General features: G+C 42.6%; 1 protein-coding gene across 1 annotated transcript; it reads left to right on the plus strand.

The window, feature by feature from the left end:
* The first annotated feature begins 6210 nt into the window (after window positions 1-6210).
* Window positions 6211-50555, plus strand: LOC143829785 (acyl-CoA 6-desaturase-like). Its single transcript, XM_077321187.1, has 12 exons — window positions 6211-6752; window positions 19029-19139; window positions 23290-23487; window positions 25078-25179; window positions 27362-27487; window positions 38217-38277; window positions 38969-39045; window positions 39476-39573; window positions 42152-42248; window positions 42745-42824; window positions 43873-43998; window positions 45276-50555. The coding sequence occupies exons 1-12, from the start codon at window positions 6546-6548 to the stop codon at window positions 45325-45327; spliced, it is 1335 nt and encodes a 444-aa protein (XP_077177302.1). The 5' UTR covers window positions 6211-6545; the 3' UTR covers window positions 45328-50555.
* The last annotated feature ends 1178 nt before the right edge of the window (window positions 50556-51733 follow it).

Consider the following 51733-nt stretch of genomic DNA (forward strand, 5'->3'; position numbering starts at 1 on the left):
ATGTAAACAGCAAAGCCAGATACACAATGTTACTGGTCCCTGAGCATAGGGTGACTATGAGCTGCTCCTTCCCACTGACACTGTGACGCCCACCATTGAGTCCACCTCAGTCCTAATTATGACTCTCTTCTCCCCGTAATTCCAGCTATGCTGAAGGGAAGAGGGCACAACATTGGCAAAGTCCTTTCAGGCTCATTGGTGCCGGCAGGCAGGGTTACAAGGTGCAAGTAGAAATAACTGTAACATTGCAGGAAGTTCTCCAGACAGACTGGCAGCAGTCCTCAAAGGCAGCATCAAGAGGGTGACTATCTTGTGTTCTAAATTTCTTCTACAGGCTCCAGGTACTTATCCACCTCCATTTGGGATGGGATACTCTGCCAGGATGTGTGCTACAACATGTATCCAGCTCTTCTTACCACTGATGCCAGTTTTGGTGAGCAACAGAGCAATGGCCAGCTCTCCTGTATTAACTTCAGACCCTTTAAAGTACTTAAATGGTTTGCTTATGCAAGCAAGAATGGATAAATTCTTTTTTCAAGATTATGAGAGAGACAAAGACAAATATTTGCTGGGAGTAAATTCCAGACAGGGGGAAAGGGTCTAGTCCACCACAGCAAGGGGCCAAACATTCACTAAGTGAAGATGGGATCAAAATTAACTAACAATATGCCTAAACGCAAAGAACATTCGTGCTTTTGATATAGGTTGAAAATCAGCTGATAGTGCAGTCACATGCACCACCTCAAATGAAAATGTAAGATTACATATTGTTCCATCCGCGGCTTATGTGGGAGAACTTGGGGGTGGATTGCACCCCATGTACATTAGCAGGAAGAAGCTCTAGTTGACCCAAACACTGAAATGCTCTGGAAAGAAATGATTTTATTCTTTTACGGTAATGTATAAATAGAGGAATTATACATATAGTCCATAGGAAGATCCACAAGCTGTACTCTCATATGAAGTTCTTCTCTCTCTCTCTCTCTCTCTCTCTCCCCCCCCCCCCCCGCCCCGGTAGGTGATTTACAAGACTTATCTATTATACAATGAATGCAAATGGGGATATGGCATGTCACCTACAGCAGTGGTCCCCAACCTTTTTATCACCGGGGACCACTCAACGCCAGGGGCCACTCACCAGGGACCACTCAACGCCTTTTACTGAGGCCCGGTGGGGGGGGTAGTTTACTCCTCTACTCTCAACCACTGCCCTAATGCTCTCTGATCGTTATGGTAATGTTTAAACATCCTTTCAAAATAAGATATAGACACGCCACAACAATGAAGATAAGGAACATTTTATTTTCATGGAAATTTTAACTCATGATAATGACAAATCAATGGGAACCCTGAGCTTGTTTCTCTGCAACGAGATAGTCCCATCTGGAAGTGATGGGAGACAATGACCCGAAGTGTCTTATAAAGTAGCGATCCCCAACCTGTGGGCCGCAGACCACATGTGGTCCTTCAACTAATTGGAGGTGGGCCCTGAAGGACACCTTCTCCCCCCCCCGCCCTTTACTTCATCCCCCCCCCCAGCCCTTTACGACACACTTCATTGTTGTGGCATGTCTGTATCTTATTTTGAAGGGATGTTTAAACATTACCACAGCGATCAGAGAGCGTTAGGGCAGTGGTTGAGAGTAGAGGAGTAAACTACCCCCCCCACCGGGCCTCAGTAAAAGGCATTGAGTGGTCCCCGGTGAGTGGCCCCCGGCGTTGAGTGGTCCCCGGTGATAAAAAGGTTGGGGACCACTGTTGTAAAGGGCTGGGGGGAATGAAGTAAAGGGCCAGGGGGGGGAGGAGAAGGCGTCCTTCGGGGCCTACCTCCAATTAGTCAAAGGACCACATGTGGTCCGCAGCCCACAGGTTGGGGATCGCTAACCTACAGTTCATCTTTTTTTGCACTCCCTGCAATACTAATGAAACTGCTTTAAGCCTTGAAGGCTAATCCAGGTAGAGTTATACCCTTTTAGGCCTATTGACTTCAATGGACTTAGAAGAATGCTTAGGCCTGCACTATTTATGCCACAACTCACATATACATAAACCAATAGAGAATCATAGAATCATAGATTTGGAAGGGATCTCCTGGGTCATCTAGTCCAACCCCCTGCACTATGCAGGACACTCACAACCCTATCACTCATCCACTGTAACCTGCCACCCTCTTGAACCTTCACAGAATCAGCCTCTCTGTCAGATGCCTATCCAGCCTCTGTTTAACCATTTCCAAAGATAGAAAACCCACCACCTCCCGAGGAAGCCTGTTCCACTGAGAAACCGCTCTAACTGTCAGGAACTTCTTCCTGATGTTTAGATGGAATTTTTTTTACATTCATTTCATCCCATTGGTTCTGATCCATCCCTCTGGGGCAAGAGAGAACAACTCTGCTCCATCCTCTATATGGCAGCCTTTAAATACTTGGTTATTAGATCCCCCCTCAGTCGTCTCCTCTCTAGGATAAACAGACCAAGCTCCCCCAACCTTTCCTCATATGTCTTGGTCTCTAAAAGTGAGAGCCATCTTGGTGTAGTGATTAGGAATGCGGACTTCTAATCTGGTGAGCCAGGTTTGATTCCGTGCTTCCCCACATGCAACCAGCTGGATGACCTTGGACTTGCCACAGCACTGATAAAGCTGTTCTGACTGAGAAGGAATATCAGGGCTCTCTCAGCCTCACCCACCTCACACGGTGTTTGTTGTGGGGAGGGGAAAGGGAAGGCGAATGTAAGCCACTTTGAGACTCCTTTTGGTAGAGAAAAGCGGCATATAAGAACCAACTCTTCTTCAAACCCCTCACCATCTTTGTTGTCCTCTGGACACCATCCAGTTTGTCTACATCCCTCTTCAACTGTGGTGCCCAAAACTGAACTCTCAAGTTCTTTTTTCCCCCATTTCCACACCCTGGAAAGAAGTGACAACAATTTCAATCAAGTAAAAACAGATGAACTAGTCTGCAATTGGAGTTTTGGAAAAATGGCTGTGATCAGGAAATAGATCTATCCTCTACACTTCCCATAGCATTTTAGCTGATGCAGAAAGTCATGCATTTATTTCAAAGCAGCAGTAGAAATGATGAGTGCTTGCATGCAAAACCTTATCAGGAGAGACCAGAGTCCATTGTTTGGCTTTTTGACCTTAATATAGAGCCCAGTAAGCCTCTCTTATTTGGAATGCTGCCATCAACATGAGCACAATTTGTCCCCTAAAGTGTTGCTGTGTCCAACAAGAGTTTTAATAAAAGTGTTTTCACACCAGCGTGGATAATTGTGACTGTGCAGAGCAGATCTTTCCTAGAAAAAACAGGGAATGTTATATCTAGAGAGCTAAGAAAAGTCAATTGCATTTGTCTCTGCACATGCTTGAATCAAGTTGTACTATTAAGGGTTGGGAAACCATCATACATGATATCACCACCCAGAGACCAAAGAATGATTTCCAGTGGCATTGAACATAAAAGTCAGATTGCATACTTCTTAGGAACATTTTTCTTAGTTTTAGGAACATATATTCATGGATGCTTTAAGCTGATCCAGCATTGAGCAGTGGTTTGGACTAGATGGCCTTGGTGGCTCCTTCCAACTGTTCTGGCTCTCAGTAGAAGTGCTACAGTTTATTCAGTCAAGTTCAAGAAATTGCAGTATATAAGTTTGGGGGTGCCTAATGGTAAACGATTTGGGTAGAAAGGATCTACATAGCACAATCCAGAAATCCTTTACTGTATTATCCAGACCACTTCGCAAGAAAAAAAAAACCCAGCTTAAACATTAATTTGCATTCATCTCCTTTAATATCTCAAATATTCAAGAATATCAAGGCTTTGATTCTATGTACCAAATTCAATTGTTAATATGCAGAATATAATGGATTGACAACCATTTTTAATGGAGTTTCCCACAATACAGAGAGGTAGTTCAGTTAGCTTTTTGCAGAAAAAATAATCACTTCAGAGGCTAACAAAACTCCCTATGTGAGAGGCAAGGCAGGGTGTTCTCACTAGGTAGATATTTAGATAGCAAGCTATGGGGAAATAAATAGAGTCACAAATTATAACATTTGAATTTTGCATAATTACAGGTCAACCTGTACTTTTTAAATTCCATGGCTCTTTGATCCTGCTGTTTATTTTGTTCCCTATAAACCTTGTGCAGGGCTTTTGTGTGTGTGTGTGTGTGATGGTATTCAAGGGTACTGAGTACCAGTACCTTTCTCCACATATCTCCCAAGTCCTGTGCCAGTCTGCCCCAATCAGTTACAGAAGAGACAACTGGTCATCAGGAATAGCCTAGTAGGGATCTGAAGAGGGGAATTGGTAGAAATCACTGGCAGTCTTCAAGCAAAGGTTGGATACACACTTTTCTTGGATGCTTTAGAATGCTTTGGGCTGAACCTGCATTGAGCAGGGGGTTGGACTAGATGGCCTGTATGGCCCCTCCAACTCTAAGATTCTATGATTCTATAAGAATGCTGGCACAGACCTCTCATAGAAATGTCTGCCTATTGGGAGTACATCTTTGTATTCTCCCCAGTTGTGATTGAATGGATTGAAAATTTAGTAGTACTTGGTGAGATTGTCCAATCTATTTACATAACCATCATACATACCTATTTTATATTATTATATGCTTCCTATATGTGTCATATATGATAAATGCCTTTTGAGAACCCAACATATTGCACTTGATAGATAGCATCTAGTCCAGCAAAGCTTATGCTGGAATAAAACTTTGTTAATTTTTAAGATCCACTAGATTCCCATTGAAGGATACAATGGAGGCAGGCAGTAATAACTATATATGCTATTCTGAGCTCCTCATAGAAAGGGCAGAAAAATATTTTTTCCTTCCCAAAACAGGAGCCAAACAATGAAATTCTAATCCAGGGTTCCCTAGATGATTTATGGGGTCTGGATTAGGTATGATTTTGGGGGCCCTCCACTAACTCCTACAAGCACTCACATGTGTGTACCAAAATTAAGCACATGAGAATTTTTGAATGCATGGATCACATGTAAGAATTTTTGTAAGTGGCTCCTTCTTGCCTTAGGAGCTAGCAGGATTTCTCCACTCATCCCCGTGCCAAGGATGGCTAGCTGCTGGAGATAGTTTGTTTCAGAGACAAGTTACTAAAGCAGAGTTTCAGACTTGCTGAAAACATGACCAGTGACTGACTGTCTTAGAGTCAGAGTGCAGACCTGCCAGCTTGCCAAGGACACTTTCCAATCAATTTCCTCATCATGGTATGCTGGGAGGTAGCCCACCATGTCAATTACATCTTCCTTCTTTGAATGGATATTTCAAGCAGAAGCAAAGCAGAAGAGTTGGTTCTTATATGTTGGTGAGTCATGTGGTAGGCTGGAGCCAGTGATACACAGAGCTGAAACAGGGATTCCTTTAAGAAAGGTCTAAGACAAATTCCTTCAGTGGTCATATCTTCTGCTATTCCCTCCCACTTCCCTGCCTTGCTTCAGCAATTTTACATAGAGATTAAAACACAATTTATTGGTACACTTCAGACTATATTCTATCAACAAATCTGTTTTAAAGAAATGCATGTGTCTCCATTTGTAAAACGTTGGGTTTATGTTTAGCCTCCATTAAGTGAAAAGTGATGTCATTATACCATCATCAAGAATAAAATGAACATAGCAGATATCCTATGGCCCAAGTGGAGGTCAACTTTATAACTCCTGTAATCTGGAAATAAAAGCATATGATTGTAATTCTATAGAAGGCAGATTGAAATTATAATCCTATAGCTAAGGCAGATACAATATAGGATAAAAGGAGACAAACAATGAGCTTTACTTTCTGCTGTTCAAAATACAGACAGAACATGGGAAGAAAATGTGTACGGTATTTCCACAACGGATAGTTTTTTTAAAGTATACTTTAAAGAATAGTGGCTTTCTTTCTGAGCCAACTGGAAATTTAAAAAGAATGGATATCCACCACTGCAGGCCAACATCAGTCCCCCACGATGGCAAGAACTCTCCCTACAGATTGCATCCGTGACCAGAACTAATTTGCCATCCAAGCACATCGGTGGGCTATGTCACCGTTTTAGGGTTTCTTCAAGTTTACGCTGGAAGTCAGCTAGCCTTCACCTTCGAAAGATCAGCGCCAGCCAATGGCAGGGCACGATTTTGCCGGGGGACGGCGGGGATTGGCGGAGGAGCTCTGCTGATTACTGTGGAAACCTCATCGGTGATTCATGGAGTGGGATGCTAAGAACGGAAAGGAGGGAGGGCGAGAGCCTGAGGTGGCTTGGGGATTATACGAGAGGGAAAAGTCCGCCGATCTCGCCTGGAGGTGGGGGGGCACCTCGGAGTAGGCAGCAGAGCCCGGGGGCCTTGCACAAGCTCTGCCGGGCGAGGGAGGGAAAGACAAAGAGGCGGCGGGCATGAGGGTGCTGCTGATGAACTGAAGCCGGCAGGAAACGCGCGCTCCTTGCAGCCAGCCAGCCAGCCCCCTGCAGGATCCCGGCAAAGCCCGACGCGTGAGGCCAGCCGACGAGGCTGACAAAGAAACGCCGCTCGCTCATGGGGAAAGGCGGGGAGCAAGGCGAGGAGAGCGGCGAGCGGGAGGCGCAGCTGCCGTCTTACTCCTGGGAAGAGATCCAGAAGCACAACCTGCGCAACGACAAGTGGCTGGTGATCGAGCGGAAGGTGTACAACATCAGCCAGTGGGTCAAGCGGCACCCGGGCGGACTGCGCGTGATTAGCCACTATGCCGGCGAAGACGCCACGGTAAGGCGGCCCCAGGGCTTCTGCCCAGTGACAGATGGCCGCTGTTCCCGCCAAGGCGCTGCGTGGCGCCCGTTATTTCGATCACCTACTTCTGGAAAGAAAGGGAGGAAAAGGCTCTTTAGGGTCGGACGGTGGACTCTTCTGCCGGGTCACTGAGCCGGGGGGCCGGGAGGGTTTGCACGGAGTTGCGCGGTGCAGGGAACGCCGCTGTTGGGGGGGGGGTATTTATGGTCTGCACGGAAGACTCAATGCAAAAGAGGCTGCTGGGGATCTAGATTAGGTGGCTATTGCTAGAGGGGAGATTACCAAACAAAGGAGGTGTGGGGAGGAGGAGGAGGAGGCTGTGGCTGTGAACAGCTGCGTTTCTTTCCGCCGTCCCCCCCAACCCCGGTAGGATATTCTCAGAGGCGCCGGTGTGGATGGAAAGAAGGCGATCGGGTTTTCTTCTCGCCCGGGCAGCTGCTGCTTCTGCAGCGATCGGTCCCCCACCCCACCCCCCATCGCGCGCACACTGAGCTCCCTGTCAGGTTTGGTAAAGAATAAAAAAGCAGCAGCCGAAAGGAGCAAATCCGGGGTTCCGCTGTAACATTATTGTCTGCGGTTTTCCAAACCACAACCTCCAGGAGAGCAGCCAAAGTGCATGTTAACTGTCCCCTCAAGGCACGAACCTTCGTAGCCAGATGAAGGGAATCTCCTGTGCAGGATCTTAACAGAGAGAGGAGGCTCTCTTAGCATTGAAAAGCAGATCCAAGAGTCAAACCCTGCTACAAATCAAGCCTTGAGCATTCAAAGTTATGACTTACATGTGTGGCCACTGGCTTTCATGCTTGGAGTGCCTAACACTGTTGCACACAATCACCCTGGCTATTTCTGCTTTGCATTGTTCTAAGTCTAAAAGTTGGTACCCATAATACACTTTTAGGACTGAGGATGGATTCATGTTCTGTTTCAGAGTCCAATTTTGTTACATATATGCAATTCTCTGGTTTGTACATGCATAGAGATGCACATGCATTGAAAAGACATGTTACTGGTTTACTTTGGGCTACATATCTGTGGATATTATGTCAGCCAAAATCAGGTGCAGACTAAAGAGAATAGGCAAATTCACTCTGAATCTTGGCATCTTTAAAGCCTTGCCAGAGGCCTCCCCCCCCCCCGTGTGTGTGTGTGGGGGGGAGAACGATAATGAATCAATAAGTCATGATTCCCAGTTATCTGCTTTGACAATCTGCCTGTTGGGTCTGGGGTTACTTCTGGCCGTTATCCTTGAAGTGCCATACTCTGTATTGTTCACAAGAAGTATGTTTTCTAAATCAGTCAGGACTGGAGGTATGCAGCGATTGAAGGGAGCAACTTACAGCCATTCTGAGATGTGCTGGCCCAAATGGCCCATCATCATGGACATCTGTAGATTTAAACAATTATTCTGCATTCACCTTTGAACACAAAGTGATTCTGTTTGTCTTTGTTCTGATGTCACTGCGAGAGTTGCTAAAGCAACATGTAGAAAGAAACTGAAGGGATAACACTGAGGTGACATGTTCTGTGAGGCAGCCGTGAATTAAAAGTAAATGGCATTCTTTAGTACTAGAAAGTAAAATGGATCATGAATTAGGGAAAGACAGAGCCGCATTTAAAACATAACATCAGTAAAGTAAGGACTGCTTGATAATTTTGTATTCCCCTAACTGCATAAGATAATAAAATAAATGAAATGGAGTTACATCCTTCTACCAATCTTCAGAACTCCGTACTCTACGCCTCTTCGGTACTTTCTGTAGACTATTAAACTTACATTGCTTATAAGCTTGTTTTGCTTCAATCAGTATTTTCCCCCTTCCTAAAACTATTCTGGTGTGCAGGCTTCTGCTATTCAAGAAAAAAGTGAGGCAAGGAAAGGAATGAGGAAAAGAACCAAAACCGAGGCAAGGAAAGGAATGCGGAAAAACCAACTGTCAAGAAAGGCCCTGAGAACAGGCAATGGCTGTTGTTGCTGCTGCTGCTGTTGTTAAATTTACAGCCCACCTTCCTCTGGGGACTCAAGGCGGGATATAGAATATTAAAAATCACCATAAAACCCCACTCTAAAACAACATTATTCTCATAAAACTAAGTCAGCCATAAACCTGGCGGAAGAGCTCTGTCTTACAGGCCCTGTGGAACTTTACCAGTTCTGTCAGGGCCCTCAGCTCTCCTGGGAGCTCATTCTACCAGGTCAGGGCCAGTACTGAAAAGGTCCCAGCCCGGGTCAAGGCCAGGCATATCTTTCTGGGACCAGGGACCACCAACAGATTAGTACCTGCAGAGCAAAGCACCCTGCAGGGGGGCATAAGCAGATAAACGATCTCTTAGATAGGCTGGGCCCAAACCACAGATGGCCTTAAAGGTCAAAACCCAAACCTTGAACATGATCCGGGCCAGGACTGGCAACCAGTGCAGCTGCCTCAGCACTGGCTGGATATGGGTGCTCCAAGATGAGCCAGTGAGGACCCGAGCAGCTGCATTCTGTACCAGCTGGAGTTTCCAGGTCAAGGACAAGGATAGGCCAGCATAGAGCAAGTTACAGAAGTCCAGTCTAAAGGTGACCATCATGTGGATCACTGTGGACAGATAGTCCAGAGGCAGGTAAGGCGCTAGCAGCCTCATTTGGTGAAGATGCTCAAACACTATGCGTGCTATCACTGCAACCTGTGCTTCCATTGTAAAGGAGGCATCCAGAACCCCTCCCAAATTCCTTGCTGCGGAATTTGCCAAGAGTATGAAGGAATGCAGCTGGATGCCCAGTGAATTGGGATGGGAGTTTTGACAGCAGCTTGTTAGCAGTGGGGAATACCTTTTGCTTAACTATAAAGCAGTGGTCCCCAACCCCCGGTCTGGGGACCGGGACCGGTCCGTGGATCAGTTGGTACCGGGCCGTGGCTCCTCCTCATCCTCCTCCACAGTTGCTGCCTTGGGGGCTGCCCTGCCACTCTGCGGCCAGCTCACCTTTGGTGCTCTCCAGCGGTCACCATAGCTGGGGCTCCCCCTTGGTGTGGCACTGTACAGCTGCTGTTGGCAGCGCCCCCCAGCAGGCGGCGGGAAGTCAGGGGCGCCGGCAGGAAAGCAAGCGGAAGAGGGGCAACGTCCCTCGGCAAAAGACTACCTCCCCGGTCCTCAGTAAAATTGTCAAGCATTGACCAGTCCCCGGTGATAAAAAGGTTGGGGACCACTGCTATAAAGGGGTCTCTAGGCACAGCAGCTGGTAGTTACGTATATAAGAAAAAGCCTTTCATACTCAAGGCTTGATTTGTTAGCATTGGAAGTAAGAGGTGTTTCTGAAAATACAGCACAGGTGGCAAAACATGTGCGCACAGGTAAAGTTTCTGTAGCAACTACAGATTTTTCTGTAAATCTAGTGGTTTCCTCAGGTTTACAGAGCCTAATGGTTAACTGTGACCAGTTCCTTTCCACAGTTTCTCTCTGCACAAGGCCCAACTCCCTCTATATTGTCATATCAAATGTAAGGTGATCAGATTGTTCCACTTTTGGAGGGACATCTGGGGGTACCTGGCAAATTGTACTTATGCTGAAATTAAAATATATATATTACAATACGATTTTTGCGTTCTATGCGTTCTATGAAAAAATGTGTTGCTCCATATAGACCAAATTTTTAATCAAGACCCCCCCAATCAATGGTGTCCCACTTTACCAAAGTTAAAATCTGGTCACCTTAATCAAAGGTATTATCTTAGATATTGATAACTTTCTGTTGGCCTGGTACAGCAAAATAGCATGGCTGTGAGTAATCTTTTCATGCCTCCCCACTCTCATCCTTCCCTCTAAGAGGCTAAGGGAGTGGGTTTCATTCCTTTCACTCTCTTGCTTTGACTCTCCTCTTTGAAGAGCCAGCACATGATTCACCAGCTACAAGAGCTTAAGTAGTTTCTGAGGGCCTCTACATATTCTGTCCTGAGCAGGAGCTTCATTCTGTCATGGAACAGACACAACATGCTGACATGGAACATAGAACTTGGCTAGTTTTAAACTACGACACCTTAATGAGGCGTTCACCTCACCAATCTTATTCTACTTCTACAAGAATATTTTAGAGACACTCCTGTGTAGTCGTCTAGAAAACATTTTTGTCGTTTGCAAAGATTCTTTGTCAAGAACCTCAGGCTTTTCTCTTGCCCTCCTACAAATTACCTGAGAGGTAGGGGAACCTTTGAGAACCTCAAGTGACGGAGTGTCTTAGATCCAGTGAGGAATCTCCTCACCTTTTCTTTGTACCTCAGTAATCATAGATTTTTCTGGAGTTCAAACAGACCTACGCAACCTGAATTCCATAAAAGTGGGAAGATAAATTAATTTGTCTTGTATTTGTAGTAATTAATTATGAAAGTAAAAACTATACAGCCGAGGGGAAGCAATGGAGAATAAATGCCATCTTCTTCCTTGGTCTAAAACTTATCCCTCTGTGATGCTTAGGTAAGCAGAATAATCTGCTTCCCTGTTTCATCCTTTTGTTGTTCTAGCTTTTTTTATGAAGCCAGCCTGTTTCTTTTTTCAGCCAGGCTTTGACTTGTCCTCCTCTTTCCCAGTCATTTCTGGCAATCCTATATCGAGTCTCTCTTCTTCCTAAAGCCTTCCTACTCTTAAACCAAGGCTTTCTTTTCTTCCCAGTTTCCCCACAAAGGACAGAATTTCTTCTTTAAAACACCATCAATGCCCCCCACACACACACACACCTTGTTGATGGAAAATTACTAGCTTTCCTTTAGGAATTTTGTTCATTGCTCATTGGCATGGGAAGATACTCTTTTGTTATGTTGGCTTCCCTTAACGTATGAAAGGCTGTCCTCCTCCACACTCCCAGTCTGTCAGGCTGAAGGTTTACTCATTCATCTTGATCTGGAACCATTTTTGCTCTATGACAATGTCACAGAGTAATCCACATCCATATTCCACATTTCTCCAAGGATTATACAGCATTGTTTTCCCTTCTTCCATTTTATCCTTAGGTGGCTCGCATAGGTTAAGCTGAGAGAGACCTGCTGGTCCATGGTCACCAAGTGTGCTTCTGCAGCAGAGTATGGATTCAAATCTGCATATCATATATCCTAGGATAACGTTACACCATTAACAGTGTAATTTGAAATATGAACCATTCTGTTTGTAATTTTTAAAAATGTCATTTTACCTCACTAATCTCAAAGGAGATAAAAGGCTAGAGATGATATAGAAAACATCTTGGAACTCTGTGAATTGGACTCTTGCACAGCAGTTTTACATATTCCTGCTATGACACTATGGTGCACAATAGATGATGATGAAGACATCCCTGGGAAAAGCAAGTACCTGCATGTACCACCATCCCAGTTCTTCTGCAGTGACAGTAGGAATCCAGCTATGCAGATTTCCATCTGCTCTGATCCTTCGATAGGGCCTGCTTAACTATCTGAGAAGATGAGAGACCAATGTAAGCTTGAATTCATCAGAGCTATGGAGGCTGGACACATTTCATGCACTGCTAAATGAGCAGTGCCTTTGTACACTCTGAAGTTATCACAAGCAGATTAACACCTCGTGGTTTGGGAAGCCAGAGGGTAATCTAGAAGAAGAATAGGAAGAATCTGACATATAAAATTTCATGGCTTTGCTAAGGCATTGCTGTTTGCCCCAATTTCCTCAATTGATAATTGTAGCTCGTACATGTGAAAAAGATCTGGCACAGAGCAAGCTGTGTAGATAGAACTTTACATTACCCCAAATGGTACCTGAAGCATTTTTTCATGAAGGCGGTTCACACATTTAGTTGCTAGACTGTAAGCAAGGAGTAAAGAAGGGCTATTTAGAATACTTATATACTTTCCGGAGACCTGCGCAAGGCAGTTCACAAAATAGTACAATAAAATCATCAAAACAATGTAATAAGAAGACTAATACAAACAAGCAGACTCTGATGACATTTGAGTCACTTGTCATCCTATCCTTGCTCCAAAGAGCTCAAAATAGCATACATTGTTGTCTCTTCTCCATGTTCTCAACTCAACAACTTTTTGAGGTAAGTTAGGCTGAGAGATAATAATTGATCTAAAGTTACCCATGGAGTTTTATAGCTGAAAGGGAATTTGAACCACTATACTATATGGCAAGGGTCCTCAAATTCTTTGATCCTGTGGGCACCTTTGTAATTCTGACATGTGGGTACTGCCACTTAATGCCATGGGAGGTGGAGCCAGTAACAAAATGGCTGCTGCCATAGTTTACCTTCACTCACACAATGAATATCCATGTGCTGTGGTGATAACTGCTATCAATGTAACATTTTTAAAAGTCTGCACAGCCTATCATATCTCCCTTGGCCAATCAGAAGCCTTGCTGGGCAAAACCCTCTCCCCACTGGCCTCACCTGCTTCCAAAAATATTTTAAGAGTGCTGGAGAAAATGTTGATGGGCACCATGTTGGACACTGCAATATTTTGATTCCTACTATATCATTCTGTTACAGACTGTACTTTAAAGCTCATAAATTCTGTGTAAATACATGAAGGACCATTAAGGGTTAATGCCTCACAGAGCCAGAGAGTGTTGAGTGACAGGCTGCTCAAGAGGATTTGATTGGTTAGTGTCAGTGGAGCACAAAGACTTGGGAACTGATGGCTGAATAGAACTCAATTTGAATTTAGCCCTGACTGTGGACAATTAACTCTGACTGAAAATATTTGCATGTTGCCTGAGGACTGGGAAGGTTGACAAGGAGGACTGGGTGGATCAGTGAAAAACAACCTTGGGCCAGGATGATGTTGTTGTTAGTTGTGAAGTCATGTCCGACCTATCGGGACCCCATAGACAATGATCCTCCAGGCCCTTCCTGTCCTCTACCATTCCTCAGAGTCCATTTGCATTTCCATTGCGAGCTTAAATGGAAAAGGGATAGCTCTAATTAGAGAAGAGATTTCCTTAACAGTTGAAAGGGAGATACTTCTAAAGAGTGGAGTGATCCATGGTGTGTTTGGAGAAGGAATTTGGGCACTTGGTAGTGGATCCCAGCCTTCTGGAAACCAAGAGTTAGTTAAACTCAAAGGATACTAGAAACAATTAAACCAAAGCATCTCATCTCTAAGGGCCATTCCGCACAAGGACCAATGTTGCCAATTGCTTTCACAAAGCGGAAACGCTATTTTAAATAGTGGAATCTTGGCGTTCCTCATACCTTCATTTGTAGTGGAATCCAGTAGCGTTTCATTCATCCCCCACAGGTTTCCAGTCGCAGGAATTGCTAGAAAGGAAGCTATTTTTTTCTGTGCTTGTTCCCACCCCTGGCCGTCAATCAAATGGAACAGCCAATGGGCGGTTGTTATTATGCTCCCGGAAAGCCCCTTTCCCTTTAAGCACAGTTTTTAAAAAAAAAAACACACAGTTGCAACAAATATGTATTGATTCGTTGCAATGGAGAGACCCATCTAGCTGGCATGTGAGCTGGTGATTCATTTTTACCACGCTCCCCCGAGTGGAAAAAAAAATCCCCCCCCCCCCCGCATGGGAGCGATTTTTGGCCGAAATTAAATGGAACTGGCAAACAGGGGGCTGTGTTGTGCTTGGGGACTTAGGGGAGCTTTAAAGAACTTCTGTGGAGGGACTGTAGCCGGAGAAGCCTCCCTGGGTGAATGGAGCCTCGCTGGTTCATTGCTTTCCCCGCTCCGAGGAAAAAAGAATGGCGATTGCTTCACCGGAAGTTCGAAGGAGAGAACCAGGGGGAGGGACTTTGTTGCAACCGCTACATTGAGAACGCACAGGTCTTTTTCGCAAGTGTTGCAGAGTGTAACGATTTCCTGAGGGTGAATCCACTTTTCCTGATTCCCCGGAAATCGCTACAACGAAGCAATTTTGGCACTAGTGTTGCAGGAGTGTTGCAGATTGCTCACGACGTCATGCGTAACGCAGTTTTAGTGGCGAAAACAAAAAGTAAGACTAGTGCTATATTAAAGTCATGCGGAATAGCCCTAAGATTCAAAGGCTTTGTAAGAAGCTTTAAAGCAGGGGTGTCAAATACAAGGCCCTAGGGGCAGAACCATCCTGCTCCAGGCTCTTATGTGACCCACTTTCAACAGATGCAAAGGAGGGAACAGGAGGCAGCTTTGGGGGGGGGGGGAGTGGATAGAATCACTCCAAACGTGTCTTCAGCACAGTAGAACAACCTAATTTGCAGTCATCAAGCAGCACCCCTTCACTTCAGGGGTAGCCTCACTGGTAAGTTGAGAGCTATTACAGCCCCATTCATGCTTCTCCACTCAGCATGGAGCTTCTCGGATGCTGTTCTGATGGCCAAGGGGGATGAACATTTGCACATTGGGGGGGGGGTATTTGCAGACAATCCTCTGTTGGGGCCTGCAGTGGCCAGCTCTGTTGCCATGTTCATGCCCCCCTTCCCTCCCCAGTAGTGGTTGTGCTTTGGCCCAAAGAGGAGCTTTTTTGGCATTTTCATCCACACACCAGGGTCTAGATCTGCTACTGAGAATGCAACTCAGCACCTGGGCCTCCCTTCCACACGGAATACCAGCTGTAGGTGCCTGTTGTCTCCTGGAGGGGATGGTGCAGAAATTTCCAGTTATACTGGTTGCTGGGTGATCTGGGGCTTCTGCCACACATGTGGCTTTATGTGCATGGTGCCCACTTCTCTATCAGATGACTGTTGACTGCTGCCACATGGGGCTATCATGGCTTGCCAAAAACCTTTGGCTTGAACTTCCAGCATCATCCTACTATGGATCATGTGGTAGCCATGGATGGAGGTGGCTGCTGCCACACAGGCATCTCTGGCTTATCGGTCTTTGCTTGGCGTAGGTCTCACTGTGCACATGGCCTCAGACCTGGGCTGCCTTTGGTGGAGTGTTAGTTCAGCTTGTCTTTCCAGTCCTCTTCCATGGTAGCTCAGGGGCAGGGGAGAACTTTCAACGGCCAGCTGTTTTGCATTTTTTACCTAGGGCCTGAGCTCAAAGCATTGGCAGCAAGAACAGGCTAGGGAAGGGGGTTGCATCCCTCCAGGCTGCATGGGACCATTTGCCCAACACAGCATCATTCTCACATACAGATTGAAGCCACATCAACCATTTTCTACTGAGTCATGAGAGCAAGAGTGAACAATGGGCCTTAGTTTACAAAAAGTTCATGTATTTTAAATAAATAAATCATAGATTAAATGGAATGGCACAAAAGGAAGGAATGATCGCTAATTATATACAAAGAGGTACAGTTTGTATATTTATAACAGATTCATCTTAGAAAGTAAAGCTAATTCTGGTGGTAAAGGCTCTGGTCTGTCCTTTCCACATCAAAGGTGCACACTGACCATTCAGAGTTGACACCAGGGCAGTTTCTCCTAATAAGGAAGGTGTAGTTTGACTCTTACTTGTCTGTAAACTGGTCCATACAGTAGCCCACTGAGAAAAGGAATTCCAGGCATTTTGGGACTAGGAGGCATTAGTAGAAAAGGTGTTCCTTTTCCCTGTTTGAGAAAGGAAGGGAACAGAGTCCATCTATTGCAGATTCCAAAACTATTATAAACCTTCCTTCATATTAAAATACAGTTTTTTAAACTGCATGCTTCTGCTAAACCACCACTGTTGCCACTCTGATCTCCAGATTACTCCTTTGGTGCTTTCCTCTAGTTTCCCCCCCCCCCTTCCCCTTAACATGCCTATTTCTTCCTGTTCCAGCCTTTTCTTTCCTGCACAGATTGAAACTGCTGAAGCCAATTTTCTTAGCATTTTGATTAGAAAACAGACAAGACAGCTTTGTGACTCTATCAAAGGAAATTTGAATCAGATGAGTCCATAAGACCAGATAAGCATTGGATGTATGTTCAGCCTGATCATTTGATCACTCAGGTCATTTGATCACCCATGAAGCTGTCTTGTACTGAATCAGACCATTGGTCCATTGTATTGTCTGCTAAGACTGGCAGGAAGTTCTCCAAGGTCTCAAACAGAGGTCTTCCATATCAACCAGTGCCTGGGCCTTTTTAAACTGGACCCTGGATCTAGGACCTTCTGCAAGTAAAGCAGAGGCTGTTCCTCTGAGTTGCAGCCCCTGCATTCAATAGAGCTTATTCTGACTGAAACGGATGAGTGATTGAGGACTAGGATTCCTGGTTCTGCTTCCTGCTCACTATTTGGCCATGTGAATGTTTGCACATCTTCAAATAATATTTGGATTTGGGGACTTATATAATTAACAATGTTTGGGGAAATTATAAATGGGTTTTTGTTTTTTCCTTCCCACAGACCCATTCCACACCGGTGGTACTTTGCTAGGCTGCTGCTAGATGTTTGGGTCAGGATAGGTTGTCCCACCTCTTTCTGGGTTCAGGTGGGGGATCATTTTCCCTGCTGTACCTAGTCTTTCCCAGATTTTTGCCTCTGAACGAGGCAGCTGGGGTGGCAAAGTTGCACTGCAGGATGTTTGAAAAATGTGGTATTGCATAACAATAGAATTCTTCAAACAAAGAAATTGCCCCAGGCAGCTCTGGGAGCTGGGCCAGGACAGCCAGACTCTTCCCAATGGCCCAGGCCCGACATAGGCCCTGTCAGTGTCTGGGGCAAAAAAGGGAATGTGGATACATCCACATTCCCTTGCCCCTGAGCAAATGAGGACCTGAGTCAGGCCAGGTTTGGGGCACCCCCCCCCCCACAGATGAGCAGTGGGTTGGGACAAATTCCCAGTGCAGAAAAGGTCACAGTGGCACAATGAACATGGTATTAGTTTGTTGCATTACTTACTGACTGAAAGCCTTGGTTGCAGGTTGGCTTTGTTAGGACTGGGTAGGTCAATATGACATGAATTACTTTTGTATCTCCCAAACAAACTAAATTATTGTAGGTTCTAGGTAGGGATTTATTTAGTGGCAGCATTTAAACCCATGTGTCATGGATAACAATATAGTTAGATTGTTATATAACATTGCATCATATCCCTGGTAATTCTGCATTTCTTTTAATGGTATAGTTCTAGTACAAATAGATATATTTTGTTGTATTTGCAACTTCATTTGCCAAGAGGACCAAAACATCCAGAATCAGTTTGGTAATAAAATAGTCCTGTTGGCACCTGTTGGCTTCTGGCTTTTGCATGACGATTGCTCTGTGCTATGGTTCTCAGAAATGCAACAGCTCTCACAGTTGTGCCAGAGTCTGGCTAGTCCCTGATGCAGGTTCACAAATACATACCATGAGAGCAATGTACACATGGGTTGTTAGGCCACTCCCTTAAAGGGGCACATGAAAGACCAAAATGTGCCAAACCTGCTTGCAGTTCCGTGCAATGAGTCATTTTGTACTTCTGTCCAGTGCAATTGTTCACAAAAATGTGAAATTATCTTTGTTGGACACTATCATCAAGGCATTAACTTTGGATAAAATTAACAGATGAAGAATAAAATAGTGTCTTGATTAAGTGATTTTATTTGTTAATATCAGGGCATAATTGATCCTATCAAAGTCAGATACAATAAATAACAGTCTGCTACATTCTGGATAATATAGGCAATACACAGGTGTAGATCTGACCATGATTATTTCATTCATTCAGATTCCTCATGGTGTACATTTCTTCTACAGAACTGCTATCAGCACTAGAAGGAGCTGCTTCTGCAGAAAAAAGCCTTGCCTTTTCCTTAATTCCTTTTAGACTTTGCTCAAAAGCAGAGGCATGCAACAAAACTAGAGCCATCCATTAAACCTTGGAATTGGCAGCTTACATACTTCTCTTTTAAAGTGACTGATTTATATGATTCATGGGAATGTTTTTTTTGCAAGTAAACCATGCTTTAGAATCAGAACTTGGGCTCTTTACTGAAGCAGCTAAGCTGTTGCTTAATCACAGGATCAAATTCAATTCTTGTAATCTTATATCAATTCTGTTTTTCAGGTTGATGTAAATCATACCTAATATTAAGTAGGGAAACACATTACTGGCCTATAATATTTGGCATTTATCTAGGGTTTTTCAAGTACTTCATGTAAAATTATCTTCCTGTAATCCTTGAAGCAGCCCTGTGAGGTGGGTCAATAGGGGCAACTGAGCCAGAGAGAGAAAGCAGCTCACTTAGGGAGTTTATTGCAGAGGCAAAAATCCAACCAGAAACACAGCTCGTTATTTTTAGTTAGTATGTTTCAGCAGTTCACATGGAGGCAGAGCAAAGAATCAGAGGAGAATGTCAGAAATTTCAGAGCAAGTGCATGTTTACTGAGCAAGAGTTGGTAACTGTGCTGTTTTCTTCCACCATTCTAGGATGCATTCTGGGCCTTTCACCCCAACCTCAACTTTGTGCGGAAATTTCTTAAACCATTGTTGATTGGAGAGCTTGCCTCAGGAGAACCCAGCCAAGACCGAGACAAAAATGTAAGTAGCAGCTGCTTTCCCTGCCTGCTGCACTCGTGCTTGAATACATGCCCATATAATAACACAAGCCATTGTCTGTAGGTATAACCTTTGGACATATGGGGAAATTTGAAGGAAGACATACTGACTCTGATTGATACGATTCTCTGTTGGTGGTGAAAAGTTCCAAGAATAACCCGTGCACAAGCTAATAACATCTCCCCATGTTAAGTCAACCACTCATTGGTATCCAGCTCATGCCATCCAGTGAATAAGCTGAAGCTAATTCAGTTGAATCCTAGTCTGTTACAACTAGATGGGTCAATAGAAAGCAAAGCTTTCAAGGTGAGGAGAGAGTAGACAACTATCTACAGCCTATCCATGTGTTTAAATAGATCTACTCTAATAATAAAAAGTATGAAGGAGAACCCTTCCTTCACACAGTTCCTCTACTAGAATGTTTTTCTCCACAGCTAAACATACTTCTGTTACTGGAACATTGCTATAAATGAAAGCCACTGGGGGAACAGATAATGGCAATTGAGCTGAGATCAGCAGGGAGGAAGGTTCCACATGCCTAAGCTCTGTACACATTTGTGATGGACAGCACTTTTAAGAGGCTTAGAAAGTGCTATACAAACAGGTGAAGGACTATGAGGGGTTAATTCTTCACAGAGCCAGTTAGCCTTGAGTGACAGGCTGCTTCAGGCAATCGGATCAGCTGAACACAGAGACTTCTGAACTAGATGCTGAGGAGAGGGATTTCAGCCTTAGCAGAGAAGAGTCGAATAGTAATAGTTTCAGAATTTAGCTCTGGCTGAGAGCCTTAAAAAGCATATCTAACCACAGCAAACCAGGGTTCTCTGCATTCCTCAGAGCTAAATCTTTGTTTTACTGGGTAGGGAAATGGCTTACTAGAAAAGCAATCCCTGTTCCTTGACCCAAATGGGAGTCTTCATCTACTTCCCAAACTTCTTTGCCAACTTACTGTATGTGTTAAACCACTCTCTTCTAAGGCTGAAATCACACTGTCTGACCCTCAGTACTCCCAGTTTTTTTTAAAGATCTTACTAAATAATGTTAGCATGTCCCAAGCTCAACTGGTAGAAAGCATCAATAAAGCTAGAATTATTGAACAAATAGAACAAGAAAGAAGTCTTGCGCCTGAAAAATTGTTAAGACTTCCACAGTGGGAATCCTGCCTCCAAAACCACTGTGAATTTTTGAGAGTATATCAACAGTAGATAAGAGTGATCTCTTAGATATTATGTTCTTGGTCTTCTAAAAAGCCTTTGAACAAGGTTCCTGAGTAAGCTAAGGAGTCACAGGACAAGGCAACAGTTCTGTTAAGAATCAATAAGCAGAAAAAGAGCAGGGGAAAGTTCACAGAAATAAATGGGCAATTTTCATAATGAAGGGTAGTATCTAATGAAGCACCCAGTGATGTAGCCTACCTGTGATTACCTACAAATAAGAACTTAAGGTCAGTGTGTTCTAAAAATTTCTGCAGAATTATTATATCATAATACTGAAGTTGGGGTTTGTGTGTGGGTGATGCTCTGTCATAGAGATATGAATGAAAACAAAATACAGTATATGTGGATTTGTTGAAAAACAGCCAGAAATATGATATTTCTTCAAAGAAGCCATGCATACTGAAAAAGGATGAATCGTGGGGCAGACACCAGCTAGCTAATACCTGATAGTCTTCAATGTCTTCCTTCACGATTAATTGAGTTGCTGTAACAGAAGCCTGGAAGGGGAAGGCTGAAATTGGAGAGATCTGAGGCACAATGGGGGTGGGGTCTGAATGTCTAATGAAGACCTGAGGAAAGTAGATTGCAAATAATTGCCAGGAGAGAGACAGGCTAGGAAATGAGAGGTGGAAGCAAAAGACTAAGGGAGGTAGATGGGAACAACAGAGCAGTCAGCAGAAGAGAAAGGAAGCCTACTGAAAATATGTCTGTGATTCCTTTTTCCCAGACATATATGCTGTGCTGCTACAGTGTCACAGAAGACTCTCAAAGAAACCCTCCCTGAAGGCTTAGGAATAGAAAGGGCTGTGTTCAGCTGGAGGGACATAGTCAGGAGAGATGAATCATGCTGCACTAGAATAAACCTTTCACACACACACACACATATGCTCAGAACTAGACCCTATTTCTTTGCATGGCAGAAAATGACATGTGGCTATTTGCTGATGTATTGAGAGTCCACAGTCAGCCCTTTATTTTAGTCTGTGAACGGGAAGCAGCTTCACTGTATTCCCCCCCCCCCCCCACATCAGCTTGCCAATCAAGACCCCTGAATCCCAGATGTTCGAGGGATCAATTATTCAGGCACTCTGTACTGCTTGGCTGACTCATAAAGGAAGCTCTTTCCGCTCCCTGTTGTTTGTGGATGATGGGGCATATGACAGCTAGCCAGTAACCATTCACCTGTTCTTACTCCGTGGAGCATAGAATTTTGACTCCCAAGGGGAATGCTTGTCAGAGGAGAGGCTAATGGATAAGTAGTTTTCATTGTCTCCTGTAGCCCTCATGAGGCCAATTAGGGAGGAGCAAAGATAAGCACAAGAAATCTCTGATGAACCGAGAGACACTTGGCCATATCTTAATTAGCATAAACTGCCACATCTGTATTGATTTCAGTGGAGCCTTAGGCACCTTGCCCAGGATTTGTCTTGTTGCGTTATAAATGTGGGGAATCCACATATTCCCTCACCCCAGCTTTGTTCCCAGCACTTAAAGCTTCAATATTTTATCTCTGAGAACATGGAATTTAAAACAAACAAAAACCCAAGAGATGTGCAAAACTCTGAGAAAAATTCCTGCAGATGTTTCACTTAAACTTTACTTGAGATTTCCTTTTACATGAAAATGTGTCAACTTTGGATTTCTTTTGAATGTGATTGCAAAATTTGTGGAATATCTTTTGGTAGATACTGTTTGATTTTATTGGTGGTAAGTCATAGTGCTCTTGTCCTTCCTCCTGTCCCGTGATGCCATTTTATGAAATACTAAAGGATTTTGGAAAGGGATTTCTCGCCTTCTGATTCAACCTGAGATAGATCTGTCCATACATCAGAGCAAGTAAGGTTTTGCTTAGGTTCATAGGCAGAACAACAGTGCTGATATCCCATGTATCTGCTTGGTATGCGTGGTATCTTCGCATATATGTAGGATTTGGAATCATGAGAATATCTGCTTTTTAAAGAGTGATTTTCCTAAACCATGACTTTGTTGTAAAGAATAGGTGATATCAAACATGGAAATAAGAAACTCGAGACATTAAAATTAACATGAGAAAGGCTTCAGTTAGTTGAACTGAAGAGCAGTAATGTCTTCTGTTTCATTCAAGCATTAAATTTAAATAAATGTGCATATATTTATTTATTAAATTTAAATAAATGTGCATAAATAAATGTGCATATTACCCGCCACGAGCCACAAGGGAGTGGCGGGCTATAAATCTAATAATAATAATAATAATAATAATAATAATAATATTGCCAAGATATCATTATTGTCCCCATATTGTGGTTCTCCCAGCCTAAATGTGATTGATAATTCCATGGTCTTCTTCCACTGCTATGGTTTTGGCAAGCCAACATTTGCCAAAATTACTATCAAGTTATTTGATATTCTGAATTTGTGAATATATACAAACATTGTTTTGTCTTCCTTGATTTGTACAGAAGAACTGAAGCTCTTTTAGTCTTCTCTAGATATGGAGAGACTGAGTACTGTGTAGAGACAGATGCCATCTAAAGAAAGTTACAGTGCAGCGCTAATAGTACTTTCCTGGGAGGGGACCTACTTCAGATTGCAGTGCAAGTATGCTTTGAAGGACTTCATGTCCATGCAAAAGGGAGCTCTTCCACCAGGCATTTGGCTGAGACCAAGCGATACCAGCAACATCTACAGGGCCCCTGCTCCCTCCCTCCTTCCCAGGAATCCATTCATGTGTTCTACCCCTGGACCTGTTTGCACTGTTATAGTATATTACCTCTGTTATAGTAATTAATGTTAATACTGTTATAGTTGTAGTTATTTGCATGTTATTTAAAAAGTTCCATGTATTGTTTCTTACATTCTCTGTAAACCACCCTGAGCCTCAGGGGACAGCAGTAAATAAATAAATGTCAATTTCTTGTATTTTCACTTTGTAGCCCCAGTTGGTGGAAGATTTCCGTGCCCTAAGAAAGACAGCAGAGGATATGAACTTATTCAAAGCCAGTCCTGCATTTTTCTCCCTTTATCTTGGCCATATTCTTTTGATGGAAGCTCTGGGATGGCTAATGGTTTTCTACTGTGGTACTAACTGGATCACAACCTTCCTTCTTTCTGTCATCCTTGCAGTCTCTCAGGTGAGAATTTATTCAGGAGATGCTGAATGGTTACTTGCCTTCTCGCTCATTCAGTGGTTTATTTATTGGATTTTATTTATTTATTGTATTTATATAACGCCCTCCCTGAAGGCTCAAGGCGGTTTACATGAAACAACAAAATGGTACAGGTATACATTTCATTTCAATGTATATTAGCACAAAAGTGTGCCTATTCAATATCCCGAATATTTATCATATTTTATTTATCATACTTTTTTTAGTGAGGGGAAGTACAGTTTTATAACGAAAAGGTTCCAGTTGTGTTAGCTTGTCTTTAATACTCTATTCATTCCCGTCCAAAATACCATCCAAGCATAATGTATTTGATTCTCAGCATCGGTGATAAACTCTAGTCCCTGTGAATTAATCAACATACGGTATAATCCAAAGAGGGCATACCCTTTTGAGTTCATTGATTCCAATAGACTTAGAAGAGCATAACTCCACTTAGGATGGTGCTAAGAATCCTACTTTCTCAGAGGCTGCATGTGGCCCTGTGGCTGCATCCAGCATTGCATCCAACCATCCATTTTGCGACACAAAGTGGCCCTAAAAATACACTTGCTATGCCTGTGAGGAGAGGAGGTAGGCTGTCCACATGGACTTCCACTTCCTCAGAGACAAAGAGTAGAGGCTAGGTAACAAACTGACCAATGAGACATGAGTATAAGAAAGAGGAAGGGACATAGAGAAGTAGGCCCGACCAGCCATTTAAATATATTTGTATTGTAATAACTGTATACAAATACAAATGTACAAAAGAAGGAATCCAAATACAGAAAAAGCAAACACCACAAGGGAATAAGTACTTATTTATTCAACTGAACAGTAAGATTAAACATGTTTCATATGGTGCTCTAGAAATGTTTAACCGCTAAGCATTTATACATAGTTAAGAATTCAGTTTTTGAGGGACTCATCAGAACTTTTATTTTGCTTATTTATACTCTTTCTCCCTAAGAGGGACCCAAAGTGGCCCACATTATTCTCCTCCCTTCAATTTTATCCTCACAGCAACCATGTGAGGTAGGTTAAGCCGTGAAAGTGCAATTGTCCAGCAAAGTTCCATGGCAGGGTAGGGTTTTGACTCTGAATCTCCCAAATTCTAGTCCAACAGTCTTCATAATAACAAGGGCCTAATCATTTTCAGATTTAAGGCACAATGATGGACTAGAACGCATCTGAGCACAAAATCCCAGCAGAAGAAATAAAATGAAAAGGAGGAATAGAGACAGTTTTTAAGAAATCCAGCATCTTAAATAGTTGTCAGACATATTTCCCCTGTAAAGGAAACTCTTTATAGGAGGAAGATCACTTATGACTGTCACATTTGGTTTCATTCTTTTCTAATGCCCATCACAGAAGCCTCTAGGTCTCCTTGTATTAGCTTGGTTTTGAATATGAACATCTGGAATGTCTTCTGCTTCAATTTCAGATGTCTGATACCACTGTCAAGAAAACAAATATGTCTAGAGGAGAAAGCCCATATAGCAAGGCAGATTTTGAGGTAGTTTCATACTTGCTGTAGTGTGCTTTTTCATTCTTATTATCATTCTCTTTCCTCCCAAGGCCCAGGCTGGATGGCTTCAGCATGACTTTGGACACCTCTCTGTCTTTAAGAAGCCTGTGTGGAATCATTTAGTCCATAAGTTTGTGATTGGTCACTTGAAGGTAAGGCTCATTCCTATTAAGCATGAAGGAAATAGCTGCAGCAAGAGATGGTGAAGCTAGCTTATCATTTTTTCCCTGGCAAGGATCCTGCCTCATTCATAACAGGCAGAAATCCAAGAGGGAATAGCGAACAAATGCTTTACTTGTTGAATTTTTGTCATCCAGCTCTTAAAGGCACAGGGCAAAAGGTACAAAACTACCTTGCTTAAAATCCTGCTTGGTCTTACTTTATTCTAGTACATTCTAGTTTCCAAGTCTTGAATCCTTACAATCAGAAAAAGAGCAAGCAGATATTTTGGACACAATGGGACACAAATGTTAGAAGGGCTTGTTCTAATGCCTATACAGCGGAATATTGATTGTGACATGCTATTACTGTGCCTGAAGAAATACTAAATTAATTTTTAAAAATCCCAAAACCCTGCATATTCAACAGCAGGACTGTTCCTGTTCAGGACAGAAGGTAGATTCACAAACCACTGGTAACATTAATAATTCTGGCCTAAGGCACGATAACAGTGTCAATGACTTAGAGTTTATAAGAGACCTGGAAAAAAGCCCTATTCCTTTAGTAGAGATTTTAGGTATGGAAATGGGAAGCTGAAGCTTTCATGGCATGGGAAAAACAGCATCGCATTAAAAGGATTGGACATTGTTTCTCCCAGTAGTTGGCAGGCCTATCAACAAAATTATGGCCATTTTATATAACTGAGTCTGCATTGTAGGCAAAAATTCAACAGATTCCAAGAGCTGATTTTGAATAGTCACTGCTAAAAAGCACTGATGGGGATATTGTAATCAAATTTGGTCATTTCTTGGGATGGACAGGTCCTATCCCCCTCAAGGCTTGTACCTGTGCCTTCAACAAAAGCTTAATACATAAATTAAGCAGATTAATCTTTTACTGGCAAATAAAGTGGTTTCCCTGCTTAATTATGGTATGTCAGGCTGCTGTCTAAGGTTCAGAGAGCAGAATCTGTAACAAATATCATCAGCATCGTCTGACAAAATTAATGAGATGGAACTTTTATCTTCTTGCATCTTTTAAGTGATCCATTTTAGATGATCATTTTAAAGGGCACTGGCCAGGCAGTGCCAGGGAAACTTTAAGCAATGTTACCCTTGCCATATTAAAACAGAACCCTCACACTTGTGGAGTTTGCTATGCTCATATATGCCAACTTCTTAACAATGACCCCCATTGTTTGCTTCAAGCGGAAGCCTTTCCCTGCTTCTGTCTAGGGATAACCAGAGTCCAGCGATATGTGAGTAGGGTGTTGTAGCTGCTTCTGCAAAACACAGTCTTGACTGAAGATCTCTTTGTGAGAGAAACCTCTCTGCCCGCTCAGTCTTCTTGGAAGAGATCTGGAAGAGCACAGACAGCTATGCCTATGATAAGCAACAAGATGGCTTTCTGCTCTGGCTGGGTACTTTTGTGTCACAGCAGAATCTGGTTCTCAGATCTCATAGAGAGAGCGTGAGAAGAACAGGACTACAAAGAGACAACCGTACATTGTACTTAATTTATCTCCACTATTCTTTAACTATTTTTACTCTCCATTAATATATCTCTTTAGGGCTGATATATATATTCAGGGCTGATATATATATTCAGCACCAAATATGAGACTAGCAATTCTCTCTCTCTCTCTCTCTCTCTCTCTCTCTCTCTCTCTCGGGCACAATATGTGCAATTAGTATGCAGGAGTCCTGAGACATCATGCAGCCACTGCTTTCCCCCTGCAGACCAGGTACTTTTGCTCACTTAATGTAGTTGGAAACCACAACCAGCCGTTACAGGAGCCATGCTTGAGGTTCCCACTGAACGCTTAGATAATATCTTAGAAAAAAAAATGTCTTCTGATTTTCTCTTCACTCACATAGATAGATGGAGGTTCCTTTTTCTTTTACTGTACTTCTTCCAGGTTATAGATCAACATTTATGTCTCTTCTCTGCCTTTCTTCTCACACCTGACTGCTTGACTAAGACACTGGATAATACTATTGGAGCTTTTGGGTAAAGACTGGTCCTGTATAATGGGCCTTCAACACATTTTTTACCACCGTGGACATATGTTATATTGAATTCCCTTGTTGTGGGCATGAGTGGCTTCTACAGCATGGACATGCAAACAGAAGTCAGATTTGGATGTACACTATCCATATTTTCCTCCTTCAACAGGGTGCCTCAGCAAACTGGTGGAATCATCGGCATTTCCAGCACCATGCCAAGCCAAACATCTTCAAAAAAGATCCAGATGTGAACATGCTCCATCTCTTTGTCCTTGGAGAAACACAGCCAGTTGAGGTAAGATGAAGGGGATATGAATTCAAGATAAAATTGCTTATGTATTTACTTAGGCAATTTATATTCCATGTTTCTGTGGATCCCACAGAGGATTTCTGAGGACAAAGAGTGTTATTTTTCCATTTTTTCCCTTCATACCTTTGTTGGAAGAACCTCTTGTGGCGCAGAATGGTAAGGCAGCAGACATGCAGCCTGAAAGCTCTGCCCATGAGGCTGGGAGTTCAATCCCAGCAGCTGGCTCAAGGTTGACTCACCCTTTCATCCTTCCGAGGTTGGTAAAATGAGTACCCAGCTTGCTGGGGGGTAAATGGTAATGACTAGGGAAGGCACTGGCAAACCACCCCGTATTGAGTCTGCCATAAAAACGCTAGAGGGCGTCACCCCAAGAGTCAGACATGACCCGGTGCTTGCACAGGGGATACCTTTACCTTTACCTTTGTTGGGGGTTCCCTGTGCTCTTGAGGAGAATTTACATATGAAGAAGAACATGAGCCCTGCTGGATCAGAACAATGGTCCAACATCCTGCCTCACACAGTTGCCAGCCAATACAACAACAGAGTACAGAGGCTGAGGCCTTCCCCTAATATTGCCTCTGGGACTAAAAGGTTTGGTGCCTCTGGATGTGGATGTTCCACTCGGAACAAATTTAGAGCCCAGTAGCACCTTTAAGAACAACACATTTTTGTCCAAGGTATGAGCTTCCATGTGCACGCACACGTCCCCAGATAAATTGTCATGGAATGAAAGTAATCAGTTCAAACTTATAGATAGAATGTGAAAATTAATTAACAAGTTAATAAATTAAAGACATCAAAATTGCTGTTTTCCCCATTTATCTCTGGAACCTGCTAACCATTTTCATTATGCTGTAAATTAATTTATTCTCACACTCTTCCTGTAAGTTTGAACTGATTACTTCTATTCCATGGGAGGAGAAGAAATCAAGCAGATGATGGCTATACACTTAGCAAAAGTTCTGTAATTATTTTGAAGATGGACCAGTCATTTTTTAAATTCTGTCCATTTACTACTGAAATTCCCTTTCATCCTGCTAGTCATGGACTACTGTGAATTTAATGTGAATTTCCTACATTCTACAGGATGTTGGACAAGATGATGCTGGAGGTCCCTTCCAACTCTGTGATTCTATGATTCTATGCTGTTGATGCAGATAATCAACAGTTTGCCCTGAGTAACAGTATACAAAGGACAAGATTTATTGCTAAGGAAATCAGAATAAAAGAAGGAAAATATTTCAGAGACTATCAAAAGCATTAAAATATTAAAATACAAAATTCTTTTAAGTTTCCTGCTTATGCAGAGGCTGCAAAGTTATATATGGTTATAACTGTTCTCAAGCCACTCAAAATGGCTTTAGGTAGGTCCAGGACTTCATGTTTTACTTTGTGTAAACATCAGGAATAGGAGATCAGTCGCCTCCTCTAGATTTGTTACTGGACTCCTGTTTGTATCTTGTAGGCCCCTTCCTTAGTTCTGAATGCTAACGTCAGCCAGTAATGTAGGAAATTTATTTATTTATTCATTCATTCATTCATTCATTCATTCTTGGGAGAATAAGCAAATAAAGTTTTCAGAATTCATGCAGATGGAGATGCTAAACAATTTCATCATCCTGAATAATCTGATATCATTATCTGCCCCCCCATATGCTTGCCCTCCAATTTCAGATCATTTATGAAATAAATGAGTAAACAAATGAAATGACAGCAGCTTTAGTACTCATTCTTGTGCGACCCCACTTCTTACTGCCTCCATTGCAAGAGTTGTCCATTCATTCCTATTCACTAACACATGCTACTTATGAGTTATTTGGAAGTATGAGACTCCCCAGGTTAACTGACCATGTCCTAGCAGCTTGAGAATGCAACATATTAGCTGAGATGATCAAGGAGATCCCTGATTCGAGTATTATCTCTGAGGAACTGTTAGGCGAATCATGCCCTTACATTTAAAATGTTAGTCAATGGCAAGACAAATCCTGCCCTTTCTTAGCTAGATAAGAGCGTGTTTAAATTTAATGTTCCTTTGTTCCCTTGTATGCCAGGTTGTTGTGGCAGCGTGTTACTCTGATGACGGTAAGAGAGCATATCCTTTAAGAGGAAAAGAAAGCTCCGACCAGGAAAGAAAGAACAATCTTAATCTGGTGAAAATCAATGCAGAACTAACAATGGCTCTCCCTGTAGTGGTTTATACCAGCTGGAAACCTGTGACGTGGTTGCCACAGCAACTAATAGGCTGAAATGCTCGACATGCCATTACAGCATATATTAAAATACTGCAACTAAATCCAGAGCCTCAAGGCAAGATGTGGAGGTAGGGTTGCTAATAGGGCTGGTGCTAATAGAGGCTTAATGTGTGGAAACAGGCAGATGAAGGTCTTCATGCCACAGAGGTAAATAATTAAGATTCTATTTAAGGGCAGTTTTTTCCCCCCAGGCAGCTGGCAACCTTTTATGGTGGGAGAGAGGAAGTACCCATAGAGGAAAGAAAGAAATATAAAATGTTATCCTGAGACAGAAAGATCCTAGAATAGCTGTTGGTAAAGATTTTAAACAGCCACTAAGTGGGATAAAGCGAAGCAGAGGAAAACAACACAGTGCTAAAAATGTCTCCGCCTGCTTTCCTTTCACAGAAAAGCTAATTCCAGACTTATCCTGGGGATGCTGTCTAAAATGTGCCACATTGGTATAAGCAAAACAGATTGCGTGGTTTATTGGGTTCCCCCCCCCCCAAAGATCATAATTTTACTTATGCGATTGTGATTTAGTTTTTGTTTCATGTATTCGGTGTATCCCATCTTGTGTTGCCTGTTGTAATATTTATTTAGTTTAATTTTTATAAACTTTTTCCAGCAGTGTAAAAATAAAATTACAATATAACTTGAGAGAGGAAAGGAGAACATTAATATAAAACAGAACAAATCTCTCCCCCCCTTCCCCAAATAATAGTAAAACGTGGAGCACTTTTTAAAGATATCCTAAAAACAGCCCCAAAACACCTTTAAAACCATTCTTTAATATTTTTATTTGGAAAATTTCTGTGCTGCCCCTCCAGAGAACCTACTTGATAAACATGATAAATTCATAACAGAATATGATAAAATCATAACAATAATTAAAATAAAATGTTTTAAAACCCAGCCCTTAAAAACTCAGCTAAACCATAAAAGCAGCATCAGACATTTGACAGGATAAAGCAGTTTTCAAAAAAAGACAAAAATACTGCTCTAGATAGAAGCAAACCAAAAAGCTATTTGAAAAGATCAACCTTAATTAAAAGTTTGAATGAACCTTGCTACTTCCCAAGAAACATGACACATTCACAGTCACTGCAATCCTATTGGTGCCAGCCATTCTACTCCAGTTCTTCCTTGCACCCTTCATTTCAGTATACTTGGGGCAAGAAGCAACAAGGTTGCCCCTGTTCCAGATAAGGCCTGCTGTGTCTTGGGACAGCCTCTATCCAACTCCACCCATCCTATTCATTGGGGGTGGCATCAGAACAGCCTGGATACAAAAAAAAATGGTTCAGAGGTTTGCCTCCAATAGATTTCAGTCAGTTAAGTCCATACAGAAGCTTTTAGGCCTCATGGCCTCTACTATCGCTGTGCTCCCTTTGCCTGATTATTTATGAGGCCCCTTCAGAACTGGTTCTGATCTGCCACTATGCAGTCATACATACATATACTCTGCTGCAGAAATTGTCGATCCATAGAGCTGTAGTCTGTTCCCTGGAGTAGTGGTTCGTCATGGGAGAACCTGCTGACAGGCTACCCATTTGGGATGATCTCCCACAGATTTCAGATTTTCATGGATGCATCCCTTTCAGGCTGGAATGTGCACTGTGGCTCCCATAAAATGGGCATTGGTCTCCTGAGCAAGGCATGCATATTAATCTCCTGAAGCTCAGGGCAGTCAGATATGCTTTAATTATTTTACAGCCCTAATCTCTGGCAAAAGGGTGCTAATAAACACAGATGACACTACAATTCTATGTAAAGAAGCAGGGAGGTACTGCTTCCATTTCCCTCTGTTCATAAGCTTTTCTCTTTTGACATTGGGCCATCCAGCATGCTGTCTCCTTGTAGGCTATCCACATCATTAGGGTGACAAATGGGGCTGTGGGCAGGCACTCTCATCAGAGACAACGCATCGGCACACAAATAATTTCTGAAGGATAATAATCACAACCTGTGTTCTACTAATAGGGACAGCCACAGGTGAACTTGTTTGCCTGTTACTAGAAAACCAACTGTCCCCAAGTCTGCTCCCTGCCTTTCCCTAGGGCATGCATGCCTCCCCTGAGCCTCAATAAATAAATAAATAAACAAACAAACAAACTGACATGGAAAGGAACTCTGTTCTATGCCTTTCCCCTAATTTAATTTATTTTTGTTTATTTGGGGATTTATATACCACCCCTCCCAACAAGCTGGCCTAGGGCAGTTTCCAACATTTTAAAACCAATGCATAATAATAAATCCCCTTGCTAAGGAGGGTCCTTGCCAACATTTGAGAGGACAGGTCCAGTTGCATTCTGATGGCACCTTTCTGGCCCAAAAGGATATGGTTTCCCACACCAGTTTCTGTCTCAAGATGACTATGAATCATGGTGTCAGATCTGCTCCTATACCAAAAATGTCCAGCCTCTGCACCTGGTCGATCCATGATCACTAGAATGGTCAAATAAAGTGGAGCAGGGGTTATTATCCTCTAGGCACCCTTCAACAAGAAAATGCTGCAAAGTGACCTGCCCACTGAATTAAATTTTGGAATACCTACTACACCTGACAGACACTGGCCTCAATCAAGGTCCATCTGTTGGCCATTTCAACCTTCCATGGTCCTTTTGCAGGGTTTTCTGTTTTCCAAAAAATTCACACACTCCTTCCCATTCCCCCGTGGAGTCTTTCATTGGTGCTGTCTACATGAATGTTTAAGCCTTTTGATCCCCTTGCCACCTATGACTTGTCCTTCCTCTCCTATAAGCTAGCCTTCCTTTTAACAGTTAAAAAGGTAAAGGTATCCCCTGTGCAAGCACCGAGTCATGTCTGACCCTTGGGGTGATGCCCTCCAGCGTTTTCATGGCAGACTCAATACAGGGTGGCCTTGCCAGTGCCTTCCCCAGTCATTACCGTTTTACCCCCCAGCAGCAATCTGGGTACTCATTTTACTGACCTCAGAAGGATGGAAGGCTGAGTCAACCTTGAGCCGGCAGCTGGCGTTGAACTCCCAGCCTCATGTACAGAGCTTTCAGACAGGTAATTTTAACAATTACCTCCTTCCAAAGGGTATGGCTTTGCAGTCTTCCCTACCCTTTACCAGTTTTCACCTGGATACGATAGTCCTCCACCATAGTCTGGACTTCACCTTGAAGGTTTTGTCCACCATCCATGCTTCTCAGGACATTATTCTGCCAGTGTTTTTTTCCCCCATTTCAGGCAAGGAATGAAACTTACAAACATTAGATGTTTATAGGTTACTTCTAATTTAGACCATACCGCATCCTTGTGGACAACCTGCTAGTCTGCTTTGCAAGCCACTACAAGAGCCAGGCAGCCTCCTACCAAATCATCTCATGCTGGGTTTTCAAAGCCCTTCAGCTGGCATACTCTGCCTCCAAGCTTGATTGTTAACTTGGTGTCTCAAGACAGTTCTAAGTTATATCTTTGTAAATGCACTGAAGTCAATAGGCTTAGAAGGGTGTAAATGTGTTTAGAATGGCACTGTTGTATACCCAATTTGTGGACTATGAAAACAAACACAACTTTATTTATTTGCATTTATATGCTACCACTCCTAGGGTTACTGGCTCATGGTGGCTTCCATCATCCATACAAATACAATAAAATACAATTCAAACCAATTAAGACATTATAAAATACATAATAAAAACTCATTAATGATCACTAGCAGCAAACTATCTCTATAGTTCAGATGGTAAATTAGACCAGCAGTTTTGCAAGGGGAACCCCAAGATGTTCCTGTTCCTACCTGGCCTCAACCATCCACCTGGCAGAAGAGCTCTGTCTTGCAGGCCCCGCAGAACTGAGACAGCTCCGTCAGGACCCTCAGCTCTTCTGGGAGCTCATTCCACCAGGTGCAGGCCTCGATGAATAAGATATTTTGATGTTATTTTGGTTCTGTCCTCAATTAACTTTTGCTGCTTTTGGTTGACAGCAATGAAGGAGCCTTTGATTTGTTACAAAATGAAATTGCACAACATGGGATCGCTGAGCTAAAAGCATGCTTTGGCATTTCCCTTGAACAATTCATTCAATAATATTCACACATACAGCTCAACATGATCATGTGCCCATATGATGACAAACCTACTGGTAACTAGTAAAGTCATAATATATAGGTGAAAACTACATACAGGGAGATAAGAAGAATAAAGCATCTTAATTATGAAGAGGGGTTATGTAGTTGGGGCCTCTTTCACCCAGAAGGCAGGATAAAGGTTTGTATAATTGCAGATGTTGTGGAGGCAGAGCAATCACTCTGTCAAAATGCTGAAGCTATAGAACATCTGGTGAAACTCACTGGCAGTAAGAGTTAGGTGGAAACAAACAAAATACTTCCACTAGCAGGAGTTGGCAACATCTGTTTAGTTCTTCTTGGGAATGTTCCTGACACAACCAGTCTGACACAGGCTTCTGGGTCAGATCGACATTCACTTTGATACAGGGATGGGTGATTTCTGGGCTTAATTGAAACAACTTGGAAACCACAAAATGGAAGGCTGAAAGAAAGCATTGGGTGGGGGAGTATCAGTATTAGCAGCGTCCCTCTAAAAAAAAATTAGAGAAGAGATTACATGAAGATGCATGCATTGATTTGGATCCCATCTAGTATGGGTGGAACACACTTGTAGAAGCACACTTTCCTGTCACACTGAAACCCATTGTGCCCTCAAATTCAGGTTCCTGGAGGCTGATGGACCCCTGCACACGACATGAATGTCAAGACAGGGGTTTTCACTAGAAAAATAGAAAGAACCTTTTTCTGCTGCCAGAAGTCATAATTAGGAAACAAGCTAGTGTGTTGCTTATCTACACACTAGAGATTATCAAGCAGCTGTCCTGAAGGGAAAAAAAACAGGACTGAAGCAAGTTGGTGCTAGGAAACAAATCTGTGACCACCACAGCGAGGATCACTAAAACTGCTGCTATCAGACAACAATCCATTAAATGTTGGTGTTCTAAAATATTATTGCAAATGCATTTTATTTTATTGTGTACCTTTAGGGAGCTCCTTAAGTGTGCTTAGATTTTATTCTTTAAAACAACTTTGTTGGATGTGTGACAGAGAGGCAGTGTCTGGTCTAGAATTACTCAGAGATTCATGGGTGAGGATTTGAACCCAGGCCTTCCTAATCAACATCAAATATATTTTCTTTAGTAAAGTAAAACAATAATAAGGTAGCAAAGTCATGAATTAGCAGAATGAATGGCAGGTTGTGGATTATGGTTTTGAATGTCCTTTTATACTAAACATTATGTTCAGATAGGAAAAAATAGCAAGATTCTACCCACTCTCTTTGCTTGGTGTGCCCATTCTCTATTTTCAATTAATATTTAACAAAGTATTCCAGAATGAGACCCTTTGTAGTACTGAACCTACACACTGAAGTAGTGCAGTCTGTTCTGCCATCCATGTATTTGAACTAAACCTCATTTTTTCACTCTCTAGGTTTTAAACAGATCTTTGCATCATAGAGAAAGCTGTTATTTAAAATGTGTGGCCTGTTAAGAAGGCCCCATTCATTTCCCTGTCTCAGAAGCAAGATTTTCCCTCCATTTCTGTTTGCCTTCTGTGACACAATACTGTGTTTTTTCTTTGCTGAAGAACTTTGGCTGTCCCATACTGTCGGCATTTTTGGCTGTTGGCTCAGCCCAGGAAAGGATCAGAAGCCCACTTGAACTTAGACCAGTTCCACTTGGGGGGAAGCCTGGGCCAGCACTCATACAGTAGCAAGACTAATCCCTTCTTCCATATGACATCGGCACCAGCCCAGCCCCCTTCCAGCCCTGGCTCACTTTACTACTATTACTATTTAATTTTTAGACCGCCCTTCTCCCAATAGGTCTCAGGGTGGTTTACAACATAAATAGTTAAAACACAATAAAATCCCCATAAAAACCCCAATTAAAAGTTACATATAACATATCACATAACATATAGCGGCGGTGGTCACAATTCTGATCTTAGTTCAGCCTGGTGGAGAGAATAATGTTCAGAAGATTTTAGGCCCTTGTGTGTCCTGCAGCAAGGGAACACGGATATTTTCACATTCTTTTTTTTTTGCCACAAGCATCATTGGTGGCCATGTCAGGCCAGGCCCTGTATATGGGGAAGAGCCGGTCCTCCCAGGCCTGGCTTCTCCCTGCATATGGCATCCCAGAAGGGACAAAAAAATTCCCCAGTCAACTCTGCAGTGGTTTGTGGCAGCGTGGGGCCGACTGGGGCATTTTTTAAAAATAGCACAATACAATCCTGTTGTTGTTAGGTGCGAAGTCATATCCGACCCATCGCAACCCCATGGACGATGATCCTCCAGGCCTTCCTATCCTCTACCATTCCCTGGAGTCCATTTAAGTTTGCACCGACTGCTTCAGTTACTCCATCCAGCCACCTCATTCTCTGTCGTCCCCTTCTTCTTTTGCTCTCAATCAATCTCGGCATTAGGCTCTTCTCCAAGGAGTCCTTCCTTCTCATGAGGTAGCAAACACAATCCTACATTCATGCAAATCAAGGGGAAAACCCACCTCCCCACAGGGCGGAACCTTTCTACCCCGGCTGCCTCATGTGGAGACAGAAGTCCAGGGTAGATCGTGTGCACCAACTTAATCAGTCCCCCATGGAAACACAGGAAGCAGAAGGGCTGACTGCCCCATCACAAAGAACCAGTGGCAGCCCAATGTGGCAGCACCAGTGCAAAATCAGTCTTAAATAACTTACATAGCACTCAAGGCTGTTTGAAATTCAAAAATAATGAAATACCTTACTTGGAGAGGAAAGGACAGATGTAATCAGGGGTTGAAATTCCTGAAGTAAAACGAGTACAAGCACAGACTTTAGTTCTTAAGTTTTCCACAGTAAATAACTTCTTTATATTGACCTATTATGCATGGCGGCAGCTACGCTGGGCTGCCTCCATGCCGTTGCAGTGGGGCAGAAAGCCCCGCTGTCAACCATGTATGCATGGGAGAAGAGCTCCCCCGGCACACACCAGCTACCCCAGCGCAATGGCCCCACACACGGAATGCGGGGCTGGGAGCACTTCAAAGCGGTGGCAGCAGCAGGGGGGATCGGGGGCATGAAGCCCCCATTGCATGATGGTGGGGAGCAGCATGCTGCTCTCCCACCATGGTGGTGGTGGGGGGACACCCCTGTCAGCTCTGCAGAGCTGGCAGGGACGAGAGGCGTCCCTGCAGGAAAGCGGTAGGTTAGAGGAGGAGCTGGGCCCGAAAGCCCCGCTCCTCTGATTATACACAGGGCTAGCCTGATCTAGCCCTCGCCTGCACCCTCAGCAGACCCAGGAATGCGGAAGAATCTTCATTTCCTTAACACTGGTCTTTCAAGGGCCTGTGCTCAACAGCGCCCAGGATAACAGTGACATCTAGCATAATCTGGGATTTTCCCCGAAGCCCTGTTGCCGCCAGCTTGGATGTTCCGGTCCGTGTATAATGGGTCTCTGAGAGGCTTTTTGTCCCAATGTTTTCTCTAAGCACTTCAGATCACTTTCTTTGACATGTTTTCTAACTCTTTTATTTTCCAGAGAGCTGGTACTATCTTTACAGTATCCAGTCCACTTCTCTTGAAACATCAGTACTTGTCAGGTCTCTAAAGGTAGTTTCTAACCACGCTAGATCAGGTTCTCTGCACTTTCCAGTCCTAACTCCCTGTTTGACTGGGTAGGGAATTTTTTATTCTCTCTAAAGAATATATATTTATCCCTCTTTTTTGGCCTAAATGGGAGTCTTCATCTACTTCCCAAACTTCCTTGCCAACGTTCCCCCTTCTTCAGTCAAGGCAGAAATCTGACTATCAGTACTCAACTCAATTATGGCAGAAATCTAACCTTCTCCTCAGCATGCAGCTCTCCAGTCTTTCTCTACTCAGCTGATGCTCAGATTGCTTGGAGCAGCCTGTCACTCAATGCTCTCTGTATACATGAAGAATTAACCCTTCACAGTCCTGTAGTCTGTTTGTACTTTTTAAGCTTTTTAAAAATGCAGTGCATGAGACCTGGTTTTGTCCATCCCCCTTTCAATCCTCCAAGCAATCAAAAAGACTGCCTTTTTTATTCTGATGTTTCATTATATCCAAATAGTTCACCATAGAATGAAAAAATCCAGACAAACTTTTCTATGAACTCTGTCTTTCTATTATTCACAAAAGGAATATTAATGATGATTGATATCAGAAACAGTTTAAAGCAACCTCACTAACAGGACCATGAACATTTCTAGCCTGCATGCCACATATACTTTTTATGTCCTAGATGGGGGGAGAAACTCAATTCAAGTAAAGCATTCCACCTGGTTTGCGATACTGGCTTTAAATATTAAATGGCAGTGGTGAGATAATTAAAGAAAGGTAACATAAGAACATACTTTACATTATAAAACTGTTTCCATCCATCAGTATAAAGAGTTAAGATAACCTTTTCTCTTCTCCCCACCCCTGCTTTCTTTTTCAGTATGGAGAAAAGAAGCTGAAGTATTTCCCTTATAACCGTCAACATCAATACTTCTTTTTCAGTGTGTATCTTTATTTTGTTCTTCTATTTCCATATTTGCCGAGAAGGCAGGAGACAAGATAATATTTATAGTTCTGTTTAAACATGGCTGTTATCTATATCCAGGCATGCTGAGAGGAGACTAGGCATACAAAATAGGAGGGCTTGGAGTGAGGATTTGAGGAGCTGAGCCAGATGATGTGGAATAGTAGCAGTCTGCCTATTCTACTCAAATAACTTGTTCTAAGTGTGAGGAATGGTAGCCAATTCAAAGCTTTACAGCAAACATGTTAACAAGAGTCTGCTTGATAATATTGTGCGTATTTAAACACTCCTCCATGTCAAAAGTTCCTTTCATGTATTTCAGAGAGAAAGCTGTGCAATAGATTTTCCCATTAACAGAGGAGTGCTTGGTCTCACTTAATTTTTAAAAAGCAGACTTTTAAATTTGTAACACTTTCCACTTAAAAGTTAGAGCTTTTTCCAATAGGAATATTTGTGTTTTTAAAAAGCAGCTAAGTGGTTCATTTAGCATCCTGAGATAATTGCAGTTAACATACCCCAAAGCTTGCTTCATCTTCCTGACAGAGAACACCTCATTCCAGTCCTCATTTTTCCTATTATGCTTAAATAATTATCCAACCCTAAGACATCACTTCATGTTGTGCTTCATGCTTCTTTCCCTCTTCTAATGGGTCTAATTTTATTTTCAGTTTTCCCACCTCTCCTCATTCCAGTTTATTTCCAAATGCAAATCTTCATGACCATGGTCAGACACAGATTCTGGGCGGTAAGTGAAAGACTCCCTGCATCAAGGCCATGCACGTGGGGGGGGGGGAGTTGGGGGTTAACCCCCCAATATTAAATAAAAGATATAATACAAAAGCTACTCATTGAATCAATGGGAACCTATTGACAATGGTACACAAAAAATAATTGCAGAACAGTTTTAAAATTCAAGAAGAGAAAAGGAACTAATTAAGAAGTTTCCCAAAGGTTCTAGGATGTATTGTAATCCTCTCTCCTTTTAAAAATGCTGTTCACAGGCCTGCTCTGTCCTATTGTGCTTTCATTAAGCCAAATTCTACTGCAGTTGGATGCACTCAGCTAGTCTAGTGAAAATGAAGTAGAGGCTTTTCTGTACACTGTGTGGGAGTAAGCAGTAGCATAGGGTGGGAGGTTATCATCTTGAGTACATAATTCCTTTCTTCTCTCCCTAGGACTTGGCATGGGCCTTCAGTTATTACCTACGGTACTTCCTCACATATATCCCATTTTATGGAGTTCTGGGATCCTTGCTTCTACTTACCTTTGTCAGGTAGGACAAAGAAAGCCAGTGTGGTATTGTGGTCAGATTGTCACAGTAGAACTGGGGGAGACCCATCATCAAATTTATCTTAATTACGGAAACCAAGGGTGGTCCATTCACGTTCTTGAAGCCCAGTCTTCCTGAGGATTGGGGGGGGGGGGGCAGAGAGATAATGTGTTCTGCAGTTATCAAGCAATGAAGAAATCTGTGTGGACCATTTCAGTATTTCTCATTGCCTTAATTAGCATTTCTGTGATTACAACCCCTGGAGTAAAGGGAGAAGGAAACTGCACGCTGCAAAAGATTCAAACCACCTCCTTTACCACTATTGGTGCCTGGGGGGGTGTATGGGTGTGTGCGGAAATGTCATAAATCCAGTGTGGTATAAAGCTGGGGTATAGCTTTTGTTGCAGATTTTCATAGCTGTTTGAGAAAACCAGTGTAGTATAGTCACTAGAGAGACACAGGTTGAAATCCGTGATCATTCATGAAGCTCACAGAGCAATCTTGAGCCAGTGACACTCTCAGCCTAATCTACCTCACAATATTTTTTTTAATATGAAGAGATGTGGAGAAACCATGTATATTATCTGTCAGGGTAGCAGATAATAGGAAAGACCTCTTCTTGGGGCTCAGGGGAGTTGCTTCCAGTCTAAGTAAAAAAAATATGTCCCTGATAGTCCAATAGGCCTGACTTCATGTAAGGCAACTTCATGTAATATGGTCAAGAAATCATAATAGCTGTGGTGTTTCTTCAATGAGCTGAGTAAGTTTCATACTCTGGTTAAAACAGCATACTGTAGCCTACCCACACTGTCCTCTTTTTAGGACTCTTACAGTTCTTTTTGGACTCATTTATACCAGTGGTCCCCAACCTGCGGTCCGTGGCTTGGTGCCGGGCCGCGAAGGCCAGGGCGCCGGGCTGCGGTTCCCTCTCCCTGCCCCCCCCCCGCAGTAAAAAACTTCCCAGGCCGCAAGCTTGCAGCCCGGGAAGCTTCTTACTGTGGGAGGGGGGGGGGAGAGGGAATCAGGGCCGCACCGCGCATCGCGCATGCACTGTTGTGAAATAGATGACTATCATGATCTAATTTCTCTGTATGATCATAGGAATAAACACAGGCCCCTGACTTACTGAGGCCTATACTTGGCTGTTTCATTTCACAATCTTTGATCATAAGTAATATCAGAGTCACTGTTTTTGATAGAGGCAGATAGAACATGCTGTTAACCAAAAGTATTCAGCGCCATGAAAGCAGCGTTTGAAGTCAATAAAATCAGTTAGAAGAACTGGAATCTGTTAAGAGAGATTCTCCCTTGAAGAGAACCAGGTGCTTAGCCTCACAGACTCTTCTTATGTAATGGAGTGCATGTAACCTGGAGGCTTTGAAACGTTCAAGATTTGGCTGTCAGTGTCAGCTGTAGCAGGGGGATCTGGCTGCCTTCAAATGGTCCCAGCCAGGGCTGAGAGTGCTTAAAGGGAACACCCACCCCGGCTTTACAGCTGGTCCTGTGGCTGTCATGATCACCTGTTAGGTGGCCCGTGATCCATTTCAGTACACCCACACACACACACACACACCTTGGCAAGCTGGGAGGAGTATTGAAAGGGAGCATGAGCAGCCTAGAGCCCATTATGTTTTTTGTGCAATGGGTTTTACTGCTCGTCTTATCTTTTATAAATAAAAGGGAATTTAGAGTACGGTGGCCCTTTTAAGACCAACAAAGTTTTATTCAAGGTATGAACTTTCATGTGCATGCACATTTTCTCAGATACAATGCACACAAAAGCTCATACCTTAAATAAAACTCTGAGGGTCTTAAAGGTGCCACTGGACTATAAATTTGATCTGCTGCTTCAGACCAACATGGCTACCCACTTGAATAAATGAAAAGGATTGTTCTTTCCAAAGAAGAATGCTGAATTCACAAGCTTTGGGGGTGTTTCACACATTTCAGACAAGCCCTGTTTACAAAAGGAACTATAATGACGGATGACCAACAATGAAGCCTATTTCTTAGGCTGTGTGAACTATGTCCACAATGCCAACAAGTTATTCCAAATCTCGCATTGTGTGGGTGGGTAGAGATGAGGGAGCTCAGATATTTTGATGGAAAAACAAACACAAAACATAATGTGGTTCTCAAACTCAAGGCATTTCCTGAGTATTAGTTTTATTTTATTATCCCTTCTGGAGAGCTGCCTCATCTCTGTTTACTACACAACTGTGTAAACTAGATTATTAAAACAGATGGATAGGAGTTTTTCCTGCACCTGTAAAGCATTGTGTCATGCCAAGTTCCTGCTGAAGATGAGATGCAAAGAGGTGTGCCTATCCTGAGGCGAGGCCATGCTGCCCCAGAGCAGTGGTGATTATGAGAATGTGCAGATAACAGGGACCATAGATTTCATTTATTTAAAACATTTATATGCCTCCTTTCTCCTTAATTATGGTCCCCAAGCAGTAGATGACCTGCATTGCACTGATACACACCTGCACATTCCTTGCCCATTGTTTTTCCCAGCACTGTCCTGGAGGAATCTCCCACCATTATGAGAGCTGAACCCATTTGTTTGTTTTTCATGAAGGTTTATGGAAAGCCACTGGTTTGTTTGGGTCACACAGATGAATCACATTCCAATGGAAATTGACCGTGAGAAGCACAGAGACTGGCTTAGTGCTCAGGTAAATTTCCAGTTTTAAGTTAATAAGGTTGCACAATTGCTAGGGAGTAAATCCCATGGAATAAATGTCATGCTGTTCTGTATTAAAATTTTAGGGGGAAATCAATGAAATGAAATAACTGAGTTACTGGTATCCTTCGTTCCCTCCTAACAGAAGAGATGTCCAGTGTTCCCAGGACAACAGATAGGTTATCTGATCCTGAAGTGCCTGTTTTGAACTCGGGAGTTAGAAAGTGTGGTTGCTGACATAACAGCTACAATTACATTTCTATAGACAACAAGCTGGTTCATAAATCCATGGAAATATTTTAGTATCTTTGATGCAATCAAAAAGACTGATTGGCGGTGCAAAGGCCTTTTGGGGTTGTATCCTTAGAATAACAGATTGCTTTTCTGGCAATGTTTACTCACCCAGCCCCATGCTGTGCAAAGTTTGATTCTATTTTATCTGTTTCCAAGACAGATAAAAGCCACCAGTGTCTCCTTATCTTTTGCAGTTGGCAGCTACCTGCAATATTGAACAGTCCTTTTTCAATGATTGGTTCAGTGGACATCTGAATTTTCAGATTGAGCACCAGTAAGTATACAGTGTTTGAATTAAAAGTAATTTTGCCTCCACAGATGAGGAAATGACTCTCTAGGGCAGGGGTAGTCAAACTGCGGCCCTCCAGATGTCCATCGACCACAATTCCCAGAAGTCCCTGCCAGCATTCGCTGGCAGGGGCTTCTGGGAATTGTGGTCCATGGACATCTGGAGGGCCGCAGTTTGACTACCCCTGCTCTAGGGAAATACCAGGGACAAATGGAAGGGGAAAAGTAAGGAGACAGCATAGTCATGACAATTGCCATAAAAAATTTGAAAAGTAACTTGGAACTTTATGGCTTTTGATATCACAATAGTGTCAGCTTGGTGTAATAGTTAGGAGTGCGGACTTCTAATCTGGCACGCCGGGTTCGATTCTGCACTCCCCCACATGCAGCCAGCTGGGTGACCTTGGGCTTGCCATGGCACTGAGAAAGCTGTTCTGACTGAGCAGTGATATCAGGGCTCTCTCAGCCTCACCCACCTCACAGGGTGTCTGTTGTGGGGAGAGGAATGGGAAGGCGACTGTAAGCCGCTTTGAGCCTCCTTCGGGTAGGGAAAAGCGGCATATAAGAACCAACTCTTCTTCTTCTTACCCCTGCTGTGATGGCTCCTTCTTAGTCATACTTCATTTGGGTCCCTCCATGTCAGCTCAGTGGTCTAAACATGTTGCAGAATAAGATGGCATTGTCATGAGCTCTTCTGTCTCAGTCTGCAGGAGGGCAATGTCGTTTTTTGAATTCTCTGCCATGTTAAAAAGACCCCTTCATATAAGTTTTTTTTTTTTAAGTGGCACATGAGGGTGATTCTAGCTCAACGTATTCCTTGATGTGCTGATTTTCCACCAGTAATAAGTGTTTTTTTATTTAAAATTATCACCTATCTGTAATTGCACAGTATTGCACCACCTTAGGACTCTGTTTCTGTAGTTTGCTATATATGCAGACCAAATGTTCTTCCTGTTAAGAGAAGTACAAAAGAGTGTGCTTTCCAAGAGGATTGCTGCTACTATAGTTATCTTATGTTTTCTGCTTGATTTAAGTTTGTTCCCTACAATGCCACGCCATAACTACTACAAGATCGCACCACTAGTGAAGTCACTGTGTGCAAAGTATGGAGTTGCTTACGAAGAAAAGCCTCTAATGAGAGCATTTGCAGACATTGTTGGGTAAGAGATCTGATAAAGATCGATGGTCTGTTCTACTGTTCTAGTAAAGCTAGAGGAGATGTCCAGGTCCATAAGGCCTGTAGGCCACGTCCAACCCATTAAGAACCTTCTCTACACACACTAGTGGCATGGACAGATGACCTTACTAGCCTGAGCTTCCTCTGTGTATGACTGGAGTAGCATGCCTGCCTCCCACTGTGCTGCACTAGCATAGGCAATGGGCAAACACATCCATATGCCCAAAATGGAAACAGGGTACCCTGGAAGGGTACATGATATAGCAAGCTTGCTGAATCTCCAACATTTCTAGTCATTGTCTTGGTGAGAGTCCTCCTCCATACCCTTTGAGTTCCATAATGGAAGAAACACAGAAGGAAATGTATAATACTTGACATCTTCAGAAACATACTGCCTAATTCTTACATCAGACACAAAAAATGGAGAGTACACAATAAATCACAGTCAAAAGTCAAGGTCAAAAGGAACTTGTATAGGCTGCCAGAAATGAAAATCTTTGAAACAGAGGAGTGAACCTGAAGTAGCTTTAATTGTCAGAACTTGCACTAGTTACAGGCTAAAGTTTTGTAAATCCTGCCTCAGTAATCAAGAGCTATCAGGCTGGCAAAAGTTCAAACAGCAGAACAAATGATTCCAACACTCTAAGCCTCTCAGGAATATATTTGGGGAAATTGAACGCTAAGAGGGTATGTTCCTGAAAGGCTCATAGTATTGGGATCATTTGTTTGGTCCACAGCTCCAATGGCCCTAAGACAAAAGCATTCATGAGCCAGGTATTTGTTTGCTTCCTACCCCTTTAAAGAATCATTTCCTTTCTGCTTGCTTCTGTGAATCCAACACACAGTTCATCCAGTGGAGTGGCATTTCTGTTTGCAAAAAGGAGAGGAGCAATTCCCACCAGTTCCCCTCTTCAACTATGAATGCCCACTTTGACACTATGTTGGGAGGGGTTACAGTGGGTTACAGCAGCAGGAGGAAATGGGAAGGTCTTGCTCTGAAAAGTCCACAGACAGTTTAACATACACTACTGTCTCTAAACACTCTGTTAGTGTGAGGATAAAAGAAAAGAATGTGTGCCCCATGCCAAAGTCCTTATGTAAGGCAGGATACAACCAAGACAAAATAAGTAATGGCAAGACGAGGTACAGCCTCTAGAATGCATTGGTTCCCAGAGGAGTTTAGCTCTGGATTTGAATGTGGATGTCCCAGCATGCAGAGTATATTGTAACTAACCTCATGCTTCTATTCTTAATCTGTAGGTCCCTCAAGAAATCTGGAGCACTCTGGTTGGATGCCTACCTCCATAAATGAAGCTGGATTTCAATTTGGGGGGGGTGCTAGCAAAGGGGAGGGCTGGGGGGTTCACATGTGTATTCTTAATGTCCAATTTCAGTCTGTATCTGTGTGTACAGTTTGAAGGGGAGTTTCCTGTCTTGTGAATAATGCTGGGGTGGGTTCAGGGGACCTGTTTAAAATCAGAGAGGGTTTCAGATATGTCTTTAGAGGATTAATTGCAAACACTGATCTTAACACATGGAGGCTGAAAACTGGCGGATGAGGTAGTAGAAGAGCAGGAGACCAGAGTGATTTCCCTATTCTTCTTCTTAAGACCCATGTCACTAGCCCCATCCCAGTCTCTAAGCCAATTGGTTCTCAGGAACAGGCCTGTTTCGGGCAATGGCTTACAAGGGTTTGAACTGGAGAAGACACAAGAACTTCACTGTCCATAAAAACACACACACACTTAAATCAGCTCAGGCTCTCCTCTTCTCCCTCCCTTAATAATGCCTGGTACAAGAGGATAAAGGGCAAGATAAGGTACATATAATAATGTTCATACATATAGTATGCTTGGAACACCTAAAAAATCATGCTGTACAAAACACAAAGAACAGACTATACATAGAATACAATTGCAAAAACACTCAGAATGCTGCTGAAGCTGTGTGTGTGTGTGTGTGCATGTGTGTGTGCATGCTCTCTTTTCTTCCCCCTCTGTCTGTAAGGGGGCTGCACAAACTAGCAGTGCCCATTCACTCTGGATCAGTCTTTCGAGGCCAGCTAGAGTCTAGACATGAGTGGAAGCAGGCTTTCACGTTCATATTTCTAACTGGATGGAGGAACTACATACACCAATGGTTGCTACATACAAGAATGGCCAGGCAGTGTACATGCAGCCACTTTATACCATGTTGTTATTTACAAGCAGCTATTCAGGATCTGGAGCAGGGTCCACTCCTAGTTCCCTGAGCAGTTGATTGACAGTTCGTAGAATCCTTAATCAAGCCGATGTAGCTGTAGGTTGATATTGGGGTCACTGGGGATAATGTCCCTGATCTGGCTGTAGCCCCAAATTATAAAAGCCGAGAATGGATCAGAAAATGGTCTTTGCTGGAAGGGAGGGGCTTGCTTTAAAGATTGAGACTTGTTTCCAGAACCATTAACAGTGATAGGATTTTTAGTGAATCATGGACAGCATTCTCATAATGAGTTAAGATCAAACTACTGTAGGTGAAGAACTCAAGCCTGCACAACTAATTGATGTTCTCCTCTAAGAACTCTTGTGTTCTGTTGAAATTGTTTTTGCAAGGATCACTGCAGTACTTGTATTTCCTTAACTCTAAGCACTGCAAATGGTTTTCACTACAACGCAACCTCTCCTGTATCCAACTCTGCTGTGATATGGGCAGCTGAACACTAATGTTCTCTGAATTTATTCCTGAAGCGAAATTCCACCCTCTCTTAACAAGTATTTTCCATTTGATACACTAATAATAAGCTCAAACACTAAGTAGTTCTGTCCATGTTGACCCCTCTGAATGCTGACTGAATGAGAGAAGGGGAGCAAGTACATATGTACTGGCCCCACCTCTGCATGATCAGCAATGTTTGGAATGCTGTCCCATGTAGATAACCCAGTGATTGTGCAGTGGTGGGGATAGAGCCAGTATGCCCATACTTACTCTCCCTCAATGCACATTCAGTCAACACACAGAGAAGTCATGCGTGATGAGTAGTTATTTGCAAGGTGTGTGGCTCATATAATACCATTTTTTCCAAATCCATGCAAAGATGGAAATGGCCATAGCAGGCTAGGTCATTTTTTTTCTATCTGGGTGGCTATCAAGGAGTCCAGATCTGGACTCCATGGGTTTCCAGGGTGAGTGTACACAAGAAACAGACTTTTGTAAAAATATGTGTAAATTTATTGGAATAATTTTCAGAGTATAAATTTGTCATTTGGCAACGCACATGTCTAAAATCGTGCAACACCAAAATAAGAAATACTAACTTAGCTATCTAACACAATGAAAAATTATATTAGATGGCACAATCATACAACTAAGAAATTCCATGCCTTAGCTCAAACATTCTCTATGTATCTGTCCATTTGCAAATAAGCAGATAATCGTTAAGGCCTTAGTCTACCAGGAAACAAGCTAGTCTCTCTTCAAACCCTTAGTCCAATTATAGTTTTGGCCCATGTGGATCAGGTGATGATGATGAACCAATCAGGATGCAGCCTAGCTAGAACTCTCTGGGAAATTACCTCTGTACTCCTGATTCTTCCCCACCCTTTTTATGGTTCATAAATTAGCCCCTTCCCTACTTTAGTGTTGAAGATGATAGGTGGTCTGTAGGCTGAGAAGCCCAATTAGTAACACCTGCAAGATGGAACATGTTAGTTACCACATACCTTAACCCTTGAGGGGAGAAATCAGAGGTTCTTTGTTTCACAGTCACATTCTATTGCTTTGAATAATCAAAGCCTAGAATGTAAGGGAAGCAAAGGATTTAACAATCCCACTCATGGACAAAAAGTTGGCAAAATAAGCAGCTGTCTGGAAGAGTCTGGCTTTTTCTTTTTGGTTGCAATAGTAAGCTTTCTCTCTTTAGTCATTGTTTTCTTTGAATCTTGCTTTTCTATCTTAAACTGACAGTGTCATTCTAAGCAATTATCCCTTTCTAAGTTTATTGAAGTCAGTGGTCTTATAAAAATATAACACTGTTTAGGATTATACTGTCAGAGTGTCTTTATTCCTGAGACATTGTGAATGTGGAAGGAAAAGTGGAGAAGAAGCATTTCTGAACAAATCTATTAACAGTGTTGGTGCTGCATCCTCTTTGTAGAATTAATTAAATCAGGTTATCTTTGTCTACCCAGCCCAATTTCATGTCATTTGAAAATTCCTTGAGCCATTTTTAAATGATCATGTGGTTTACTAAAATATTCATAAATGGCTCCTTTCCATCTATCCAACTGTAATAAATAAATATCGTTCTCTAGTGTGTTTTTATCCTGCCTTTCTCCAAGAAGCAAGGGGTGGCATGCATAGTTCTCTCTTTCACAGTTTATTCTTGTATTACTGGTAGGGATTTGAACTCAGGTCTCCCATATCTTAGGCTGCTGCTCATAACTGCAATGGCCATGTTCACTGTTGCTGCTTCTGATGCCATGTTTCCCTTTAAACAGTAAAGCTGTCAAAAACTGGCTGACGATGTGCTTCTTCAGGCCATTTTGCATAATATATTTTTGTATGTGTATGTACGAAGAATTATGGCCTTTGGAGTACTAACATGGGCCAAATGTGTGGTTTTGTTCCTCAGAAGTAGGTCTGGCAGCAGTTTCTGTCACTGCAATAAGTGGGCAAAGTTACCCTGTTGCACCAGACATTGTTATTGGACATGCCTGTGGTTGTTCAGATCAAGCATGAAGAATGCTGAGCTTGAACTAGAGCAGGTCTGGGTTCAAACCTACTTGACCATGCAATTTCTGGTGGATCTTGATCTAATTTACTTGTCTGGTAGTTGTGAAGGGAAGGGGGAATAGAATAATTGTACGTATACTAACCTGAGCATCATGGAGAAGGGCAGGATACAAATGAAATAAATATGCCATGAGACAGACCTTTGGCGGGTAAGAACAGTTAGATTATCCTAGGAGACATGCAGTTTACAAGGTTTCTGGAACCTTCTCTGTATGTCTTGTACTTTTGTCTAACTCAAGGCTATAAAATCCAACACACATCCATCGATGCTAGTAATTACCAAACTGAAACTCCAAGCAGGCTGTAAATGCAGTGCAGTTTTGGATCATTTACATCTAGGTGTTAAATGAGATTACAATTGAATTTTCTACTAATGCCTATTCAGTGCCTCTGAATATCTGACAAGTAATAGACATGTTACTTGCCACTGGGTACCTTGATATAATGGTGGTGACTTTGGATCACACTTTCCCCTCATGTTCCTATTGCAGCTTGTGGATCTCTAGTTGCACAATGAATAGGAACATTCCATATTGGGTAATTATTTACACAACATAGGAAATTACAAGTGGACATGACATTGTGGTTAATACACTTGCATATTGCCTTAATCTTTGTAGGCATGACCCAGCCAAAACTAAGTACTTTTAAATCCCACTGCACAAGGTATATAGTGCAGTCCTAAATAGGCTTGTACCCTTCTAAATCCATCGAAACCTCTAAGTTTAGAGGGCCTTTCTGCTAGAGAGAAATCTATGTGGAATGGAGACTAGAATACTGAGGGGAATTGGTCAGGATTAAGCTAAACCAAACCCAGGTGGGATCCCCTTAATTGAAATGTAATCCATTGAAATCAGTGGGACATGGGAGTGTTTAATTTTGCCTGTGTCATGCCCTCATCCTCTCTGGTTCTACGAATGTATTTCAGTTTCCCTGCTACAGCAGGGAAGGAGCACAAAAAGTACTGTAGCATCTCCTATGCAATCTTCCAAGCAGGTAACTCATAGTCTAAAGCAGGGGTAGTCAAACTGTGGCCCTCCAGATGTCCATGGACTACAATTCCCATGAACCCCTGCCAGTGTTTGCTGGCAGGGTTTCATGGGAATTGTAGTCCATGGACATCTGGAGGGCCGCAGTTTGACTACCCCTGGTCTAAAGCCTTTTGATATTTCTTCCATTTCTTTTAAATGGTGGTTCCAGGGGGAAAAACATTTTGGTTCCAGCTTTATACCAGGTTTTGGCCCACTCCAGCCATTCAACCTTCTCGCAGTCCATCTCATTTAATGTTTGCTTTGGCATGTCATGAAGACCCACCCCCAAAAAACTTGGGATTCAGCCAGTCCTCCTCCAGTCAGCAGCCTTATTCTCATCCGTTCATGGGAAGGTTTACAAGGAGTGTACCATTAAAAGGTTTTCCTGTCCTAGGAGACTGTGCACTACCAATGTATCTAGGAAGTGACAGTTGAGCTCCTGGTAACTGTAGAAACACCAGGCATTACTGTTTGACACAAACGACAATGTTGCTGGGACAATCCATAGAAATAGGGGCCAGTATATATCTGTACTAAGCAATTCTTTTAGTGAAACTGTTACAATGTGTCCTAAAGGGAACAGTATGGGAACAGGAAAGCAACTCAGAAAAATTCTTTCTCCATCTACTAAGACAAATCCAATGGCTGTTTGTTTGTTTGTTTTTTTCAGATCACAGAGACATCTTTGCTCTGGGGGGGGGGTGGATCTCAGTAATTGAAATAAATGTTAGTTTTTGCATTTAGGAGTTATCTGAGTGTTCTGTTTCTTTCCTTTCATCCCAGGAGAGTAAATCACTGACTGTACAGTTCTGCCCATTTATTTACTGGAAAACTCAATGCAGTTGCATTGAGTATGCATTTCTACACCAGGTTTGCCTTTCAAACACCTCCCGATGAAAGTTCTTGTTCATGCTCACCTACTGGTACACAAATGGTACCTGGCTGGAAGAAGCGGGTAAATTTTATTCTTCCCATTGAGATACGTATCTTTAATTGTTCCCATTTCAAGTTTGCCGCTTGGACAAAATGGCATTCTGAGGAGCAGAAATTTAATGGACTAATATATATTCCATGTTGAATTTGACATTCCAATTAGACTATGAGGTTTGACAATTTTCTTCGGCTAATATGATTAGGCAGTTGTATAAGTTTTTGGTATCAAACTTATTTTGAAACTCTACTTTCACATGGCTTCACCATTAAGATTTCAGCTGGGTCATTACACATTTATAAACATTGGCATTCTGTTCACTTCATATTGGGTTTACATAGAAGCAAAATACGCATGCCTGAGAAATTCCATTTTCTCCAATCAAGGTACACTGTGTGGTTATACTGAATATTTTCATTTCAAACATTTTTAAAGGAGAAATAATAAATGGAATCTATATTTGCCACATGCTAGCCATTTTGTTAGGAAATGAAGTGTTCCAGGTGATAACTTCACAGCAAAATAAAGGACATATTTTGGGAACTGTAGCAGTCAGCAATGCTTACAAAAGCAAATAAAAGAAAGTGGTAGGGCAATGAGGATAAGTAAAAGCTGGGCAAGGAGCCGGAAGATCAGTGAAAGATCTTCCCATTGTTTTCTATGGGAAATGGATACGCAGGGCTCGAAGCAAGAGCTATGGTTCAGGAAGAGGGAGATTGATTTTTCCATCTCGCCAATCCTCCCAAGCTGCTCGAGGGTTAATTACTGTTAAGGCGGGTCAGTTTCAAATGCCATGACCATGCTGGGGAACACATTTCACCACTCTGTCGTGGCCCTGATCCACCTAACTCATTTATTTTAAAAGCACTGGGATGATTCATCCCACCAAGGTGATCTTCAGGTAGTGAGCCTGTGAGAAAGAAACTGTTAGGAGATGCAAATATGAGTGACAAGGAAATGGAAAATAGATACAGGCATACGAGAAA

Source organism: Paroedura picta, chromosome 2, assembly GCF_049243985.1.
Source record: "Paroedura picta isolate Pp20150507F chromosome 2, Ppicta_v3.0, whole genome shotgun sequence".
Classification (NCBI taxonomy): domain Eukaryota; kingdom Metazoa; phylum Chordata; class Lepidosauria; order Squamata; family Gekkonidae; genus Paroedura; species Paroedura picta.

Coding starts and splice junctions, on each gene's coding strand:
- LOC143829785 (XM_077321187.1), top strand. CDS start 6,546: ATGGGGAAAGGCGGGGAGCAAGGCGAGGAGAGCGGCGAGCGGGAGGCG. Junction 39,046..39,475: donor TCAGACACAGATTCTGGGCG/GTAAGTGAAAGA, acceptor TTCTCTCCCTAG/GACTTGGCATGGGCCTTCAG. Junction 39,574..42,151: donor CTTCTACTTACCTTTGTCAG/GTAGGACAAAGA, acceptor TTTTTCATGAAG/GTTTATGGAAAGCCACTGGT.